This window comes from Bidens hawaiensis, unplaced genomic scaffold, assembly GCF_021521415.1.
Source record: "Bidens hawaiensis isolate Kalapana, Puna unplaced genomic scaffold, B.hawaiensis_p1.1 tig00011621_1, whole genome shotgun sequence".
Lineage (NCBI taxonomy): Eukaryota > Viridiplantae > Streptophyta > Magnoliopsida > Asterales > Asteraceae > Bidens > Bidens hawaiensis.
In genome coordinates, this window is record NW_027491909.1 from 200,151 (window position 1) to 272,239 (window position 72,089).

Consider the following 72,089-nt stretch of genomic DNA (forward strand, 5'->3'; position numbering starts at 1 on the left):
AGCTTACGGTAGCCACCGTAAGCTACGGTAGGGTTCCAACGTAGCAGCCTAGCGTAAATAGATAGAACCTGGCGTAGTGGTTTTCAAAGCCACCGTAAGCTACGGTGGCCACCGTAGCTTACGGTGGGGCCTGCACGATTGTGGCGGTCACAACTCGTGTTTTATGTTATAATTGGCTTTTGAGCTCCATTCTTCATTATTCCGTTTTGAGACAATTGTTGGGGTGTTTTTGGGGCTTGAGAACAAGTTTTTGAGGTTTTTGAATCAAGGATTAACATCATAATCTTGGATTTCTTCGGATTAAACTTGGTATGATGATTTCAATTATGTGTGGCTAAAATGTCTAATATTTCTCTTGGTTGTAAGGTTATTGCAATACTCTTTTTGTTTATTGTTCGTGCACTTGGATTGATTATCGAATCGTTTAGATTAATATAATCACGTTGTTTGTTTGATTGTTTGTAATTTGTCCATATCGTTTAACCTAATTTCGTTCTATACGTTCTTGGTGTTGTTGAAAATCGAGATTTAGTAGAAGAAATTAGGGTAAAGATTATATTGATTGATTAACCAAGTAACGACCTCGCGTTATAGGAATCCGAGTACTTAGTTCTTGATTAATCACAAACAATTACATTTACACGAAATCAAGATATTATGATTTATCCATTGAAATTAAACAAAAGAGTTGCGTAATAACTGAACTCCAAGAGGAATGCTCATTTAATCAATTGTTTACAACATTCGTTTAGTTTATCTAGTTTATAAAATCTAATCAAAAACCACTTTGAAAATTACTTTCTGTCATTTACATTTATATTAATTTAATCGTAAGCTACTCAGTAACACATATTCCACAAACTCTTCGTGTTCAACACCCATTTACCACTATCTAATTAGTTGTATTTGGTTTATTTTTGTGCGAGTCTTCGACCTCATGTCAAAGCCACATACAAAACAAACATGTATAAGCTTCCATTTGTTCAAGTTGTGGGTATGACATCAACAAACCATTCGTTTGCAGTTGCTCATGCGTTTGTTTTGAAAGAAAAGGAATAAAACTACATATGGGTCTTGGAGATGATCAAGTCTATGTTGGAAGAGTGTATGGAACCGCATGTCATTATAACTGATAGGGACCTAGCACTCATGAAAGCGTGTGATAAAAGTTTCCCAAAGACGTAGAAGTATCTTAGTAGGTTCCACATTGAACAGAATATTTTAAAGAACAGCAAGAAGCGCTTTACTGAAAAGGAGTGGACTAAATTTACTCGCTCCTTTGTGTGAGTCTCCACCGACGATGATATACGAATATGACGTAGACAACCTCAATGAAGCACTCAAGACAGCTGGTTATGAACGTAAGTTTTTGTAAACACACACACACATACACATAAACATGTCACTTAGTTACTTGCTTGCTTACGTGAAAACCATGTTATATTGCATTTTTCATATGCTTAGGAGTATTTAAATACTAATTGGCTAGTACCCTACCATAAAAAGTTTATATCTGTGTGGACCAATAGAAGCATCAACTTTCATCAAACCATAACCAATAGAGTTGAGAGCCAGCATGCTGATTTGAAAAGATACCTTGACAATCATAACATCACTCTGTAAAAAATGGTTGGGTTTGTCGATGATCTTGTAGTTAAACAACATAAACTTATAAAGAGAAGTTTTGAAGAGAGCCTTAGAAAAATAACGAACCACCACAAAGTGATGCCTATGCTTGACAACCCACATCATAAAGTTTCCAATCATGCTCTTGACCTGTTAGAGCTTGAGCTACATCGGAGGCTATCCTTGATGCAAACATATGGTGCAACCTGTGGCTACCAACTTTTCACGAGTTGTGGGCTGCCATGTGCTTGTTGTCTAGAAAAGATAGAAAATACAGGTAATAAATACTAGGCATATAGCCCTTTTTGATTTATCACCTTGTAAATATGGTTGCAAGACTTTGACTATGTATTTGTTTACGGGTCGCGAAATCTCACTCGATGAGATAGACACATTCTGGAAGAAGCTTGACTTCAAACTGTCAAAGATTAAGGAAGAAGAATTTAAGCTAGATCAAGAATTCAAAAAGTGGAAAGAACAGATTATGCCACAACCTACGCACCAGAAAAAGGATGTGTTCAAGAAGGTAAAAATGATGTTTAACCTATGCACTACCAACAAAAAAGCACCTTTTGTTTAACAAAATACTCGCAGTCTTCCAACATTGAAGATGCAACAACAAAAGAGAGATGAAGCTGTGAGAAACAGCTCATACGAAGCACCTATTGTGTCATCCAAACAAAGCAAGTACGACCATCCTCGGCACAGCTCGTACGTACCATTACAAGACTCTCAAAGAACAAGTCCTGTCATAAAGCCCATAATGCAACGTAGTCGCTTAACAACTTCCAAAAAAGGAGAGCCACAGGATAACCCTGAGTTTCCCTTAATCCAGGGAATACATCAATAGTCGTAATTGACCGTTACAAAAATCAAATTCCAAAACTATATTACCCCCTAAATATCACGTACAAAGGATGTCAAGCCAGATGGTCATCGTGAGTTTCGCTTGGTAGCTGTGGGATTAGACATGGTACAAAACCAACGTCTTTCTATTTGGCAACAACTTATACTAGAGTTGGTGGAACACCAACAAATTTGAATGCAAATTTTTAATAGGAAAAAAAGTGAACAATATGATGACGTGTTTAACATGATACAGTTAGAAGGAGTAGGTGCGGCCGACCAAAAGAATTGGATGGATATGCCTTAGGCGGGACTGCTCATTGCCCAAAAATTTGGCGTGATTATTCATTGGTTTAGCACAAACGGCAGTGAGACTATGTTCCCTCCTCTTATATGGTCAAAACGAAGTCTATATACCTCATCGCATGGTGTCACTTCTACATGTCAACGACAGCCATTTCATCCACATAAAATTAAACGAGGAGTATTCAGTGCCCATATCGGACTCACTATGGACAAAGCGACTCTGCAGCAGGTTGGTACGACCAATATGGTCATCGAATAAAGTTATTTAGGCGAATAATAAATCCTTTTACAGTCTCAGTGTCGAGTATATTAGATAAATTAATATTTGTTAGATAAAATAAATATTTAAAAGACATATTTCATGCATCATATTCCCTTTCCAATCTCAATGTCCATATGTATCATTTAAAAAAAGAAAAGAAAACACCCTATATACATCATATTGGTGTCCGTATTAAGTGACAATATGTATCATATTGCTTCACCCAAAATTCAAATATATTAAAAATAAAAAAAAGAAAAAAAACTATATGCATCATGTTGGGTAATATAATGCATATTGTGTGTCCATATGCATCATATAGCCCAAGCCACCAGACCAACAGTGACAGCCTCAGTTTTGTCGATTTGGTGTGGAGTAATATCGCCCATATTGACCAATATGGTTCATATTGGTGTAAAAATAGAAAAATAAAGTGTTCCAACAGAAAAAGTATGGCCCATATTGACCAATATCATCGGACACGACACGCCATGGGACCGATTGTTTGAGACTACATTCCAGGCGTCGTTTAGGTAGTTGGTCATCGAGTTTATCTCCTCATTCGGTTTCTCTCCTCGGCCGGCTGATCGTCTAGAGGAGTTGGACGACCCATACGACTCGTTTGTAGAGGTACGGTTTTGTTTGGCAGGAGACAGACATGAGATGTCACTTACCGCATTCGCGAGGGATAGCGACTTATACACTGAGCCGGAGACGGTGATGCCGCTTTACACGGAGGGGTCACTAGCTACGATAGGTAGACCCTTGTTAGTTTTTGAATGGTGATTGCCGAGATTCCTTTTGGTAAATCTAGTGGGAAGGTCAACGCCATTGCAGACCGCCTCTACCAATAGTTACACAGACTCATTACTACATCCATTGCATCATGAGACTTTAGCCGTGACTTATGCACGACTGGTGATCTGTTTTTCTTATATTATCTCCTCTGTCGGAGACCGTGCGCCCTTGCGAGATGTTTGGCAGATTACTTCGCGATCGCCTATCATCGGCAGCGATGAGGGTCATTGTACGGCGGGGCGTACGTCACCATTATGGCTCGCTCTTTGGGTCTCTTTCCGGCCGGGGCCTCCAAGTTGTCATTGCCGATCACGCTGAAGACGTTTGATCAGAAATCAGTGGTGAGCATGCTCTATATGCGCATGTTCAATGGAGCCCTTCGTTTTCGCTCTAAGGATCACTAGAATTTTATTCATATCGTTGTCGACGGTGATTTCGGTTTATCATGAGGTGCTTCTGGGTGTAGGTGGGGCTCATGCTAAAGGACCGATCAATCATAATATACCACCACCGCCGCCTCAACTGCAGCCAAAGCCACAGATGCCTCAGTATCCTTAGCACGTTTATACGGATTTGTCTCCGGCTGCATAGGTGGTTTCTTAGGACCATGGTTTTTGGATCACTCACATTAAGGGCTTGATGGGGTGGACGATTGAGACACTGCTGGAGTTGAGGCAGTCCCAGAATTGCAGGAGCTACCACTACCACGGTTGCGGTAAGATCCGCCGGCGGATTAGGATCCACATCCATAGGTTAGTTTGTTGACTTTTTTTGTTTGAATTTTAAATATCAATTGTAATTTTGTTATGTGTGTACGAACTGATTACATATATATATATACACATATATATATGTATGTATGTATGTACATATATGGAGTTTCAGTTGTTTATGTAATTAATTTATGTTTAAGATGTTTTGAATATTTGGTTTCCTACATAAGCGTCGATAACTTAGTTTCGATTACTCCTAATTTTTGAATATAAAAATTAAACATAAACAATCAAACAAAATCTATTTTTATAAATATATTAAAAAAGAAAAAGAAAATATGGTCAATCAACTATAGAACAATATGCTTCACATTGCCTATAATATGCTTCATATTATGCATAATATCATATAGTATATCATATCAACTAAAATGTGCCATAGTAATATAGTTTCATATAGTTGGTAAGTTTAGCAATATGACCGGCTAACATATGGTAAACTTTTGATGGGAAAATCAATATCTCCATGTTGGTCAATATGGATCATATAGTTGGTTTATGACAATATGCCCGACTAACATATGAGAGACATCAAGGTTGAGAAAAAAATTATGTCAATATTGTTCATATTGGCCATTATGGATCATATAGCCCAAGCCACCAGACCAACACTGACAGTCTCGGTTTGGTGTGGAGTAATATGGCCCATATTTACCAACATGGACCATATTGATGTGAAAATAGAAAAATCCAAGTGTGCCAATGGACATATCCATCAAATCAGGCGAGTAAGAGCATCCATAATAAGCAATTTCTAGACTATACGGTATGGACCTCATTTTTCCGCTGAAAGGATGACATGGCAGGCGGTGCCGCTGGAGAACACCGCCCCGGTGTTGTTGGTGCCGCCCTGCGACGAGATTGTTGTGGAGAATTCGCCGATCAAAATGTCGCTAAAATTAGCTTCCCCTTTAAAGCTTTAACACACACACACATACATATACATAAATGGGGATGTTAATTTTTTGAATGAGAAGATTGGGTTAAGACGTTAAGATCGAAAGTTGCGCCCGAACGGGTGGAGTCCGTGGAGAAGAAAGTGGACTCTTTTTAACATAATATTTTTTTTAATATAATATTTTAATTATAGTGTATCTTTTAAAAATTTCACATTATTATTATTATAATTATTTAAGTAGGTTAAATAGTTTTTAGTTGAAAACTTGTTTTTGTTAATTTTCTTAAATAAACTAAAACATAGGTTTGTATAATTTTTTTATGAACATCCTGATATAAATTTTAATGAAGACATATTTGTTCTAGAAAAAAATATATTTTTGGTCTCATAAACAACTTTGACACGTGCTTGGACCAGTAAACTTGGCAAAATATATTTACGTTTTGACTACTCGACAACAATGGGTGCTCGAAATTTAATAGTTTTATTTTAGTTATATTAATATTATTATTTTAATTTAAAAGGGAGGAAAGTGATGAATTGGTGAATTGTGATCCATTTCCATGATAATATTAAATATCAAATATTTTGTTTTTTTATTTTAGTTATATTAATAACTCTAAATATATAAAATTAGATTAATTTAAGTTATATAATATTATTATTTTATTTGAAAAAAGTAGGGAAGTGGTGAATTGATATAATGGTGATCATTTCCTTAATATTGTGGAAAAGAGTGGAGTAGAATATGATATGATGTGACACTGACGTGGCGCTGTGAATGGGAAGTAAAATTACATCCACACCTGATAGTCTTAGAAGGTGTTTTTGGTGTGCCAAATGTCACATGCCCAACTAGTCACAAACTCTCTCTCTCTCTCTCTCTCTTTCTCTCTCTTGCCCTATTCAGAACCACTTAGGTTGTTCTTTATGGTGGGGGCATCGAAGCCCCTCCGCAGTGCCACGTAGTCGACACGTAGAAAATGGGGCTTCGAAGCCCTTCTTCATAACGCCCCGTTGTGGTTTAAAGCCCATTAGGCGTCCCTGTATGTGTATATATATGCATATATTGTGTGTGTATGAGAGGGAGAGAGAGAGAGAGAGAGAGAGAGAATGAGCAGTGCCCACAAATTTGGTACATAGGCGTCGGTCGTTGTGAAGCCGGGCACCCCCTTGATGTAACGCCCGTTAATTTTCGGTTCAAGGATTCGAAGCCTGTAAAGTATGTATAATTCTCGAGACTTAACTGACATTTCCCGGAAACCTTTTCGTCATCCTGGTACGTTAAAACATTTAACTTTCCTTTCAATTTGCCAAATCTTTCAATTTGAAGGGCTTGGATGAAACATTTTTATATTATAACAATAAACAAAAAAAAACCTAACCCTAACCTTGCTGTCCGATCGGCGCCTTCACACCCCCCCCTGCAATTTTCCTTTTTCCGGCCATGTCGTGAGCGTAAAACATCAATTCAAGGTTAGTACTACGATTCCCCAAGTTTTTTACACCATAATTGGTCGTTATAACACGCGTATTGATCAATTAATGGTTTGTTGTAGGCTAACCGGGTGGCTGTCCAATTGAGCATTTCCGGGAATGTTTTGAGTGAGGTTTTTGCATCAAAATCCACCTAGGTATGTGTAGTATATCATACTTAAAAACCATCTTCATTGGGGTTCGTTAGATTGGTCAATTAGTTATCGTTTGAAAGATTGTGTTCGGTTGACTAGAATTGTAGTTTGATATGTTTAACGCGAGGGTTGAAGTGATTAACGACCAATTCAGCTCGGGGACACTTGGTTTGATGTACGGGCTGTTGAAAAATCATTTTTATAAGTTATGGGGCTGAATTGGTTGTCGGTTACTCCAACGGGTCGGTACAACGCGCAATTGCGTTTATTGAGTAGTTGGTGCGTTGTACTTGCGAGTTACCGACCCATTTGACTCGTGTAGCGTCGTGTGGACTTGTAGGCTGTGATTTTATCATATTGGGTCCACACGGGGCTGAGTTGGATGTTAACGGCCTAAACGACTCTTAAACGCGCGTGTTAGTGTCACCTAGTGCTTTCGGGGGCAAATTGGGAATTCTTTATTCCCGGGAGTACCTAAGGGTCGTTTTAGTGAATGTGAGGCCTCGGGGGCTGTTGTGATTTAGTTTGATGAGGTCGAGGATTTAGGTGACCCAAACCCCGTTAGAACGTCTCGTAGGATAAACGAGTCATCTTGATGTCATTAGTATTGATTGAATGTAAACCGGCAGGTGTTTGAGTCTTGGGATTACTTAGGGATTCTCTAGCTCGTGGTGAATCCGTGTCTCGTGTCAGGTGAGTTCATGATGCCCCTTTTAACTCTTTTTAAGTTTTGGGCTAGCATGCACACCTAAACGATTTTGCTTGATGAAACATTTAAACTATTTTATATAGGCTTGCTCGTAGATGGTAGGCCTTGGGATGTTATAGTATGTATGTATATATTATTGTATGGCCAATATTTGGCGATGTTAGTAGTCGTTATCGACTACGGATGTTGCGTATGCCTACTTTGTGTTTACATACGTTGATGAGATGTTACGTGTTTGGGTTGTACTTTTGCTCGACCCTGATGTTATTACTTGGATGTTATATATATATATATATAAAATACATATATATGTATATATAGGGATGCACTTATAAAGATGTTTATTTGTAGGTTTGTATATGTATATTTATCGAAGATGATGGCCTAACTGATGTATCATTTTTATAGTTTAAAACCTTTGGGAATGACTATTATGATTATTAATATTGATGTTATTTATTAAAACTTAAACTCATTTAACTCAAGCTGACTTTGTGTGCATGTTAGTGTGAGTTTCAGGTTAGGAGGTGGATGCATTACCGCTTGGACGTGCACGAAGCTACTTGGACGGTGGAGAGCATGCTTAGTCGGATGTTTCAATAATAATAAATGTTTTCTTTTTAACATTTATTTAAATACATTTAAATTGGTTTTGGGCATAATTCCCGGGTTTCGGGAACTTGTTTTATCAATTATGGTTTTCCGCTGAATTATACTCTGAGATGTTTGATTTAACGAAATGAATTGTTTTCAAGTTTAAGTATTTTCTTTAGTATTTTGTATGAATACCAACTGTAAGATTTCCAGGATTTGGGGTCTTACACTTGAGCCCCCCCCTGGACCGCGCCCCTCGGTGGTGTTCCGCACCATCCTCGCCCCTTAGCCGCCTCCTTCCGCGCCCATAGCGAAGAGTCTTAAAAACACAATTTCTCTCACCTGTCTTCTCTATCCTAGTCACACTCACATACTAATTTTTTGATATTTTTGTAGAAGAACTCATTCACACATTCTCTCCTCCACATCATCCCCTCTCTCCTTAAATACACCTTAAAAACACCTATTGTGGATGATCTAATCTCATGTGACAATAAACCCGAACATATTTATAGGATAACTTTTATAAAAACATGATCAAATACATTTTATTCTTAACATGCAAACAGTGAGAACCAGTTTGTTATTATTATTATTATGTTTATAAGTGTTTGCTGTTATTTTTTGTTCGTATTTGCTAATTTTCGATTATGAGACGTTATAAGCATTTGCTTATTTATATTTTGTTGTTATTATTAGATTTTTTCTTTTGCTGATATTAGTATTTGCTGGTATTTGCTATTATTGTTTTCTTCTTGATTTTGATTCTTTTGTTGTAATTTTTAGGTTTTTTTTTTGTTGTTATAAATAATTGTGTATGTAGATTGGTATTTAGTTGGTATTGTTTATTATGTTCTCATTTTTTTTATAAATTGGTATTATTTCCTACGTTCTCATGTTAAGACTAAAATGCACATGAACGTTCCCTAACTTTTATAAGCTCGTGTTCTTTTCAACTACATAACCATAGTAGTTGGTACAATGGGAGCTAACAATGGGTGGTCATTTTGAAACCTTTGAACCACCTAGGCTAGTCATCGGTTTCGTTTGGTCAATTTAAGGATCCTCAAATCGTACCAACTATTTGATTTACGTTTTATACTTGGAACATTTAAAAAATTCGAACTGAGTCACAAAATTATCTCTTTCATATTTTTTATGTGAACTTATAAAGTTTTGCTACACACACGATTGATCTCTTCAAGTTTTCATAACAATACAATCTATAAAGTGAGTTATTTAAAATTTAATGGTCAAACATTATCTCTTTTCATTCGGTTTTTATTATTATACAAACCAAACAAGGGCAAGCTTTATGGTGGCTCGTATCCCCCTTTTTCTCGATAGCGTGAAGCTATCCATTTCTCAAAAAAAGTTTAAGCTCGGCCAGCCTTGTTTATGAATATTTTTATATGTATTGAGTCCGACTTTTATGGGTTCGTCCAAGCTTCGTCACATAAGCCAAATAAGGTCAAACCATTAAAAATCAAACTTAAGCCAAAACCTTTAACAATAGTTTGACATGGTTTATGTTTACGATGATCAAAATGGTTACTAACAGTTTGGTTATTAATACCAAACTATACAGACCCATATTTGACATTCGTTTTAAATGGTAATCGCCATAAAAAGAACCAGCGGTTGAACTCGATATGTAGGCAATTGTGGCTATAAACTAGTACCAAAAGTTGGCATCACTTGTTAATATATGTTGTTGATATAATTTAATTTTATTTTATTAATGTTACTAAAACTCTGATCTTATGCTAATAAGATAATGGTACTAAATGAAACTAATCATCAAAGGGTCATCAATGATGACGGATAATAACATGTATCATACTTTTAAGTTGTTATTTTATCATATATCTCCTAAAAGCACATCTAAGGGACGTTTATAATATTCGTATTAAAAGTAACCTTTCATATTAATTACATTAATTTTGTAATAACCATCATATTTAACCATCTATTATTCCATCCTAAATTTTCATTTTATTCATGACTACTAATTAAAGCTTTTTAATTCCCTCTAAATTACGCTTTTATCACTTCTAATTTCCTCTTTTTTCTATAACTATTTACTATTTAACAACCACTTTCACTTTCTTTTTATCTATTTTTTTAAAATTAAATGATATAAAAATAGTTATTATTTTGCAAATGGATAAACGTGTTCTTTTGGATCTGAATGAGCTTCCTGTTGAAAAATATGTTATTAAAAAACAAAGCGAAAGCAAGAAAACAATTTGTGAAAAACCATTAGTTGGTCAATGTTTTCTAAGTGAAGAAAAGACTCTCTTTTTTTTTATCAAAACTATGGAATAGAAACAGACGGAATTTCTTATTGGGGAGCTCTTCAGAAAAGCAAAAAATCCATTGGGTTAATTGGGACCTAGTGATAAAAGATAAAAAAAACAAGGAGGCCTTGGTCTCGGTTCGTTACGAGACACAAACCTAAGTTTACTAGCTAGGTGGTGGCAATTCAAAATGGAACCAGAAAACTGTGGCGACGAGTAGTTACCGGGATCCATTTTAACACGCGAGGTGTTAACCCTATCCCTTCCAAATCAATACTAACTAGGGTTTGGAACAACATCTCGAAAATAGATGAACTTTTCTTGGCTAAAGGTGTATTGTTAAATGAACAAATAAAGGGTAATGTGGGTGATGGAGCTAAAATTCTTTTCTGGATTGACACCTGGGTAAGAGACAAACCTCTTCGTAAACTGTTCCCATTGCTATTTAAGTTGGCGCGTAACAAACGCTGCACAATTCGAAAGATGATGGTTGAGGGGTCATCAGTGGCTGGATGGAACTGGAACTGGTTGGCTGAACCATCAACTCCGGCTGAAATACAGGAGTTATGGGACTGTTTGGAGGTGTTACCAAGCCGGGTTTCAGAAGAAAAACCTAATAGGTGGACATGGAAACCTAAAGGTGATGACCGATTCACAACCAGCCCTTATCAGGAATTATGTGCAACAAACTTTAATGTCCAGCTGCCGTTTGTAATGGAATGGAATCGGTGGGTCCCGATGAAAGTTAACCTCTTTGGGTGGAAAGCGGAGATGTGTCGGATTGCCACCTCGGATGAACTTTTTAAAAGAAACGCGGTTGACGAAATAAAGTGGTGCCCCCTATGTGAAGGGGAAAAGGAATCATCCGATCATATTTTTCTATCGTGTTATGTTGCATTGGTAATTTGGCAGTTCATAAGTAGTTGGTGCAAGGTTCCTCTGGTGTATGCATTTGAGTTCCGTGATCTACTCACTACTTATCTTGGGATTCCGGAAAATAAACGAAAGGCCATTCAATCAATTATTCTTATAGCAAGTTGGTGCATTTGGAAGGCAAGAAACATGGCGATCTTCGATAACAAAAGGGTATCGGTCAACCACCTCAAAGAAGACATAAAAAGATATAGCTTCCTTTGGGTAAAAAATAGAGGAAAACTTGTGGGTTTGGATTGGGAAAAATGGTGTTCGTTTTCGTTCTGAAAATAGTATTGTACTAGGTGTGGTTGCTTTTGGTATTTTTTTGCCTCTAGTCTAGCTTCTTGCTAGGCTAGTTTTGAAGTTTTAATAAATTAGCTGTTCAAAAAAAAAAAAACAATAATGAATGAAGGGAAGATTTAAGAGGGAATAAAAGCATTCTCAACCCGTTCCCTAAAAATATGTGAGTAGCATTTGTAAATTATATGGTATGGTTATGAGTGGTTGTGAGTAAATGAGAGAGAAAATGTTATAGGGGAAAGTTAAATTTGGGGTTTCACTGTTCATACCGTATAATTTTTTAATATTTTCTAAAAGTGGTTGTGAGTGAAGGAAAGAGAAAAGAAAATGTTATAGGGGAAAGTTAAATTTGGGGTTTCATTGTTCATACCGTATAATTTTTTAATATTTTCTAAAAGTGGTTGTGAGTGAAGGAAAGAAAAAAGATAATGATAAATGTATAAAAAGTATTATTTGATTAAACATGAGAGAGAAAAAACAGTGATTTTTAGTGTAATTATATGATATATATGGATATAGGGTAAAGAATAGGCTGCGTATGCTCTAATAGAAGATTAAATATGATAATTATTACAAGTAGTGTAATTAAGTGAAATAGTAATTTCAATAAGAATATTCCATAAAATAAATGTTCTTTACATGTACCCTTTGGTCATATATTAGAATCCCTTTAAGTTTTAACAATCAATCAAACTACGAAAACCTACCATCATGTTAAACATAAGATTAAAAACCTGGTTTCAAGATCAAATACATTTTATTATTAACATAAAAACAGTAAGAACCAAATTTGTTGTTATTATTAGGTTTGCTTTTATAATTCTTTGCAGTTATTTTTTTGCTCGTATTTGTTGATTTCCGATTATGAGACGTTATAAGTATTTATTGATTTGCATTTTGTTGTTATTATTAGGATTTTTTTCTTACACTTTTATTATTTTGTTGCTGGTTTTGATTCTTTTGTTGCTATTATTAGTGTTTTTTTTTGTTATTATAGTTACTGTTTCTTGCATTCTCACTTTTAAATTTGACAAAATAGCAAAAGACGTTCTTTACGTTTGATCGTTTTTTCAATAGACATCCTTTAACAAAAGAAATTGCAGAAGACGTATTTCATGTTCCAAATTCCTTTCATGTTTCGTCCTTTGTCACTAACGAAGTTAATTTTACTTGTTAAATCTGGTCATGTGCATTGCACATGAGGGTAGTATTGTAACTATGTATTTAACAATTAAAACTAAAAAATAAAATGCATATAACTTTCTCCCTCTCTCTCTATATCTATCTCTCAGCCATGATTTTCCAGATCGGCCACCACCACTACCATCGTTCAGATCCAACACCACAGTCACCGTCGCCGGAATAAACTAATTAACCCTCTCTTCTACCTCTCTCCCACTAGAATAACCGGACCCCTACCGCTGCATCCGGCTAACTAAAAACCCCCACCGTCTATGACTGCCATTACCACCCTCAGAATCTCAGATCTGATTGTCCTTTCTCTTTCAGAACGGAGAAATCCTAAACCTTTTGATGCGGCGATGTTGCGGTGTTACGGGTGGCCATCTATGTTGTCGGATTTCTTCTACATCACTCCTCGCCGTTGTATACGACGGTGGTGCTTCGCCGGCCGAGAAGAAGAAAGAAAGCAATGGAGTTTTCTTGGATTTAGAGAAAGAGACATATAGAGATGCTTGATTTTTGATACGGCGGTGGTGGTCGACTTTGGTACCTGAATAAGAGTTGCAGGTGTTTTGTTCAATCGGAAGGGTTGTTGAGTTTGAATATTACAACTGTGGCATCATCAATTATCTTCGGATCCAGACCAGCAATTCGTTTCCATTTTTTCCGATGAAGTTGGGACCTCTAGCTCAAATCCCCCAAATTAACATTAGGGGTTACAAACAAATTAGGTTGCAGAATGGGAGAAGATGGTGGGGTGGGGATGATGGATGTGTGAGAGAGGAGAGAGAGTAAAAGATTTGTTTTATTTGTTAGTTTTAATTATAAAATAAATTATATATAAAATTATAAAAATATGTTCATGTGCAATATACATGATCAGATTTAACAAAAAAATTTAACTGAGTTAGTGACAAAAGACGTAACATGAAACAAATTTGAAAGATAAATTATGTCTTTTGCTATTTCTTTCGTTAAAGAACATCTAATGAAAATCAGGTCAAACGTAAATAACGTTCTTTACCATTTTATCTTTAAAATTTTAATAGATTAATATTGTTTTCTACGTTCTCATAATAAAATTATTCCGTATATAAGCATTCTTCTAAAATCCTGTTTATGATTATATATGGCAAGATTGAGTTTCTTTATACAACATATATATTTATATTATTATAATGGTATATGCCCTTGTTATCTCGATTAATAAAAAAATCAAATTATAGCGTTTCTCAATTACCAAATATTTTAATTTATCTCGTACGGGTTGCCGCGTTGAGTAACGGAGCACTGTCAACAACACTAAACCCGATCTGAAGAGGTATGTACCCGCCTCAACACCGAGCAAGGCGGGTCAACCCACAAGATAAAGACATTATGAAGGCACAAAGCCAAAACCTATGCGCATGGCGCATACAAAACATGCTCAGGCATCATATGTCCAGGCACCACACATGCTCAGGCATCATATGCCCAGGCACACATATGCTCGCGCATCACGTGTGCGCGCGGCGCATCAGCGCGCGGCGCATATCACATGCTCGTGCATATCACGTCTGCGCATATAACATCTGCGCGTGAGAATAAACAGAAGACCTCGCGCATCCTCAGGATTGGCGCATATCACACATGCACATAATCGACCTCGTCCTTATCCAAATCAGGATTAGGGCAACCTTGATTGTGCACGTCAGACAACCTTCTAGAAGGTATCTTTTTAAGGAGTAAGAATATGCTGATGTTGACAGCTGCCAAATGAAAGGTCGACAACTCAGCATGACACATGTGCTACCACGTGATTACAACCAACGAGAAAGCGCCAGGTGTCCCAGAGGACACGTGGCACAGTGCGATTGGAGGAGGCCAACGAGGCTGAGCCCAATCAGTGGAAACCCTAGCATTATAAATACAGCATCAACTCCACTTTGATAGGGACATTCATACTCAATCATTGACAGTTACAGGCAGTGATATCACATTCAATCATATTGAATTACATTCACTCACAGTCAGTTACATACAATCACATAATCATACAGAGTAACATACAGTATTCAGCTATTAAGCAATACTCTCCAGATTCCCTTACTCTCACATTATTATCTTCTCCTACACATACTTATTCTCACGCCGGAGGGTTACCCCAAAGAGGACCCCTCTGTCCCTTTCTGAGGGGTAAGTTAACGGCGTTGTTCATTTTGTAGGTGGAAGAACACAGATCCAGAAGAACCATCGGTGAAATAGTACAATCAAAACCCGAGGAAAGTAGATCTGCTACCAGTGAGTAGATCCACGTTTCTTCATTGGCGCCATCCACTGTTACAAACGGCAATCAGATCTCATCAGATCTACATAAAAAAAATCAATCACCATGGTTTCTGGCGTTCGTAACGCTGATCAAGCTCTGGAGGATATTGAACGTGAGGGTGTCAATGAGGGACAACAGTTTCTGAGGGTGCCGCGTGATTCTACGCGCACCACCAGTAACCGTCCCTTCATCACAACCTCTCACGGCCAGACTGAAACTCCTCCAGACGATCTCACGTTACAAAATCTTGCCGGCGCGAAACTGAAAGGACCAATGGGTCCAGAAGAAGAAATAAATGATCCGAATGAATGGCTCATAAACGAGCAGCGGCGTTTAATGGAAAAGTACAGTGAAATGGTCAAACAGAAAAAGCTAGCCGACCAAACACAAAGGCAAGCGTTTGATAAGCAGACTACAAAAAGGCCGCGCGCGCCGGAAGAAGGACATTCTGTTCACACTGCACACACTGAGTTCAGTGATGAAGAAGTGCATAGCATGAGGAAGACGCGAGATACTCATGCAGGAGGCTCACAACTCCGCGCGCCTGTGAACATGGCGCCTGGAGCCAGAGCAGATCTGGATCTACACATGTCGTACAGCCCGCCAGTGAGGGGGCAAGTGGACGTAACCACGCCGTACAGGCCGGCCATCTTAGTGAAGCACTCAAAATTTACTGAGCGCATCGCTAAGGCCCCCATCCAGCACAAGACCAAGATGCCAAGTGATCTGGGCAAATATGATGGTACAACAGATCCAGATGACTTTTTGCAAGGTTTCTATAACACGGGAAACCTAGAGAGCTGGACGATGCCAACATGGTGTCACATGTTTGCCCGCTGCCTTACGGGAGCGGCGCGTGTCTGGTTCGAGAGCTTGCCGACGGGGCAAATTGATGGGTTCGAGGAACTATTGGAAAAGTTCCAAGCCCACTTCGTACAGCAGCGCAGACACACGCGCGATCCTGATGACATCATGCACTTCGTGCGCAGGAATGATGAAACGATTGAGGACTACATCACTCGTTTCAATCAGGAGTCTTTGGCAATCGGGGGTATAACTGAGCAACTTCTGCGCGTGGCTTTTATACAAGGCGCACGCAGTGATCAACTCCGCCGAGCTCTCGTAAGCAGAGATGGTATGCCCACAACTTGGGCAAAACTAATGGAAGCATCGCGAGTCTTCGCGAGAAATGAAAAACATATTGCCCAAGATAGGGCAAGAGAAAGAGCGCATCAGGCTGAATCACCGCGCAGCAAAGAGAAGAGGGCCAAACAGAACTCTGTATGGTCCAGGTTGCAACCAACAAGTTTTTCTTCCGCAGAAAAGCAAACGCAACCAAGCTCACCCCAGCCCCAAAAAGATGTTCGTAATCGCGGGGAGGGTGACAAGAGGGAGGGCGGCAGAGATCCTAGCAGACCTCTGCCAAGAATATGGACTCCCCTCACTAAAACACCTTCACAGGTGTTAAGTACTGAGAATGTCCAATTCAAGCCCCCCAAGCAACTACACTACAAGGGACCGCAAAACAGTGGCAAATATTGTGAATTTCACAGGTCCCCGGGCCACAACACCGACGCATGCCATCATTTAAAGGATGCGATCGAGAAGGATGTAAAATCAGGCAGGCTGGCTCACTTGGTGAAAAACCCAAGAATAGAAGATGAGCAACCGGAAGGAGCCTCTGCCAGCAAGAAATACAAAAGAATCTGTGTGGCTGAGGGGGGACGACAAGGGCAGACGTCAAAAAAGAGAAGCGCGCAAATACACGGAGATTGGCGCGAGCAGCAAGTTATCTTCCCAAGAATCAGGGGAGGCCCTTCAATCAGCAGCCCTCTCGTCATCACCACACACATTGCTCATTACGAAGTGTCAAAGGTCCTGGTGGACACTGGAAGCGAATCTGACATTATGTATGAGCAATGTTTCAGAAAGTTAGACCCGGCGGACGAAGCGCGGCTCGAAATTGTGAACGCACCAATCTGTGGTGTTTCAAATGAAATCATCCATCCCCTAGGTCAAATTCAGTTTGAACTAACTATGGGGGATGATGAGCACAAGCGAGCCGAAGTTGTCAACTTCTTGGTCTTGCCCACCACGTCATGCCACAATATGATCCTGGGTAGGGGAACGATTGCCCAATTTAATGCTATACCGTCGCCAGCGCACGGCGCATTGGGGTTCCCTACACCAACAGGCGTAACATTTGTTTACCGCGATCATTTGTGCGCAGTGACAAGTACGCCGCGGGAAGGGAGAATGAAACTTCCAATGGCGGACAATGCGCCAGAGAAGTGGATTTTAAACCCAAAATTCCCAGAGCAAACGGTCACAATTGGCGCTACCATTTCAGACGAAACGAGATTGAGAATGAAAAGGTTGCTCACAAAATACACGTCGGTCTTCGCGTGGCAACACTCCGATATGACTAGCGTCCCGCGAGACTTGGCGCAACATTCTCTTAACACGTTCAAGTCGGTGGAGCCAATTGCTCAGAAAAAGAGAATCATGGGGGATGAAAAGGCGAAGGCCATGAATGAGCAAGTTGAGGACCTGTTGCGCGCAAACATCATCCGCCCGATCCGATACCAGACATGGGTAGCCAATCCTGTGATGGTAAAAAAAAGCAACGGGTCATGGAGGATGTGTATTGACTTCAAGGACCTCAACAAAGCATGTCCGAAAGACTGTTACCCCCTCCCAAACATCGACGCAAAGGTGGACTCCGTGGCGCCATTCAAGCTCAAATGTTTCCTGGATGCCTACAAAGGCTATCACCAGATTCAAATGGCACCACAAGACGAAGACAAGACTGCCTTCAGAACCGACAAGGGTGTTTTTTGTTACACAAAAATGCCCTTTGGTTTAAAGAATGCGGGCGCCACTTATCAGAGACTTATGGATTCGGTTTTCAGTGAACAAATCGGAAGAAATCTAGAAGTCTACGTTGATGATTTGGTGATCAAGAGCAGGGAGGAGAGACAAATGCTCAAAGACATCGAGGAAACTCTTCAGCGCTTAACGGAAGTCAACATGAAGCTCAACCCGAGCAAATGTACTTTCGGCGCGGAAGAGGGGAAATTTCTTGGTGTAATGGTCACTAAGGATGGTTTCAAGGTGAACCCTGAAAAGGTGGAAGCCATCCTTGACATGCCTTCACCATCCACCATGAAGGAGGTTCAGAAGCTGAATGGTAGATTGGTGTCAATCAACAGGTTCCTAGCGAACCACGCCAGCAAATCTACTCCATTCGTTAACACTTTGAGGAACTGCTTGAAGAAGAGCCAATTCAAGTGGACGCCTGAGGCTGAGCAAGCTTTCAGTGAGATAAAAGAATGTCTCATAAAGTTGCCCGCGCTCACAGCTCCACTTCCTGGCGAAACCCTTACATTGTACTTGTCAGCTGGAGACCGCGCCATCGGCGCAGTATTATTGGTGGATCGCAAGGGGATCCAAACGCCAATATACTATGTGAGTCGGGTGCTGACAGACCCTGAGACGCGCTATTCCATCATGGAAAAGTTAGTTTTGTCACTAACACACGCGTCGCGCAAGCTTCATAGATACTTCAATGGTCATCCTATTGAAGTTCTGACAGGTTACAACATCCAGCAAGTCTTGCGACGCCCCGCGCTCTCCGGAAGGCTGACAAAGTGGGCGCTGGAATTAGGTGAACACACGATCACCTATAAGCCCCGTCCAGCAATAAAGGGTCAAGTTTTAGCGGATTTCATCACGGAAATCCCAGAGGGAAAGATTGAAGAAGCTCAGCGCGAGGTAGACCCTCCGCGAGCAAATGATGGAGAAGATGTTTGGAGGCTATTCATTGATGGAGCCTCCAACAGCAAAGGGTCCGGCGCAGGCCTCAAACTGGTGGACCCTGATAATCATGAATATACTTATGCTATTAGGTTGGACTTCAAGAGTACCAACAATGAGGCTGAGTATGAAGCCCTGCTGGCTGGTCTGCGCATTGCGCGCAAGTTTGGAGTTAAAAGGCTAGAGGCCCATGTTGATTCTTACTTGGTAGCTGCACAGGTCAATGGCCTTTATGATGCCAAGGAGAACACCATGCCTCTATATCTAGAGCAGGCAAAAAAGCTCGTTGAGCAGTTTGACTTCTTCAAAATCATACACATCTCGCGCAGCGAAAACAAGTCCGCTGACGCGTTGAGTAAGATGGCATCAACTACTTTTGATCACTTTGGCAAAGATGTCAGGGTGGAAGTGATGAGCAACCCGTCAGTGCAAACGCAATCTGTCATTGTAATTCATACAACCCCTTCATCCTGGATAACTCCAATAATGGAATTCCTGAAGGAGGGGAAGTTACCGGACGATCGCGTACAGGCAAGAAAGATAAGACACAAGGCGCAGAACTATGAGCTACTTGATGGAACATTATATCGACGCTCTTATCTTGGACCGCTCATGAAATGCTTGGATGCTGAAGAAGCAAGCTATGTGATTAGGGAGATTCACGAAGGAATCTGCGGAATACACGCTAGCCCGCGCATGGTGGTTGCCAAGGCAATGAGCTCAGGCTACTATTGGCCAGGCATGTACTTGGATGCGCTAAAAGAAATCCAAAAATGCAAGGCATGTCAGAGCTACGCGCCAAACACCATGCGGCCAAAGAACAACTTGATTCCGGTGACCTCCGCATGGCCTTTCCACAAATGGGCCATTGATATTGTGGGGCCCCTGCCGCAAGCGCAAGGGTGAGTGAAATTTTTGGTAGTAGCGATAGACTATTTCACAAAATGGGTTGAGGCCAAGCCACTAGCAAAAATCACAGCTGAGGCGATGAAGCAATTTATCTGGAGCCACATCATTTGCCGTTTTGGCCTTCCTATGGAAATTGTGAGCGACAATGGCAAACAATTCACTGACAGGAAGATATCCAGCTGGCTCAAAGAATTGCACATCAACCAAATCTTCACTTCGGTCTACCACCCTCAGGGGAATGGCCAAGTGGAGCGCGCGAATCAAAGTTTGTTAAATGGACTGAAGAAAAGGTTGGAGGGAGAATCCCATTCTTGGGTCGAAGAGTTACCTAATGTCCTGTGGGCGCACAGGACATTAAGCAAAACTAGCAATGGCGAATCCCCGTTCAGCCTAACCTATGGGACAGAGGCTATGATCCCAGCAGAAATTGGATGCCCATCCCATAGGGTACTCATGATGAGCAAGACTGATAACGAGCGTGAAAGAAGATTGGACCTCAACTTGCTTGAAGGGCGCAGAGAAGCGGCTATCATCAATGAAGCCAAATACAAGAAAAAGCTGGAAAAATATTATAATCAGCGCGTTAAAGAATGCCACTTCAAGAAAAATGATTTTGTTCTTCGAAACAATGAAGCTAGCCGCGCAATACCCCCAGGAAAAATGTCCCCCAATTGGGAAGGACCTTATCAAATCTCAGAAGAATTGGGGAAAGGCGCGTACACTTTAAAAGATTTGAATGGAAAAAAGATACCGCGCGCGTGGAACGCAGCACAGCTTAGAAAATGCTTCATGTAAAAATTCAAATATGTAATCAAGGCTTTTAAGCCATCATGAATGATGATTCGCGCTATCTTTCAATATTTGTTCTATTACCTTTGCATACATGTTTCATACTTTCTTTATTAATTTGGAGCAATATGACAACACTATATTGACTTCAAAACAAAATAAAACGAAGTAAAACATACATGCGCGAGCCTTAGCTCAAACGCGTTAACGAGTCTTAACTCTAAAACGTCAGGGCCTTAGCCCAAACCTACGAGCCTTAGCTCAAACACGTTAACGAGTCTTAACTCTAAAACGTCAGGGCCTTAGCCCAAACCTACGAGCCTTAGCTCAAACACGTTAACGAGTCTTAACTCTAAAAACGTCAGGGCCTTAGCCCAAAACAAAGAGCCTTAGCTCAAAACACTCACAAACATCCATCTTACATCCCGCGCAGCCTGATCATAAAAATCCCTAAACACAACTAAGGCAAAGTACATGCCAAATCATAGTTGTTAAGGTCTCAGGTCGAGGTCGCGCGCGGAATCATAGTGGATATCTGAGAAACACATGCTGACATGTAATGGCTAAAATTCATAATTCCATATAAAAAACGCGCGACAGCGACGCGCAAAAAAGGAATAGTGAAAACTCATCGCGCGTGTCAGCATAAACAAGATACTGCGAAACCACTTACAAAATAGGACTATGGTTAAGTAAGTAATTTCCTTACAACCTTGTTCTTATTTTAACGTGCAAGCATATCTTATATCTATACAAGCAAACGTGAAGAGATGAATGGAAATGCGCAAGATGTGAAAAAGGGAAAACAAATTTCATTCCATAGCATTGAAATTTACAAGTGTGATGAGTTACAAATGACAAGTATAACAAAAAACAAAAAAAAATTAGAAAGATGAAGGGCTTCTCAAGTCTCCACGTCGACGTCAGCCACTTCATCACCCTCATCATCTCCCGCAGCATCTGGCGCGGCCCGCTCCTCATCTCCAAACTGACCATAGTCAAGTTCTTCCTCCTCAATGGAGTCTTCTATCACGACGGTGTCAGGAGCAGATTCTTTCGCCGCGCCAGAGCCGCTGGCAGGGGCAACATCCCCCGCGCCACCATCATCGCCACCAGCCCTCTCGCATTCATCGAGCAACTTCTTTAGCGCGCCGAGGTCGGGCTGGTCAGCAAGCGCAGCTATCTGCAAATCATTAGAAAAGTATTGAGTACAAAACACTTGGAAAATTAATCAAGAAAAACTCATTAAGGTCAAGGTACCTGCATAAGGATGGGGATGGGAGTATTCATATACTTCTCCCCCACCGCGGCCATGTCCGCGCAGGCCGCGTCGCTCTTGTAAGGGTACTCGGATGGGTTCTTCTTCAACATGCCATATTCATACCCATCCGTAAACCCTTCAGCTCGACCCACCAAGCACGCGGCAGCATTGCAGTCCATCACAAGGGCCTGAAACTCGGCAGAATATTTCATCGCCAAAGCGCAACGAGTCATGCCCTGTGACACCAGCCATTGGCGATCCTGCGCGAGGCCAGCAACAGACGTCTCGAGGGCAGGAACCTGGGAGTTTAATAACTCAACAGTTTCCTTGGTCTTTTTTAGCTCCTCTTTATCAGACGCTGCTGCCGCCAAAATTTTTCCTTTCTCCGCCAGCGCAGCATCAAGTGCTTCCTGGCTAGACGCTGCCGTCGCCAAGGCCTCATCTCTATCGGCCTGCGCGGCCGCCAACTCCTTCTTCAGGCGCGCAACCTCACTCTCCAGTGATGATTTCTCAGTGATACTCTGGACGATAGCTTGGTCACGCGCCTCCGCCTGCTGTTCCAAGACACGCACTCTCCGCGCGTACTTGGCAACTTCGGCCTCCGCCACCTGCTGCTTCTCCCGCGCAGCTTGGAGCTCATGCCCGCGCTTAATAAAGGCGGTGTTGGCACTTGCTCGGTTTTCGCTAAGCTCTGCCTGGAGTTTCTCAGCTCGCGCGCGAGCATCAGAAAGGTTCCAGGCGGCCACCTTAGCCTCTCGCTGGGCTTCCACAAGAGCATCGCGTACTTTAATATAATCACGATGAAGCTCTTGGGAAGCAGAAAAGAAAGCCGACCCAGCGAAAATATGGTCATTCAGCAAGTCCGCGCGGGTGCGCTCCTCCTGATACCTCCTTTCAGTAGGAGGCACGGCATGAGCCCAGAAGTCCTCGCATACGCCCATGGATTGGAAGGAACTGTCTTCATTAATATTCCATCTCGGGCGGTAAACGTGGTCACCTTCCTGCAAAACACAAGAAATGTTCTAAGTCATAAAACATACTTATATGGAGGTACGCGCAGCGGAGCAACAAATTAAAACATACCTGCGGGGATGAAGCAGAAAAGTCAGCGCCAGCCCCACCAGAAGTCTGCGCTGCGAAGTCTTGTGGCATCGCAGGGCTGGCGCGGTCTCCCAAGGAGTCTTCAGCTTGAGCCCCCTCATCCTCCTCATCTTCTTCAATAGGCCTCTTCTCCTGCGACCTGGAGGGCTCCAAACCAGTCTCGCGGGGAGGGCTGCGTGTAGGAGGAGGCGAGGGAGGTCTCGACGCCGCCAGTTCGGCGCGCAATACGGCTTTCTGCTCTTTGGTAATCCCAATAAGGGGAGACTCAGCACTAGCAGGAGCAGGGGCAGAACCAGCGGCGCCGGCAACGGCGCCAGGAGTGTCACCAGCAGCTTGTACGCCAGCTACAACTCCTATGAACAAAGCAACAACAAAAAATGGTTTATGACTTGATCAAAACAAAAAATTCAGAAGACAAATGTGCAAACATGCCTTGGCGCAATTCTGTTCGCGCGGCGAACATCGCCATAAAGTTCATTCTACCCTTTTCTGAGGGTAGAACAGGGGACTTCGAAGCAGCCCCCGGCGCAGTCTCAGCACCCTGTTGCGCCTGCGGCTGATCTGATACCGTCGCCGGTCCTGCAAACATTCAAATGCGAAAAGATTTAATAATAATTCAATCAGGATCGCCCTCATTGAACCATTATGGGTAAGCAAAGTATACCTGTCGCAGGCGCGGCACTGCTTCTCTCTTCAGCCGCGCGAAGGGAGGAGGTCACGCCACCATACCTCAAGTGGACAGGAGGTCTGCCCACTCTCACAGGCAGGGAAGCTAAAGAAGCCTTGGTGGTAAACACCTGGGTTTCCTCAGGTCCCTTCGTTTGAGCGTGGGGATGAGCGACAGGGGTGTCATCTTTCTTCTGTTTCTTACTGCCCCATGCGCCAGATTTCCCCTTAGCTTTGCGCTTTAGTAGGGGCGCCTCCTCTTCCTCCTCCTCCTCTTCCGCGAGCTCCAGCTCGTAGTTTTCGAGCGCATCTGCAAATACAAGCAACAGAACTGTTAATAAACTTTGGTATTCTAAAGGAATAAGCATAAGTGCGAAGGCTTACCAGGCGCGTCGCTATCAAAGTCAAATTCCAGATCCACAGGGATGAACATGTCATCGAAGCGATCTGGGAAACCAACCTCCCCAGCGCCAAGCGCGACGGAGCCACCCTCCACTTGATCATCATAAGCGGCGTGGATATAATCCTTGGTGACTGCGCAAAAACAAGTCGAGTGATATCAGCAAAAACAATTATGTTCGCGCAGAAAAAGAAATAAAGCAATGAAATAAACTTACACAACCCGTCGACTTGGATAACGGGCTCAAGCGCGCTGTCGGCCCACAGCTTACTCATGCCGACCCCCACCAGCACCTCCTCGCGAATTTTCTTGGCGGGGGATGGTTCGGCGGTCAGTTTCTTAACCCAGGCGCCGGTTGGGTTCTTAATAACATCCGCATCCGCGGGCGCAGAATCGATCGCGCGCATCGTCATGCGGATGGGGATTACACCAGCCCTGATGTAGAAGAACCTCTCAGACCAGTCATGAAGGCTCTTGAATGACACGGTGCTGCACTTAACCTTCTGACTGCGAGGAATAAAGGAGATCCAAGAATCTTGGATCTTGGGCTTGTAAAAAAATTGAAAGTGCCGAGGGGTGGGCTCCTCGCGCTGTGATTTGCACATGAACTCGAAATGAGTCATGCGCACAAGTCCAAACGGATGGACTTGGGATACATGAATCCCGAAAAACCGTAACACCGTGCCTACAAACCTTGTCATCGGAAGACGAAGGTTGCAGTGGGTGAAAAAATGGGTGTACAGTGAACTATAGCCGGGAGGCGGGTCCGCCGCCGTTTGCCCGGCCACAGGCAACATGCAGCCAAACACAGGGAGAAAACCCTGTGACGAGATGAGGCTGTCGAGATCGGCCTGCCTCAATTTGCAGGGGATTTCATTCCACCTTTTCGTGGCCTTGGTCCTCCCTACTTCCTCCGATGTGGTCTCAACAACCCTCTTCCCCTTGCCCTTTTGCTTCAATGTCGACATCACCACAGATTTCACACGGCGTCTTCGAGAGGCAATAGAGGTGATTGAGGGGTTAGAGGAGTCTGAACTATCAGACATACAACTGCAGCAGCAGATAATCGAAGATTCGAAACGATGAATACACTCAAATCAGAATATGAAAGGCAGAAATTCGAAAATTAGCAACAATGAAGATGAAGATAAAAAATTTCCTAAGGGCTTGCTTTTATAGGCCCAGGAGAGAGAAATTTGGCAACTGATCGGATTTCACGCGCCCCCACTCGCAGCTGTAAGCCAACGTGGCCGCGGCAGGTGTCCTTGACACTGTTTGAGGGGACATAAAAACGTAACGGAACTGCTACGGAGCAGAGAGAGAAATTTGGCAACTGATCGGATTTCACGCGCCCCCACTCGCAGCTGTAAGCCAACGTGGCCGCGGCAGGTGTCCTTGACACTGTTTGAGGGGACATAAAAACGTAACGGAACTGCTACGGAGCAGAGACGCGTCCCCACTCGCAGGTGCAAACCAATGCGAGCGCGACACGTGTTCCAGACAGCTGTGCGAGGGGACATGAAAGGCAACTGTAGCACCTCGAACACACGAAACGTCTGACACGTTTACGGCGCACGTCACCACAAACTAACCACGTGTTTGGACCCTTCGTTTCAACCAAATGGATAGAACTTCGCGCAACGATGGAAACAACCAAGAAAACGACAAAACCCCATTAAAAAGACCAAATCAGTAAGTCTAATATCTATCTTACCGCGCTAGCGCGAGATAAGACACACATTAGACTGGGGGGGCTTGAAGAGGTATGTACCCGCCTCAACACCGAGCAAGGCGGGTCAACCCATAAGATAAAGACATTATGAAGGCACAAAGCCAAAACCTATGCGCATGGCGCATACAAAACATGCTCAGGCATCATATGCCCAGGCACCACACATGCTCAGGCATCATATGCCCAGGCACACATATGCTCGCGCATCACGTGTGCGCGCGGCGCATCAGCGCGCGACGCATATCACATGCTCGTGCATATCACGTCTGCGCATATAACATCTGCGCGTGAGAATAAACAGAAGACCTCGCGCATCCTCAGGATTGGCGCATATCACACATGCACATAATCGACCTCGTCCTTATCCAAATCAGGATTAGGGCAACCTTGATTGTGCACGTCAGACAACCTTCTAGAAGGTATCTTTTTAAGGAGTAAGAATATGCTGATGTTGACAGCTGCCAAATGAAAGGTCGACAACTCAGCATGACACATGTGCTACCACGTGATTACAACCAACGAGAAAGCGCCAGGTGTCCCAGAGGACACGTGGCACAGTGCGATTGGAGGAGGCCAACGAGGCTGAGCCCAATCAGTGGAAACCCTAGCATTATAAATACAGCATCAACTCCACTTTGATAGGGACATTCATACTCAATCATTGACAGTTACAGGCAGTGATATCACATTCAATCATATTGAATTACATTCACTCACAGTCAGTTACATACAATCACATAATCATACAGAGTAACATACAGTATTCAGCTATTAAGCAATACTCTCCAGATTCCCTTACTCTCACATTATTATCTTCTCCTACACATACTTATTCTCACGCCGGAGGGTTACCCCAAAGAGGACCCCTCTGTCCCTTTCTGAGGGGTAAGTTAACGGCGTTGTTCATTTTGTAGGTGGAAGAACACAGATCCAGAAGAACCATCGGTGAAATAGTACAATCAAAACCCGAGGAAAGTAGATCTGCTACCAGTGAGTAGATCCACGTTTCTTCACGATCAAACTACATTTAACACCCGTCGTCATCTGGCTAACCGGAACCGTTAAATTCAACGAGGCCTTAACCGGAGTATAATTAGCCGTTCGCCGGTACGGTCCAAGCCACTTATTCTGCATGAACCGGTTTTTCCTCCACGGAGGAAGTAACAACCCTCTGCTCTTCAACGACCGCCTTATTTCATCACTCATCAGTTTCACAATCCTCTTCAAATCACCACTTTTTCAGACGAAAACAGCCGGTAACGTGGTTATAAACCGCCGGAACTGATTCGTTTGTCTGGCGATCTGGAACTCGCCGGCGAAGTTGAGGTCGATGAAGTAACGAACACAGGTGGTTGATTGGATGACGTCGATGAACTCGTAACTACCGGCCGTCAGTCCGCCGGTGCTCTGCCACTTTGTCTTGCTGATCGCCGCGTTGTAACCGAGTTTCTGAAGGTATAACATGACGTTACGGTTGAGAACCGCTGCGATATGTTTTAAACAGCTGAAAACCTTCATAGCTTTTGTGACATTAGCAAATAGAACGGTTCTGAAGCTATCAGCATTCAGATCACGCAATGTTGAGACGACTTCTTCGATTTTTGCGTCCAGTTCTTCGGATTCGGATTCGGAGTCGGAATCGTTATGTGAATTAATTTCGTTGAATTCTTTATCGTTGATGACGTCACCCTTCTCGTTTTTGTTTTCCTAGTCGAAGCAATTAAGGAGATAGGAGAGAGAATGAAAGGACACGTCATCATCGGTCTGGCCAGCGGTAGCGCTGTGTTCGCTACCGCTGCTACCGTACGCGATGATTTGATTCTTGACTCGGTTTAGTGGATCAGTCACTCGCTTTAATCTCACAGCCATTGATGATTTGGTGGTAGTTATTGATGAAAGGAATGAAGATTAACGGGAAGTATATAAACTATAGGAAGAATATTGTGGAGAATATCCGTGAGAAAGTTCAGAAAGTAATGAATAGGAAAAGGATATTTATTAAATAGGATTTGAGTGTTTTGAGAGAAGCACGGGGCATATCCAACGGCGTGAAAGGTTTATTCGAGTCTGCAGGTGGTGAGGTGGATTTATATTTATAAGGCGTGGGACACACTTGATGGCTATTGGAGTACGCCAAGAGTGAGGAATTTTGGAGTCATGGCGTGTAAGCTTGTAATTAAAAGGTCCCAACAAACAAACGATTGTGGTCAACCATGACTCATGATCGAATGAGTCTTGAAAATTAAGTAGATTACCTTATGTAAAAATAATAGGTTTATCAGAGATTTAATTTAAAAATAATAAATTAGCACATGCTAAATTGTTAACTAATATATAAGTAGAGTTTGGATCACATACAAACAACTTTTATCATGAGAAATGTATAAATAACTGAAGTAATTAATGTTAATGTTACTTTATAACTTTTGAACTATAGTAATTATTATTACATTATTTTAATTTTTATAACATAATTACTCTAGTTCAAAACTATAATTACTCTAGTTATTTATGTGTTTAGTATGTTAATTTTATTTGTGTCGAATCTAATTATTTTCATCATTTTCTCTTTTACAAACTTAGATTTGATAACATGTAAAGTAAATTGGGAAACTTTAAACTTGATATAAGCGTAAATTATAGGTTTTTCGAATAGCAGGAACTTGATATCTCAATGAATGATATTGGGATTATTTACAGTAGAAATGTTTTGATATTACTCTCGAAAGTTTAATGAGGTACTTTAAAAAAGAAGACATGAATGAATATGCAATTTTGTTATGAAAAAAAATGTATCGAAAATAAGATCAAAGACTAATTTTGTACTTGGGCAACCAACACAATGTTTCATTGATGATTTGATGGTTATAATTGTTCTATATATAAGTGAACAGAAAGGCCTTCACTACAGAACTACATCAATAGTAACTTTAGTACCACTGCTCGTAGTCATCATTGCCATATTCCATTGCATCCACGCCATCGATAAAGAAGGTATGTTTTCAGATTTTAATTGTTGAGCAGGTGCTTTTGTGCTTTCTGATATTGTATTTTGGTGCCAGTTACTCCCATGTTAGGCTGGTGATAACATCATGGTTAACTTATGGCAAGGAAATATTTTCATGGTGAGTTTCACTTTCCTTACTTGAGGTATATATGTTTTCTTGTATATAATCAAATTGGTGAATTCAGGTGGCCTTATCCTTTCCTTGAACTTGCCACTCCATGGAATTAATCAGCCATTATCACAATTCAAAAGGGATTAGAAGCCTTTCAATTCTGGTAAGTTACATACGAAATCTTTCAGTTTGTAATTATTCAAAATTTATCCCTTGGAGTTCTTGAATATTTCTGATGATAATCAAATTACCTTCTGGACTAATGGTAGTAAAATTAAATAAGAGACGCTAAAGTTTAAAATTCCAAGTTCAAAAATTTTATATTCAATATTTGATAATTTCTTTAAGCCCACAATACACTTACATTTTTATCTTTATATTGTAAGAATTAAATTGAATAAACAATCATGTATTTTGTACTACATGAGTGGTAAAGGAGTCTCAAGGGCTGTTATCATCTCTAATACTATAACTCCTTATGGTATGTGCTCTTTTCTCACTCTATATATATAGTTATACACTTTATTTTCTTTAGTTAATGAATCTTTGTGCACTTGAAGCATTGTTGAATGAGAGGATCAAACCAAAAAGCATTTAGATAAGAACATGATATGATAACAAAAAAAAGTAAATTATGACTTACATTTAGCTGAGGCAGAAATCAAACTTATTGAAGGAGAATCCTTGTGCAAAAGTTACATAACACAATATTAGTAAGGTTCTTTTTTTTTTAATTTATTTTTTTTAAACAAATAATCACGGTAACATCTTTTTTATGCGTTAGGAATTAAAAAGAGAATGTACGGGTATTTTGTGAGCCTTTATTGTTTGATGATGAATTTCTATTCCTGCAACAACAGAAAATGTTGGTCGCAGTATTGAGGTATTGCAACACGATACTATAAAGACTTATGATTTGTGCAGAATTGACTTTTTTACCATGTTTTTTTATTCTTATGTTTTTACTTTTTTTTTCTCTTGTGAAAAGGCAAAAAAACGTTCTTGTATATTAGATAAGGTATTTGTGTTGAATCATTACAAGAAGAGGTGTTTGTTGAGGTCTCTCAGCTTATGCAGAGTGCTTTAGCTGGTTATAAGGGGATGCATATTGTTGTTTGTCTTTAAGGATTTTTAGCATATTTAATTTGAGATGTAACATAACCCAACTCATGTGTCTTAAGTAGAACTTGATTTGGGTAGATTTTGGGGTCAAACCAAACAAAAAACAGACAATTTGGTTTCTTAGTTTTTGAAAACTGTTTGGTTTTGTTTTTTCGTTTCTTGATTTGGGTTCACTTTTACCATTTGGTCTCAAAATTTTTTTAGTTGAAAAAAATTGGCCTAAAAAAATGAATTTGGGCCTAAATCTTTTTAACATATTCTAACACATGTCATTTTTTATTTGAATACACCATTTGTAAAGATGCTAACAGTTATATTTATTGGTGTGTTGACTTTATTTGAGACCACAACCCGATATCATCAGCATTATTATAATGAAGTATGAATGTTAAATAATTTGGATATTGTAAGGTGGCAAAAGGGCTCAAAATCTATTGCTAATTAACTTTAAAATGATCTCATGTATTGTAGGGGCCAGGCATAAAAAAGATATTTAAGTAGTGGTTGAAGCAATTGGAAAAGTAACGCATAAAACCTTGCGGGTATGAATTCGTTAACATGGAAATTTGGAACATTGGTTGCATGGAGATGTGGACCTATTAGCCCTTTCACATGGGACATTCCAATGGGGATTGCAACTGGGACTGCAAAAGGGTACGCTCTTCATTCTAATTTCAAGGTTAATTGTTGAAGCCTTTTGACTTTTCTCTGAATTCATTAGTAAGTTTGTCGACTTTATTTTTGAATTGTTAAATCCCTTTTGTTACTTTTTAATAAGTTGAATGTTTTGATCATGTAGAACAATGTAAAGGGACTTATATACATATTCAAAGAAAGTCCATATGGTTTTAAACAATTTCCCTGTCAAGAACTGTTTTATAATATAAACCTTATGAACAAAGTGTTTCATTTGTTATTTTAACATGGTTTAATTGCATTAGCTTGGCATATTTGTATGAAGGATTGGAACCAAAAGTGATCCACTGCAATGTTAATTAAGCAATATTTGCACAAGTTACTAGGACCTAAAAAAAGCTACATCACCACACGAGTAATGGACACTTTCGGGTTCTTCACAAATCTTATTCTAAAAATATTTTTTGCATTAACTACATTGTTTTTGTTGGCGTGTTTTGTTTGTACATTTAATTCACAAAAGATATTAACACAAATATAATTGCTGGTCTTTTAATAAAAAAGCTGACAACAAATTTAGATGGAGTTATTGGGTTGAACTTTAACTGTTACAAAAATATAATTGTTGAGACTAAAAAAGTCAAAGTTTAACTAATTGACTTAAATGGTCATTTGTGTCAAACTACGAGGACTAAAACTATATGTAACTTTATGTTTTATGTTAGATTGAGATCTTGGAGAGGTCTTGATTGGGCATGGGTTGAAATTGGGGAAGATGCAGGTGTTAGCCTGTTTGTTGGGCTATCCGCGTAAGATATGGATGCATTTTAGCTTAGAAAGAAAAATAATTTCTTATATTTGGACTTAAAATGAATTGGGTTTTTTAATATTAATCCAATGAAGATATATTGTATTGCATGTGCGATCATCGCAAATATTTATAAATTGTTTTTAGATGTTATAGATGCAATTAACAGCATGTGGTCAATTGAACAACGATAACATTTTTCCTCCACATTATCAAACGGTTTTCATTTATATATGCTAACTTTTAATTAATTACATGTTATTTGATCATCTTATTCCATAATGTACCTTTGCCAACACATGCTAAACATAATTAATGATGTTAAATCAAGAATTTATGTACTCAACCCCGTGTAGTACACGGGCTTATAACCTAGTGAACAAATATAGTAAAGGAACGAACAAAAACAGATGTCATGTACGTTCATTTACGTTTGACTGTTTCATTTATGTTTGTTAAATAGTATTCATTCACGTTAAAACCTTTTTTTTTTCCATGAGACTCCTTTTAAACTACTTGACTTTATATTGTAGAACTTTGTTTAGCCAAGCTCATTTTTAGAAATTTTGATTTTTCAATCGGTATAGCTTCTAACCCCGTTTAGTTTAAATTAATTTAATTGTTTGTGAATCTGATTGTTTGTTCATTAGTACGGGCCACACAAAATTAGAAAATTAAAAACACAAAAATAAAAACAAGGTAATTTCTTGTTATTTGAAAACTTGTTTGCTACTATTAGTCCATTACCAATAGTTATCTACACTGCTCGCTGTAGAAACAATGGGTTAAACCTTTAAGAGTATTAGTCCATTACCAATAATTCCCCCCAGTGATAGGTTGGGGAGGGGGACATAAATTTGTCGCCGCGTGTGTTTTTTGGATAATATTATTATATCAGTAAGTGTGTGTAACACACACACACACACAAAAACACACACACATATATAGGTTTAGGTTCATTTTATAAATGTTTCTTAGTGTGAGAAGTGTAAGAAGATATTAGAACCAAATTTTTCTATTTATTTTATCTTTAAATAATTAGTGAGTAACTGAGTATAATAGTAAAATTTTCATATTTTGATTTTTGGTAACTAATAAATGTTTTAGGAAGTTTCAAAATTGTTTTTATTCCTTCAATTTTTAATTCTTCATCATTGAAAATTTGCTTGCACAATTTCTAGGATATTATTTTGACGTTATCAAAAGATTCTTTTATAGCTAATAAAACTATGATCAATACATATCAAATATCATTATACCGTATGATATAATATAGCATACTCATGTACGTGCACATACGATCAACAAAGCCTAGGTTACATATATAACTTGAAATCTTGAATTACTCTACAACTACCTTATTACCTATGCATCAGGCACGATAAAATTTAAACACACACAATTCAACATACCACCTACACAGTATATATATGAACTTACACAGTAAAAAATAATCCCACATATGACAAAATTTATACTTACATAATTCGAAATACCCCAAAACACTACATAGATGAACCTACATATGATAAAATTTACACATGCATAATTGAAAATACTACCTACACAGTAAATATATGAACCTACATATAATATAATTTACACATAGACAATTCGAAAATACCACCTACATAGTACATATATGACCTACACACCCAACACACCTTACACAGGAAAGATTTTATCCCATATATCCGACATAGTAAACAAAATTATCCTACACACTCAACATATAAAGTAGTTTGTCCTACATACCCTACATAGTAAACACAACTAACCTACACACTTAATATTAGTTACTTGTTGGTGAAAATAAAATGAATTAAAAATACCTTAACATTGCACTAATCCTTACGTAATATAATATATGAACCTACACAATACACAGTTCAAAATATCACCCTACACCTTAAAAAAAATTAATCCCACATATGACACAATACACTACTATATAGACATTTATTCAACCCACATATACAAATTTGAATTTATAGGTAACTATACTTTCACAAAACCCCATACATATAGCTGTGTGTTTCTACTTTTGCTACGTAGGTACTATATGAGAAAAATCCATAATATACAACGTAATGTTGAAAAAATTATGTAATTTATAAATAAATCCTAAAAATAAATAAGCATTTTACACAACATAAATTCAAAAAAAAAATTATACTTTATTTGTAAAATTTTAATGAGAAAAATTTAATAGTATTAATCATCTATTGATCATTGATTATGCATAAGAAAAAATAACCGCTGAATGGATAGTCTGGTTTAATGAGGCCTATACCACAAAAGATATATCTATCATTTTTAATTAAAAATATGTCATAAATATGTGTTTTTAATTAAGATAATAATGCCATTTCTATTGTAGACTCTTGATTAAACACAATCAATGGTCCAGATTTATTTCTTGCACTTCTCACTGTAATATCGCTTCTTGCATGAACCATTCCCTATATATTTTGCTGATGTGGTACCGCGTGCCAAAAATCACCACATTTTGTAGCCCTCCACTACACATAGTCTAAATGGCCGACTAGTTTAACTAAACGTAGGGCTTACCATAACAATTAGCAAGGTACGAGGCGTGGGCCTATTCTGGCGGACAGTCAGTACTTTTTGAATTTTTTATATATATTATATGTGTATAAATAATTTAAAATAATATCAAAGCGTTTTGAAGAAGAATTATAACATCCTAAAATTTATAATGTTGAATAAAGAAAGTTACGTTTAGTGATTTCGCGTTATTAATTAATTAACATCGAGTAAAGAACGGATCATGGACTTAGACTAATTGAGATGGGTTAAATGAGAATGAGCCTTAGGTCCATGGGCTTTAAGGGATATAAATATCCCCTAAACCAACCTTAAACCCAAAACCATCATTCATTTCCATCTTATTCTCTAACACACTCCAAAACACACACACACACCACACACCGCTATATACGGCCGGCGGCCGAAGGAGAGAAACGAGCAAGATCCGAGAGAGAGTTAACGATTAGTTGTGATTAAACAAGTTAAACGAGATCCAAACGAGCACAAAAGGTATGTTCTTGACCTTTAAAGTTTATGTTTTATTGAATGTCCTTAAGCTTAAAGATCCAAGCTTTATAGTTTATACGGGATATATATACGACCGAAAATGGTTAGGGAACGTTAGTGGGTGATGTCGAACCATAACAAGGGTATTAAAATCGCCAAAATGCGTGATAAAAACCAAACCCGTAGCGAACTGGGCAACTTCGCCTTCAAAACGGTAACTTCGCCTTCAAAGCTTAACTTCGCCTTCAAGGCTTAACTTCGCCTACGGCCAAGTTCGCCTAACGGGTAACTTCGCCTAAGGCCAAGTTCGCCTAACTGATAACTTCGCCTAAAGCTAAGTTCGCTTAAGGTTTAACTTCGCCTAAAGTTAAGTTCGCTTAAGGTTTAACTTCGACTAAAGTTAAGTTCACTTAGAAAATAAATTAAAAACCTAATGGAAAATGTGTTAAGACAGTTAATGTAAATAAAATTTTTCCAAGCTGACCTGGCAGCTCGACCCCAGCCAGGGGCTCTGCCCCTTGGACCCTGCTAGGGGCTGCCGCCCCTAGACCCCGCTGCCAGGGGCGCTGCCCCCGGACCCCCGTTCGTTGTGGGTACTAGTTAAGACTAGAAAGATGATATGAGAAGTGATAGTTAATTGATACGTATACTTGTTATACAGTCAGCCGTGCACAACTGAAGAAAGGGATTACGATTAACGGTGAACGTAACCGTGTTCAGGTGAGTTTCTAGCCCCAATTATGTGTCATGTTTTCGGGGCTTTGTGCATACTCAATATGTTTGTTAATACGCTTATCCTAAGAGATAACTGTATGCCTCATGTGAATAATGTGAAATGTATGAATGATGGCTTGACGGTACGTGAACGATCTTCGGATATTGCACGTACTGTCAGGTTGTAACGCTAAGTATAAGGTAAGTATGATATGTATGCTTATGTGTATGAATGTGATAAAGTTAATAAAAGCAGGAAAGGATGGATGTACGGTAACGAAGAGGGAATCGAACCCTACTAATATTCGAGAACTAGGGAACCGAACCCTACTAATACTCGAGGAAAGAGGGAACCGAGCCCTAATAATACTCGAGGAAAGAGGGTACCGAGCCCTAATAATACTCGAGGAAGGAGGGTACCGAGCCCTAATAATACTCGAGGAATGTAGGGCGTAATGCTCTTTATAACGTAAGATATGAAAGTAAGTTAATACAAAAGAAAGTATGAAAGTATGAATGAAAGAATATAAGTTTATGTGTATTGCATAGTGTATGATTAACTAGAACTCACTCAGCGTAGCTGACTTTTAGTATGCACGCAGGTGAGTAGGATGAGGCAGCTCGCTTGAGGAGACACGTGGCACTGAATAAGAGGCTGGCATCGGAAGACTCAAGACGTTTAAGTTTAATGTTTCGTTTATTTTGAAAGACAAAATGATGTTTTAAGACAAGACGTGTTTTATTATGAAATGTTTTATGAAAGCTTTTATATTCCGTGAATGTTTTAATTAACTCTGATATTTAGAACTGCGTTTATGAGTAAATCCAACACGAAAGTAGGGCTACCGGTAACGGGGCCTTACAAGAATCGAACCCGATATGCTCTCAGAAATATGGCAAAGTCTTAACCAGTATACCATGATTCACTTTATGTATTCTTTTAACATTTTGTGAGCTCACTCAAATATTTTATATAAGCTTTTTATTTAAAATTTGAAACTCAGTGGGATCCCGTGAATCCACAACCAACAATATAGGCCCGCCTTGACTTTTGATCAACAGTGTTACCGTTTATAAAGGTGTTCGTATTATCTTTGTCGTTCACTTTGTAGTTGTCGGGTCAAGCTACACCTTTTGTTAGCTTGTGGATGTGAATATCTTAGCTCATGGTTCTATATGAATAATATGTGTGAAGTATCTCGGTATTTTTGGATGTGCTTTGTATGGTTCGAAACTCTTGGTTCGTAACGTTCTAATCCGAAGCTCAATATTACATACGTATGTATTGCATATAATAACTCGTAATTAGAGACGTGCTGATATAGAGCTCATCATTTCAATGCTCTTTATGATCTGATTTAAGAGTTTTAACAATATATTTTCATCAATGCATATACAAATAAATAGTATAATTCTAAATCATCTAAGAAAGAGATATTGTTTGCTAACACCATACCATCTGCACACTCTTATCAATAGCAAGTAATTCCTTAAATATCTTTAAAATGATATACTTTGAAAATTAGTAATTTCCATCTTTTGATAATCATACACATATCGACAATCACGTTCTTGTTTGAAATAGTGACAATTGACTTCACCCCCAAATAATTTTCAATTTTCATCATCTTCCGCGATCAACGTAGAAGTTATCAACATAACAAATATAAAATATATTTTTAGTTGTAGATATTATATGATTATAACAATAACATAAATGGAACACACAAATAATTTCACGTATTACAGACACCAAACTTACACTAAACGTCAGCCTATAAAAATTCATATAAATTACTTCATTACAAATTTAAGCAGTATTTCTTATAAAAATAAAAAATTCATTTGTATACATTAGAGAAAACAATCTTTTTTGAAAAATTGGATTCTAATAATCCAAACTATTTAGTATTGTCCAATAATAATTCCAACTAAAAATATGACTAATAGCAATCCTAACTTTTAATTTATTTACCAATAACGATCTCAAACTAACTAGCCGTTAACTCTGTTAATTTTCTAATGACGTGGCGTATTATGTGTCAATTTATTTAACTATCTAATTATTAAATTTTATTATAATAAAATATCAACTTATTTCATCTTCTTCAACCTACAACCTCACCAAACCCTAACCCCATGACCACCCAACTTCTTCTTGGTCATCATGACAGCCACCATCCCACCGCCGGAAACCACCATCACCACCGCCAGAAACCACCGTCACCAGCGCCGGAAACAAACCACCATCACCACCGCCGAAATTGAATTAACTGAGGTAAAGTATAAGGGTCGATTTTGCCATGTCCGCGTTTCTGGCGAAATCGAACACCTTTCCTGGTGTAAATCAAATTTGATTCTCGCTGCCGTAATCACACATCGTTGTTCTTGTTCACCGCCACCGAAAATTTATGCCGGAATCACGTTCTCCTCCATCATACCTTCACATGTTAGTCCACCGACGCCGCCGGTAGCCACACAATAAAATCTCACCGCCGCTCCTTACTCTTCTGCATTAAGCCGCCGCACCGGGAACTAATATGGAGCCACTTTGTTTCCGGCACCGCCGCCATTAAACTACCATCATTGAAAGTAACAATCTTAAGATTCAAGTTCTGATTCTTACATGGAGCCACTTTGTTTGCACTACAGGAGAAGCTTGTCCAATTCAAGATCTGAATTCAAACAGGTTGGTTTGTTTCCGGCGTTGGTGATGGTGGTTTCTGGTGGTGGTGATGGTGGTTTCCGGCGGTGGGATGGTGGCTGTCATGATGACCAAGAAGAAGTTGGGTGGTCATGGGGTTAGGGTTTGGTGAAGTTGTAGGTCGAAGAAGATGAAATAATTTGGTATTTTATTATAATAAAATTTAGTTATTAGATAGTCAAATAAATTGACACATAATACACCACGTCATCAGAAAATTAACAGAGTCAGCGGCTAGTTAGTTTGAGATCGCTATTGGTAAATAAATTGAAAGTTGGGATTGCTTTTAGTTATATTGTTAGTTGGGATTATTATTGGCCACTACTCATAATTTGGATTATTAGAATCCAATTTTCCATCTTTTTTTGATGATAAACTTATATAAACAAAGATTTGAGACGAGACACCTTTGAAGACCACATCCCGCTTTTTATACACATGTACGTATTTATGGTTGTAGAAATGAACACAACTAAATTTATTAGGCCTAATCTCGGCTGATACATACATGCATACACACAAACATGTAAGAGCTATGATCTGACATACACACTGACTTGAGCGTCGAAGTGTCTTCATAGCTATGAGCCTATGACTCGACGACCCTCAAACAAGTTATTATGGTTGCAGGGTGCATTTGACCCGATGAAAGAAGAAAAAAGATTACGCAACCAGTGAGACATATCCAAACAAGACGAGCCATTTTGTTAGCCAAGTCATCGATACCAGCCACACGGGTTTCGATACCAACAATTGTTTCACCAAACCGATTTTAGATATCTGCATAAAAGCTTTTCAACACATGCTAATAATAATAAATCAACACATGACTAAATTCATAATTCTCATAAATAGATCGATGACCACATATAAAAAACGTATATACCGAAAGAAATTATTCATGTAAGTTTAACTTTTATAAATATCCATTTTGAAATAGTCAATCGTATTTAGCACGACAAATGATATTTGTGATAAGGTATATAATTATTAGTGTTTTTGGCATATTCCTAGTTAATTCTTCATCTTCATCTCTATAATTACACTAAAAACACTATATTTTTTCTCTCATTTTCAATTAAATAATATATTTTTTATACTTTTATTATTATCTTTTATCTCTTCTTCACTCACAACCACTTTAAAAAACATTATAAAATTATAGAGGTGAACAGTGTGTTTATCTAAATTTAACCATGAACAGTAATATTTTCTCCCTCCTTCTCTCACAACCATTTTTAACTATCTCTAAAATGGAGAACTCCTCACATAATTTAGAGAAGCCACCGAGAATGCTCAATGCAATACAACTAAGAAGAAAAAATAAAGAAATTAAAGTAGCCAATATCGGATAAACAAGATACAATTAAAAACCAAAAACGTCATTTTTATAATAACTAGACTAGACTAAAATATTAAAAACAACAACGACGGGTAGAAATTTAAGAAGAAGATTGGGAAAGGGAAGAACAAACAAACAAACAAACAAACAAACAAACATCCCCTCTGCTCTTAGAATCTCGCAATAATCCAGCTCAATTCAACTTTTTTTATATCTTAATAAATAAAAAAAAAACACCATTAATATTTTCCGGCATTGGTAGCTGCTCTGTTAACAACGATCGGTGGTGGCTGAAGAGGTATTAAACTATTTTCTATTAATTTCTAGGTTTACGTTTTTTATTATTATTTATTATTATTATTATTCTGTAGTTTTGAAGATCGTATTATGATTTATTTTTCCGCCGTGGATAATGTTAGGGTTTTGGATTTATATGATGTTGAAGCGGTGGATATAATATCTAATCGGTGTGATACGTTAAAAATTGATTTTAATTTTGGGCCTGCTTGTTCCTTCAATCATACATATCTGATGATTATGATGTAATACGTAGGGATTTTTCATCAATTAATTTATATTTTTAAATAAGTTTTGTCAGAATATCCTGAATGAAACCCTACCAATGATTTAAGGGTGTATTCACCGATCTATATGTTTTGAAAGTATGTAGAATTTGGTATCTATATAATTTGTGTACATTATGTTACTGCAAATGATGGGCATTGGCTATTTCTTACTGTGATCAATTATATGTATATTATTACATACATGATTTGGTTGATGAGGTTTTGTGGTGAACTTATAAAGATTTTTTAGGTAGTATTAGTATTGTTGATTACATGAAATGGATGATAATAAACCGCGAAGAAACACAGACACGATTGTTGACATTGTGAGTAGTGAAAGTGAATATTCAGAGGACGGAATAACCGAGACTGTTACAGCTAACAAACGGGCAAAAACTGTGGTTCGAAGCGTAGCTAAATCTGTTAGTTTTGAAGGATTAGAAGACGGTGAATGCAGCAGTAATTCTTACAGAACTTCGCAGATAACATCAAGTGATGATGGATATGAAGATATAGAGTCACTAAAACACATGAAATTTGGAAAAAATGGTCAGCTTTTGGAAAAAACCAAAGAGAAACGAAAGATTTCGAATTCGAAAAAGGCGCCAAAGCCACCTAGACCACGTAAGGGCCCGTCACTAGACACAGCCGACTTGCAGTTGATTAAAGAGATTGCTGAACAGACCATGAAAAAGCGGGCTCGGGTTGAAAGGTTGAAGTCTTTGAAGAAAAGAAGAGCGGTTAAAGCTTCTTCACCGCCACCTACGTCATCAAGTATTAGCATATTTGCTATGGTTGTCACGGTTCTTTTTTTCGTCATTATTATATTTCAAGGTAACACATAGATATTTGAGATTTATGTATGTGATGTAGCATGAATTATTAATGAACCTTGCTTGCAGGTTTTGGTTCTGGTCACAGTCAAAATTTTACTTTTGATGATTCTCCAAAGTCATCTGGAGAACCATCAGACGGTCTGATCTCGGTTCAGCTCGGGAATGACATCTTGGAAAACAATGGTGGTCAGCAATTTGCCAAACCTCCCAAGTATGTTACTCGTTCTTCATGTTATACGTGTATTAAAAAACCTTATTCAATTAATCGAGAGACGAGTGATTAAACTTTCCTACGAATCTTATGGAGGCCTGCAAACGAACCAAATGTTAAGTGAACATACCGTGAACCGATCGGTGGGAAGTTTGTTTATGTTCGTTTATTTAGAAAACAAACGAACATGAACAAAAAAAGTTGTTCATTTAGTTAAACTGTTAAACGAATGAACATGAATGCATGTTTCATTCATTATGTTCGAAAACGTTCGTACATTTACATTTACATTTACATTTACATTTACATTTGTTCGCTTATGTTTGTTAGTTTAAGTTCGCTTGTTTTCACATTACTTGCTCTATTTAACAACTTTTTAGACATAACACATTGTTCTTCACATTACTTTTAACTGGTTTAGCTCAGTTATGTTCGTTCATGAACCGTTTGTTGTTTGTTTATACTGAACGAACATAAACATACGCACACGAACATGTTTATTTTCTTAACAAACGAACACAAACAAGAAACTCCGTTCGTTTAATTGTCCTTGTTCGATTGTTTGTGCAGTCAAAGTTAAATGAGCGAACACATAAATGCTCTGTTCATTTCATTGTTCGCTTACAAGTCTAATCTTATGAAAAAAAGGGAGAAAACTCTACATCTTATAGCCTATTTTATTAATTTACCACAGGAAACTAATGCAACGGGAGATATATCGTGCCGGTTCCAAGTTTGTGGAACGGAAATCTGAGACTGTAGGAGCTCAGTTAGTTAGTTACACTTGTGGCTACAGAAATGCATTATGTTTCTGATTTTCGGGCTAATTTCGTATACAGTGAGTTGATATTTCTTTTTTTACTGTACATACTAATTAGACTTGATTTTGTTTTGCAGAACACCATCTTTGTTGTTGATTAATTCAGAAGTCTTGACACTTTTATCAAAAAAAAAAAAAGATTATGTGGTCTCATTTTTATTATAAAATCTGCACATTAAAATCGTCAATTTCAGAATTCATCCATGAAATCCATCCAAAATCGATCAAATCCATACATTATCACCGACGAACACCGAACTAACGTATCACGAGCAACCTCCGACTTTGATACCAGATGTAAATACGTTACAACGAGCCAAGATCTAGTCGCATCGATACGTTAACTTCGTGTTCAATACATTAATCATTGATACATTACATGAAGATACGTTAATGGAGGTCTAGAGAGAATCTGGCATGGTAACGGTACAGGGGATAAATATGGCATAGATCTCTATGCAAACTAACCATGGAAGGCCTATTTTAGTAATGAATGAGCCTTTTCATTCGTTAATATCACTAACGAATGTCATTCCATAGCCCATTCGCTAAACACCCTTAGCGAATGGGTATACCTTAACGAATAAGCCACCATTTGTTACACTGTAGTAACGAATGGGCTCCTACATTAACGAATAGCCTAGTCTTAATGAATGAGGCCTCATTCGCTAAACATGCTTAGTGAATGAGCCTTTATACATTAATATTAAGACTAAACTACCCCTAGCCTATTCGAACAGCTGCGGACACCAAATCCGTGCACTTACACGAAAGTTCAACACGCTTACAAGTTGGTTTAGAGGTGTGCGAGCCAAGTGATAGGACTTTAAATATGAGGTGAATTGAGTAAAAAACACTTTTTTGTTTAATTTTTAGGTTTTTGTAGATAAAAAATTTATTAACATGATTATGCAAAATATTTTGCTATGGTAAGGGATAATGTAACACACATGTTAAATTTCAGCATCATTTTGGTTTTGTTTTCTCTCATTTATTGTAGTAGGGTTGTTAAAGGATAAAATGTCTCTTAATAAAGTTTTTTGTTTCACATCTGTAGTTGTGGAATGATTAAATAACCCTGAATTTTTCTGATATCTTTTGGCAACACATCTTGGTTGATTTTTTTAAGTAAATGATAACTTTAGGCGATGCTTATATATTTAATTTAACGCTTTCGTGTAACTAATTTTAAATTCGTCCTGTTTGAATTCCAAGTATATGCATAAACTATGCTAGTGTATTCAACTATTCAAGATCCAGCAGCACAAGTGTGTGTATGAACTGGACCTATGGTGTTTTAAGGTTATACAATGAGGACACAAATTATTGCTTTCCAAGTTTGTCTGCTGTAGTCAGATTTGTGAAAGAGGATTGTTTCTGTAGTTTTTTCCCATGGATGAAAAAATGTTGGTTGTTTGGTTGTGCAACTTTGGGCCCGTCCCAACAGCATAGATTCTTATACAACAGTTCATTTTGTGCCCTGATTTATAACCAAAGGTTCCCATCAGTTTCAAAGGTACTACTCAACCTTTGAAGTAGGTTAGGGTCTAATTTGTATTTTAGGTTAAAAAAAAAATCCTTAAAATCATGTTTAATAGTTTGATTTAATCATATGTAACCCTCCCCCCCCCACAAAAACCATGATATTGTCGGTTTGCCCTCACGGTCTTATGGTTTATGTTAGAGCCGTCTTCGAGAATCATATGTCTCGGCCCAGCCAAAATCAAAAAACCCGTAGCTAGGTCCTAACGAGTAATGAAATTATATAAGTTAATTTTTTAAACGACATTAACGTAACAACAATAAACGTAACAAAAAAAAAATAGTATTAAAATCAAATACCTTATATTTATGAATAACACCAGGCTGAGACTTTTTTATTGCATCTAGTTTTTTTTTTTACGTTTTCGAGCACTGGATAGTTGTTTAGGAGGTATATTCCTATTATTTAAAAACAAAATTAATAATTATGTACACATTAATACATTTTACACATATTACAAATCACATATAATAAAATTTCAAATATCACAAACAATGACCTAAAGCTCAAAAGCGTTTGCACCTCACAATCTCACATGATGTCATGATGTAATTGTTTAACTTCATCGGTAAATGGAAGTAAAAGATAACTAAATAAGTATCAATGTATCACAATTTGACAATCATTCAAGATAAATTATTCAGATCTTCAATCAATACAAGTCAAAGATTAAAAAAAAACATACCTTATTAATTATTATGAATATCTTAATATGATTTGGTCCATGCTCAATACTCGATAGCATCTGGTCTCTTGGAGGTCACAATTAGGATTTTGGAATCGACCTCTGGTCTCTCAATGTTTAGGAAATTCAATCCGCCACCGCTCGTGTATGTTTATACTATAATAATAATAATAATAATAATAATAATAATTATTATTATTATTATTATTATTATTAGCATTATTTGATTTTAAATTTAGTTTGACCCCACTAGATTATGGGTAAAGAAAATACTGGGCTCAATATATAAGGAGATTCAGATTTGTATTTATGTCATAATTTTTTTTAAGTATTTATGTATAAAAAATATATATATATAAAGTTTTGTGCCCCCAAATTTAAGTGCCCCGTCCGGGTTACACCATGCCCAAGCCAGACCCGGTTCTTGTTCTTGGTGTGACTTCACAAAAAAAATATCATATGATCTTTCATCCTGGTACAACTATCGGTCATGCACACTTAATGTGTTGTGCTTGTACCCCCCAAAACGTTTCATACATAGAGATGCATTGCACTATATTCAATATCTATCTAGTCCATGATTAATAGATTCATCTAAGGTGTTAAGTGTGCTACAAATATTACTCCCACATGATGGGCTCATTGTCTTTGCACAAGAGTTGTTTGATAATGGCCCACCGGATCACGTGGATCCTAATCTGGTCGCTCTCTTTTAGGGACTTATTGTAATCAATGAGGTTTTTTTCACCACCTTAAATGATATACAAGTTGCTAACACCCAACTGGCTTGCGATTTTGTTTTTGGCAATCAGACGACCACTTCCAAGAGACTTCTATTCTAATGATACATGCTTGATAATGTAGTTCTGATGGGAAATCCTTATGTTGCCTCAACATGAATAATACCTTGATGCGTGTTGTTTAATGGGATGTCTTTTATGTCCACAACCGATGTGTGTTTCATCTAAGATGTTACAAACTGATTCTTCATACAAGATAAAGTTGAAATGGAGATGACTTGTACACAATAAAAATGGTCACAAGTAACATGCATGCGTATTTTAAGAACTATAAATATAACACTCATTCCTAGTCCACCACCATCATCTTCTCTAAATTTAACTAATAACTAACACACTTCATTTTCTAAATTTAGCTCTCATTTTCTAATTTTCTAAAAACATCTCACATTTCATCCCCTCATATCTAACCCTCTTCAAGTAAACAATACATTGTTATTCCCTTTCTAACTATTTTTTTTCTCTTTCTTCCATACCACATCACACTCAAAAAACTATTAAAATAATATATTGAGGGTGAATATTGACACATCAAACATAAGGGAAGTACTTGCTTTCCCCTAAAAATATGGGGTTGAGAACTTGAGACATGGGAAAATTGGGATGGGATAGAGTGACTTTTTAATGTCTTTCGTTAAAATATGGAGATAGGTTTGGAAATGAAGGTTCATTATGAATCATAGTAATACACAAATCAGAAAACTAATATTTCAAAACATCTCCGCATGTTCGTTAAATTTTTGTGAGTGAGTTTTGTAAATTATATGGTGTTGTTATGAGCGGAAAAAAAAAGAAAATGTTATGTGAAAAAGTAAAATTTGTGGATACACCACGGTTATATGCGGCGTGTTAAGAGGTGTAAGGGTGTCCCTAGCAGAACCCTTAACAAAAATCAGTTTAATGTATAGTTTATGGCAATCATATGTGGAATATATATGAAACTAACCAAACAACCCCAAATATCTTTTTAACTTACAAAAGTTATAGGAGCCCTTAAATGAGCAAATGATTACAATGGAATGTAATTTGACTTGGTCAAAGTTGTTTTGATATCTTTTAAATATTTACAATCTATTAAAAAAAACATCTTTTTCATAAACTTTCGTAAACTATTATTATTATTATTATTATTATTATTATTATTATTATTATTACGCCCTGCTTGCGGTGCGCACATATAATGTATATATGTGTGAACCCTTGGGTGGGCAAAAGTAAAATTGCACTAATTTTGACGTTATTTTACTAATCTCGTGAAAATAACGTTAAAAGTGGCGGAAGGTTAATCAGGCATCATGTGGTGGCGTTGATAGCCGAAAGACAACGGTACATGCACCAATCAGCCGGTGTCCCGATGATTGTGTCTTATGTGTCTTATGTCCAAGGCTTGATGCAAAACTACTATCGAGCCGGGGGTCTCACCGGAAGCAGCCTCTCTATCCCTATGGGGTTGAGGTAAGGTTGTCTACATCTTACCCTTCTCAGACCCTACCATAGCTTTGCTATTGGTGGGATATACTGAGTACGATGATGATGATGATTATTATTATTATTATAAGGTTTCAATAATTCATTCGGATTATCACATCTACTTTGTTGTTTTTAACTCTAGCTTAATCAACATCTTTGAAGTGTGAAATAGGTATAACTACGAGTTAAATCAATCGTTAAACTTATGTATCATCTTTTATTATTATTATTATTATTATAAGGTTTCAATAATTCATTCGGGTTATCACATCTACTTTGTTGCTTTTAACTCTAGCTTGATCAACATTTTTGAAATGTGAAATAGGTATAACTACGAGTTAAATCAATCGTTAAACTTATGTATCATCTTTTGAAATTGGGTTCGAAATGTCAAAACATAATAAATTGATAGGGGTTTAAATGCAAAGAAAAATCTTACATTGAAAAGGTTAGATAAGCCAAATCATATGGACCAAAATAGAAATTTACTCAATACCCTAAAGTAACCCTGCCTGCCGTCTTCATTTCATTTGTGCAAACACAAACAAAGGCAATGACCACAAAAAAAAAGCTTCATCCGGTGTACAATTTCTACAAGTAAGAATTTCTTAAAACTTTACAAATGCACAAAAGCTTCATCTTTGAAGTTGTATTATTAAATTAGTTATTTCTAACCACCACTTGTGATAGTTGTAGGCGTGTTTTCATACTATTCTGTTGTGCATATACAGGAGACAAATGTTTTCTTAATTTGGTGTGGTTTTAGGAATGAATATGATTCGTTTGATGTGTTTCTAGGGTTTCTGATTGTGTACACTGTGCAAGTTTGATTAATTAATTAGCATGTATTGCTAGGGTATCAGATTGTGCAAGTTTGATTTCAATTGCAGGTGAGGTTTTGGGTGTGGTTTTAGGAATTGGATTCATTTGATGTGTTTCTAGGGTTTCTGATGTCATTGATTGTGTACATTGTGGAGGTTTAATTAGCATTGTGATATGTTTGTTGTTTTGGTTGAATGATAAAATCCAAATGTAGGTGAGATTTTGACATTATTTGTGGTGTGGTGTAGCAATTGGATTCATTTTATGTTTTTCGAGGGTCAGATTGTGCAAGTTTAATTAGCATTATGATATGTTTGTTGTTTTGGTTCAAGAGTAGGTTTAGTTGAGATTTTGACATGATTTTATTGGACCAATATATTTTGTTAAATATATTGGTATTAGTTGGTAACAAACCATGAATCTTTCCATTCCATGAATGAGTGATATATACACCAGAATACAACAAATTATCCTTAAAATTAGGAACGATAAATTACAATTCAAATATACAAAATAATTACATTAATAATACCAAATGTATTTTGTTAAATATATAGGTCTAATACGCCCCCGCAGTCGAAGCCGGAGATGGGCGGAGGCAAAGGCTGGATCGGAAGCGATTAAACAGTTGTCGTGGCAGACCCTTTGTAAAAATATCTGCGTATTGAAAATCGGCTGGAATGTGAAGAACACGAATCGCTCCAATACGAAATTTTTCCCTTACAAAATGGATATCGAGTTCTACGTGTTTTGTCCTTTGATGTTGCACCGGGTTTTTCGATAAGTAGACCGCTGATACATTATCACAGTATATGAGAATTGCCTTGCGAGTCGGAATATGAAGTTCTAGTAATAAGTATCCAACTTGTTTCGGCTACCGCGTTTGCAACTCCTTTATATTCAACCTCAGCACTTGATCGAGATATGGTCGGTTGACGTTTTGACGACCAAGAATAATGTTATCTCCCAAAAATACACGGTAACCGGATGTGGAACGGCGTGAGTCCGGGCATCCCCCCCAATCCGCATCCGAGTATGCGATAAGCTGTTGTGATCGTGATGGAGTAATGGATAAACCATGATTAAGGGTGCCTTTAACATATCGAAGAACATGTTTTAAAAAATGCAAGTGTGGATCACGTGGCGCATGCATGAACAAACAAATTTGTTGAACCGCATATGTTAAATCGGGCCTGGTAAACGTTAGGTATTGTAAAGCCCCGGCTAGTTGTCTGTATTGTGTTCCATCGGGTAGCAAGTTTCCACTTGTTGCACTTAATTTTGAAGACGTTTCAACGGGAGTATGTGCGGGTTTACAATCTGACATGTTTGCTCGGTCAAGAATATCGGAGGCGTATTTGCTTTGTGAGAGAAATAGGCCACCGTCACGACGTGTAACATTTATTCCGAGGAAATGAAGTTGGCCAAGATCGGACATATGAAATTCCGCTGACAAAAGATTAATAACCTGTCGAAGAAGAGTGTTGTCTGAAGCAGTCAAAATTATATCGTCTACATAGAGAAGCATATAGGCAGTTTGAGTTCCCTCTTTATAGACAAATAGTGAAGTGTCACTAATGGTGCTTTTGAACCCGCAGTTGGTGACATACGTGGCAAATTGATCGTACCACGCCCGTGGTGCTTGTTTCAACCCGTAAAGAGATTTGATTAGTCGGCAGACATGGTTTGGGTAAGCTTGATCTCGGAAGCCCGGGGGTTGAAACATATATACTGTCTCGTTAAGGTTTCCATGAAGGAAGGCGTTTTTAACATCTAGCTGGTGGGTAGGCCAACCACGTGAGACAGCTAGGCTAAGGACGGTACGCATAGTTGTGGGTTTGACCACGGGACTGAACGTCTCGTCACAATCTATACCGACTTGTTGACTTTTACCATTGACGACTAGACGTGCTTTATAACGTTGAAGGGTACCGTCCGCATGAATTTATGTCGAAAAAGCCACATGCACCGGATTATGTTGGTGTTCGGAGGTCTTGGTACTAATTCCCATGTGTTATTATCCAATAAAGCTCGATATTCTTCATTCATGACTGCATGCCAGTTTGGATAGTTAAGGGCTTGGATTGGCGTTTTGGGAATAGGAGGGAGAGGTGGTTCTGTTTGGGTGTTAAGGTTTAGTGGCAGGCGTGGTTTCGTTATTCCAGATTTTGATCTAGTGGTCATGGTGTGTGTATGAATAGGATTTGTAGTGTTTGTTGTATTTGGTTGAGATATGGAATGGGTAGCAGCGGAAGAAGTTTGTGTGGTAGGTGCGGTTTGAATTTGTGATGAGTTGAGTTGGTGCGTTGGGTTTTGGTTGGGATGGTGGATTGTTTGTGAATTATTTTCTTGTTGGACCATAGGAGGGCTGGTGGGTTGGTGATGGGTTGGAGAGTGGGTGGAATGTTGGAAGGTGAACTAGTGGATGGTTGGGCTTGTGGTATATTAGGCTTGGTGTGGGTTGTATATTAACGTGACTGGGTTGGAAAAGTAATGGAGATGGATCTGGTTGAAGGAATGTATAGTCGTGAGTGTGTTTGGAATTTTGGTCGGCATATGGGAATGTTGATTCATCGAAAGTGACATGGCGAGAAAATAATACTTTACTCGAGGAGATGTCAAGACATCGGTATCCCCGAAACTCGGAGGGGCATCCTAAAAAAATGCATCGGATTGATCGAGTGGAAAGTTTGTGCGACCGAGTTGTTAACGTGTTCGGATAACATGCGCAACCAAATACCCTTAGATGTTCATAAGATGGGTTTTTGAGATATAGTGCAGACGTGGGAGTTTGAAATTTTAGAACTTTTGTGGGTAAAATATTGTGTAAGTAGCAAGCGGTATGAAGTGCCTCGACCCAAAATGTCGGTGATATGGAGGCGTGGGTTAAGAGAGTGAGCATGATCGCGTTAAGGCGTTGAATCATGCGTTCCGATTTTCCATTTTGCTGGGATGTTTGTGGACACGAAAACCAAAATTGTAACCCTTTAGAATTTGCAAAATATTTAAATGAGTGATTGTCAAATTCTCCACCTAGATCACATTGAAAAGATTTTATGACGATGTTAAATTGGGTTTTAATATAGGCATGAAAATTTGCAAACTTGATGAATGATTCAGATTTAAATTTGAGGGGATATACCAATGTGTATTGTGTGAAATCATCGACAAGAACCATATAGTATTTATAACCTGTTTTGCTCAAAATGGGTAAGGTCCACAAATCACAATGAACAATGTCAAACGGTAAAACAGTACTAGAATTGGAATTAGAAAATGGCAAACGTTTGTGCTTTGACAATTGGCAAGAATTGCAAACAATAGTCTTCGCACGTTTATTACACAATAATTTTATTGGAAACTAAAAAATCAAAAACTGAAAGACCGGGGTGGCCCAAACGATCATGCCACGGGTCTTGTGAGATGGAAGCAAATGCAACTGGTTCTTCAGGTGGTGTGACCGGGTAGGTAAGTGGGTAAAGACGACTTGAACTATTATGATGAGATATTATCTTCCCACTCGGGTACTCCTTCATAGAAAAACCATAAGGATCAAAATCAACCGATATATAATTATCAATAGTAAATTTACGAACCGAGATAAGATTTTTGATTATATTTGGTGTGTAAAGGACATCTTTTAAGTGAAGGGTCGGTTTGGTATGGTAGTGTAGTGTGTCCTGATCCAAGGACTGGCATGCGTGCACCGTTACCTACAAAAATCGAGCCAATAGGACAAGAAGACTTAGGATTAGTAATTTTACCTTGGTCACTTGTGAGATGGTCTGATGCACCCGAATCCATGAACCAAGGTGCATTCTCATTGTTAATGTTCATAGCTTGTAATGCTTCACCAATCTGTGTGGGTTGAAGTTGATCAAATTCACCAAGATGGGCATGAGCAGATGATGTGGCAGGCGGATTTGTTTGTTGTTTACTACCACTTGATCCAGAGGCTTGGAAATGATTCCAATTGAGAGGTGAGTTTATCCAAGGTTGAACCCAAACTTGTTGTGTAGGAAATAGGCAGGGTGGTGGGGCCCAATACGCCCAGTTTGGTGGTGTATTGTTTCTAGCAGGAGGTGCAGCCCAATGTGGAAACTAATTTGAACCAGATGGGTTTGTATTGGTTCGTGGAGTCCGGCCTCGGTTCGAACTGGTAGTTGGTTGAGTTTGTTGATGTGGCCTGCGGGTGTTGGTAGGCCGGTTTGAACCCCTTCGACGGTGGATAGGTTGATCATTTTTCTGTGGTTCGTTAGACATAGCAGCAAAGGCGGTCGGAGCGGAATGGTTTTCCCGGGCGGTTTACCTTTGGTATTCTAGTTGAAGCATACTGCAAGCTGTCTCCCACGAGGGAAGACTTTGATTGATGTATGCTCCGAACGTATCATATTCAATCGGCAAACCTCTAACGAGTTGTAACACAAGACGTTGATCACCCACAGGATGATCCACATCATTGAGCTGGTCTCCAAGATCTTTTAATTTTTGACAATAGGATTCAAGAGACGGCATGCTTCTGAGTGTGAGATTATTGAACTCATGCTCAAGTGCAGCGGCTCTTGCCCCTTTATTATTGAGAAATATTTCTCGGACACGAGACCAAGCATCAAGAGCGGTATGATTCGTATCTAAAACACGTACCAACAGGTCGTCCAACAACGTTCCGTAGATCCATTGAAGGATGATTGCATCAATTTCGGACCATGATGCGTATGTAGGATCTTCTTTAGCCGGTGCCCTTATGCCATTAATGTGATTCATGACCTTGTACCCTTGAGCGTGTAGTTGGAACAACTTGACCCATGATGAGTATGATACCTTCAATCCGTCCAGAACCCTTACTTTGCGAGTGATATCAGTAACGGTGTAGAGTGGGTGTAGAGGTTTGTTTGCTTGGTCAGTTTGGTCTCCCATCGTAATAGGAGGCGAGGTGTGATGGTGAATAAAGGGAAAGGCTTGCGGCAGTAGGGGTGTCTGGAAAAAAGTTAATGATGGCGGTAGGATTGAGAAAAGTTAGGCTCTGATTACCGTATTAGTTGGTAACAAACCATGAATCTTTACATTCCATGAACAGGTGATATATACACCAGAATACAACAAACTATCCTCAAAATTAGGAAAGATATATTACAATTCAAATATACAAAATAATTACATTAATAATACCAAATATATTTTGTTAAATATATTGGTCTAATAGATTGTGGTATGGTTTTAGCCGTTTGATTCATTTGATGTGTTTCTAGGGTTTCTGATGTCATTGATGGTGCTTATTCTGCAGGATCAATTAGCATTACGATATGGTTGTTGTTTTGGTCGATTGTTAAAATTCAAACGTAGTTGAGATTTTGACATGATTTGTGGTATGGTTTTAGCCATTGGATTAACTTAAGGTTTAGGGTTTGTTGCAAGTCAGTGTTCAGCCTGCATTGTTTAGAAATTTTGAAAAATATTGTACGCATTACTGAGTGTTTCGTAACAAATATTTTAAAAGTTGTATGACCATTTTTAATATGATTTTTTTGGAACTTTTCTTAGTTCAATAGTCCACAATGAATCAGCAGGATAATTCCAAGTGGCATCATCATCTTGAAAAGTTCAAAGAACTCGTGGGTTGCATTATGGAGTTCCCTTCATCAGAAAATTATTCTAGAGTTTACAAAGATTTTTTGGGTAGTTGCATTCATCAACTAGAGTCTTTAAAGCTAATGACTCTTATTAATGATGATAATGAGACACTAAGATGGCCCCCGGAGTTCATTTGTCCAATATCCTAAAAAGTTATGCAAAACCCAGTAGTAATATTGTCTGGGGAGGTTAGTTTTTATGTTTTAATCATCTTATTTTTCTTTATTTGTCTTCTTATCACACAACTTTTGTGCAAACTTATGAGATGGAATCTATTTATAAATGGTTGCAAGAAAACAAAACTTGCCCCGTCACTAATATGGGAATTGGTGAAGCAAGTATGTTACCAAATGTACTCCAACAAGAGTTGATAATGATATAGTCTTCCAGAAACACGAAACATGGTTCGTTTGTAATCGTATAAAACGATGACACGAAAAGAAAGGAGAAATGAAGCAGAGAGAGAATTTTATTATCTCAGAGTGAATTATTACAATACAAGAAAAAGCAATCCTATATATTTATAAACATGTGCGGCACATATGTTATTTGGCGTATATTTTTGGAAACAAACATATACGTTCACCCCCCTCTTGTTGAAACGTTATATAAACGTTTACGAGCCAAGATCTAGTCACAAATCGATATGTTAACTCGTGTTCACTACGTTAGAGGATGATTACATTACATGATAAAGATACATTATGAGTCTAGAGAGAATCCGGCATGGTAACGGTACAGAAACATAAATATGGCACATATCTCTATGCACATTCACTAGGGAAGGCCTATTTATAGGCAGTCCTCCTCATTCGTTAACATCACTAACGAATAAGGCTTCCCATAGCGAATGACCTCCCATTCGCTAAACATCCTTAGCGAATGGGCATTACTTTAACGAATGAGCCTCCATTCGTTACACAGTAGTAACGAATGAGCTCTTACATTAACGAATATGTCTAGTCTTTAATGAATGAGGCCCATTCGCTAAACATCCTTATAGAGGCAAAACAACCCCTATCCTATTCGAACAGCTGCGGACACCAAATCCGTGCACTTACAGACTCCCCCTTGTCCGTAGCTGTCGAATGCTTTCCAATACTTTAGCATCCAATACTTTAGTCTTCAATACTTTAGCGACGAATACTTTAACATAGAATACGTTAACGACAAATACGTTAAAGTCGAATACTTTAACCGCTAATACTTTAACTGCATATCATCAGCCGTACATCCAACCTACCCCTTGACTGATGATTCTCAGGCTTGTGCAATCAGACAAAATATAACTCTTTGTAAGCAAACCAACAACTTGTAGCTACTCGTATCAGATCTCCCCCTCAAATCAGCATCTCCAGGTGATCATTCTGATCATCCAACTGGCATATGATATGGTTCGATCAAACGAATGAATGAGCAACAAATCATCGGCAATCTGTCGCACCGGTAAAACAAAAATGTCTTTACGTTTAACCTCGTCACACATCTTCACGAACAACCCAATCATTCCACATCTTTCACATCGGTCTTCACTCTCTTGATAACGTCTATCCCAAAATGTAACTCTTTGAAGCTCTTTGGCAACCAATACGCTTGGATGCACTAATGCTTTGGGCATATGATTCAGAGTTCCAACCTTCGTTAATCAAACCCGAACGATCATATTCTTCAATCAGATGACAAGACTCGTATATTCCTCAACAAGATTAACCCATTCAAGAATCGTCCCCTTCAACAGAAGCAATCCGTCGAATACTCGTAGCCAACATAGTCAGGATAAAAGTCCCTCAGAAAGAAGTAAACGGACAAACACTCGTATCCCACATAGTCAGGTTTCAATCTCGAACAAATCAATCACCGATCGAAGAACAAACACAGTCTTGAACTCGGTCAAACATAGCTTTGCAAACATGAATTACCACCCGAATTGCAGTAATTTTTCAAGAAACACTTGCGAAGGTAGAAAGATATCATTCGAATAAACTCATTGAAAGTTTTATCTCCCCATTTTCTTGACAAATTAGGCAAGGTCTTGAACAATTCTTCGAAAATCTTCAATAAACGTCTCGTTAACTTAATCGGTTACTCCCCCTCGGCCCATCGAAATGCGTGAAAAGTCGGCCAGAAAATAATATCACCAAAATTTGCCAGAAGAGTATCCCTCATATTTAAAATATCCCCGAAAAATTTCGTTTAAGAAAATTTTCCGAAAATACTCTTTTTTTTTTTTTAATCTCATACGTTATCCTAGTCTTCATTCGCTACAACAGTAGCACATTCGTCCAGCATCCATCCACATTCGTTACTCTTGAACGAATGGGTCTCATTCGTTAATCTCCATAACAAATGTCTTATACGTTAAACCACATTCGTTACATTTGAACGAATGGGTCTCATTCGTTAACTTATTAACGAATAGCCACATACGTTAAGGATCCTCATTCGTTATGTTGATCTTCATTCGTTAAGCCCGTTAATGAATGAGCTTACACATTAAAACCACTAACGAATGTCTACATACGTTAAACCCTCATTCGTATGAACAGTACACGAATGAGTTTTCATTCGTTAAATTCCAACGAATGTACTCATTCGTTAAGCCTCCGTAACGAATGAGTTTAAAATTAACGAATGGGTTGTTGGCAGTTACTGTAGACGCCGAAAAAACGCGAATCGCCGGAAAATTCTGTTATTTTGCCGGAAAATTCATATTTTCAAGCTGTAACAATGGCAGATTCTTCCAAACATCATAACAAACCACCAAATTACATCCGTATGCTCGGATTTTGATTAGGAACAAGAATTTAACAATCAATTCGTCATTGAAGCACTAAATCTGATCTAATTAGAATCAAACCATAAGTTGATCATCCATGGCGGATTCTTCAATTCATCATAATTAACCATCAGAATACGTTACGTAACTTTGGATTCACATCAGGAACACAATTATATAATCAGATTCATCATTCAATCAATTAATTAGATTCAAATCCGATTAAAACCCGATGAACACGAAGAACACGAACTGTTGCGTATCACGAGCAACCTCTGGCTCTGATACCAATTGTTGAAACGTTATATAAACGTTTACGAGCCAAGATCTAGTCACAAATCGATACGTTAACTCGTGTTCAATACGTTAGAGGATGAATACATCACATGATGAAGATACATTATGAGTCTAGAGAGAATCTGGCATGGTAACGGTACAGAAACATAAATATGAATCATCGAAATAGCATTACGAACTTGATGAACTCATCAATTTCATCAAAAATATACTGAATCGATATTAATTTTAATCTGAAACTTCAAAGCTTTATCCATGGTCATCAATGGCAGATCCCAATCCATCTACCAATTAACCCTCAACACATTACTTAGTTTCAGATTTTGATCAGGAACCAGATTATATCTTCAGTTTCATGATTCATCCACGAAATCATTCCAAATCCGATAAATCTCGATGAACACAAACTGGTACGTATCACGAGCAACTGCCTGCTCTGATACCAACTGAGAATAAATTATACGAACGTTTTACGAGGCTAGGAACTAGTCACAAATCGATACGTTAAGCTTGTGTTCATACATTAATGGAGGATAAGTTACAGAGAGAATCCGGCATGGTAACATTACAATGGATAAATATGGCACAGATCTCTATGCACATTCACTAGGGAAGGCCTATTTATAGGCAGTCCTCCTCATTCGTTAACATCACTAACGAATAAGGCTTCCCATAGCGAATGACCTCCCATTCGCTAAACATCCTTAGAGAATGGGCATTACTTTAACGAATGAGCCTCCATTCGTTACACAGTGGTAACAAATGAGCTCTTACATTAACGAATATGTCTAGTCTTTAATGAATGAGGCCCATTCGCTAAACATCCTTAGCGAATGTGCCTTTATACATTAATATAAAGACTAAACAACCCTTATCCTATTCGAACAGCTGCAGACACCAAATCTGTGCACTTACAGACTCCCCATTTTTCGTAGCTGTCGAATGCTTTCTAATATTTTAGCATCCAATACTTTAACGACGAATACGTTAAAGTCGAATACTTTAACCGCTAATTATTTAACTGCATATCATTAGCCGTACATCCAACCTCCCCCTTGACTGATGATTCTCGGGCTTGTGCGAACAGACAAAATATAACTCTTTTTAAGCAAACCAACAACTTGTAGCTACTCGTATCAGATCTCCCCCTCAAATAAGTATCTCCAGGTGATCATTCCGATCATCCAACTGACATATGATATGGTTCGATCAAACGAATCAATTTGCAGCAAGTCATCGGCTATCTGTCGTGCCGGTAAAGTAAAAATGTCTTTACGTTTAACCTCGTCACACATCTTCATGAACAACCTGATCATTCCACATCTTTCACATCGGTCTTCACCCTCTCGATAACGTCTATCCCAAATTATCACTCTTTGAAGCTCTTCGGCAACCAATACGCTTGGATGCACTAATGCTTTGGGCATATGATTCAGAGTTCCAACCTTTATTAATCAACACCGAACAATCACATTCTTCAATCAGATGACAAGACTCATATATTCCTCAACAAGATTAACCCATTCAAAAATTGTCCCCTTCAACAGAAGCAATCCGCCGAATACTCGTAGCCAACATTGTCAGGATCAAAGTCCCTCAGAAAGAAGTAAACGGACAGACATTCGTATCCCACATAGTCAGGTTTCAATCTCGAACAAATCAATCACCAATCGAAGAACAAACACAGTCTTGAACTCGGTCAAACATAGCTTTGCAAACATGAATTACCACCCGAATTGCAGTAATTTTTCAAGAAATCCTTGCGAAGGTAGGAAGATAACGATCGAATAAGCTCTTTGAAAGTTTTTATCTTCCCCTTTTTTTGACAAATTAGGCAAGGTCTTGAACAATTCTTCGAAAATCTTCAAGAAAATTCTCGTTAACTTAATCGGTTACTCCCCCTCGGCCCATCGAAATGCGTGAAAAGTCGGCCGGAAAATATATCACCAAAATTTGCTAGAAGAGTATCCCGCATATTTAGAATATCCCCAAAAAATTTCGTTTAAGAAAATTTTCCGAATCTCATACGTTATCCTGGTCTTCAATCGCTACAACAGTAGCACATTCATTAAACATCCGTCCACATTCGTTACTTCTTGAACAAATGGTTCTCATTCGTGAACCCTATAACGAATGACTTATACTTTAAACTCACATTCGTTACCCTTGAACGAATGGCTTATACGTTAAATCACATTCGTTAAATTCTTAGCGAATGTTTCATTAGCGAATGTCTCATACGTTAAATCCCTCACATTCGTATGAACAGTACATGAATATGATCTCATTCGCATGAACAGTTAACGAATGGTCTCCTTACGAATGAAGCTCTTCACATTCGTTAACCCTTTAACGAATGAGCTCATTCGTTAATCTCCCGTAACGAATGAGTTTTAAATTAACGAAAGAGCTGTTGGAGCAGTTACTGTAGCCCCCTCGCCGGAAAATACACTCATCGGAAAAACGATTTCCATGGCCGGAAAACGCAAATCTTCATTTAAACTTCAAATTAACATCTCAGATTCATCATGAATCATCGAAATAGCATTCCGAACTTGATGAACTCATCAATTTGTGACATTTGAACCAAAACAAGGTACACCTCAGTACGTAATTACCGATTAGGCAAATAAACGCATTTTGCGTAACAAACGAACGATTAACCGAACGGGTCGGGTTATGACCCAGATATCTCGGGGGGGCATTTATAGGTGATATACGATCTATACAAGCTAAAATATTAGAAATATGGTCTTAGTTTGATAGCAAACAAGTTAAACGAAAACATGCTCGTTTAACCACCCGCTATAGATTTAAACGCGAAAGATAATTACAAACCAAGCATTGTATCATCCGTTAAGCCGAAAAAGACTTACCAAACACTTATTTGAAATGTTTAAAGTGATCCGTGAAAATATTTTTTATTTTTACAAACATATAGTATGTTTTTATAATTTTACACAAAACTAGCCGAAAAACACTCGTTTTCGTGCTGTTTAACGCACCCAATAAGTTTTTCGCGCCAAAAACCTAACCCGAACTAAATTTGGACCGGGCTTTTCGTGTTTGGGCTGGAGAAACCAGATCATTGGGCCAAAACAGCCCATAGGGGGCCCATAAGGAATCCCGGCCGCAGCCGCCACCCTCCCTCTTTGTTATCTTTCACATTTAAACTAGATTCAATCCATTTTTAACATCATTTATTGAAAATTCTGGACACACCTTCTTCAACAGCCAAAAACTCAAGAAACCCTAAGGTAAACAACTTAAATAAGCTACTTTTACACTTGTTTAAACTTGTTTAATACCATAAAAACATGTCTTGGTTACTAAAAATCATTCCTAACCGTGTAAAAATCCTAAAAATGGTCCATAAACATGTTTTGATCATCAACACGGTAAGGAACCTGTTTTGATAGTTTTTTTTGGCCATGAACACGGATGAAAGGGTTGAAACGGCGTTTTTACGGTTCAAAAGTTCGTTTTTGTGCACTAGCCGAAACCCTAACTTAAGGGCTGTTATGTTGATGAAATATTGCTTGGTTTGTGATATAGGACTTGTACCTAGCTTTCTTAGAAGCACAAGTAGGGATGGCAACGGGGCGGTTTCGGGGAGGGGAATGCCAATCCCATACCCGCCCCGGTTTATAAAACACATTACCAAAACCGTCTAAAAACCCGCGGGGACTAAACGGGGAATCCCCATCGGGGATTCGGGGAAAACCGCGGGTATTCGGGGAACCCGTCTAGCATAAATGGTTTTTAAACGGGCTAAATTCCCCGTGGGGATCCCCATTTAACCGTCGGGTTCACCGTTTAAAACCCGATTGTAAGAAAATGATACAAAATTACAATACAATATTAATACACAAAAAGTTCAATATCCAAACACATTACACATACAAAAGACATTATTAATACATAAAAATGTTTATTTCTCCCATCACAACGGAAATTAACTTCATGATTGATCCTTCTTACACGTCCATACCGCACCCATTCAACCATTCAAACACTTGTCACGCCGGATTGCTATGATAATCAAACATTAACATATTAATTGGAAACTATATAAGAATCAATGTTAAACCATATTAAAATGTAAACGATAAACCATATATATATGTATTACCTCAATACCATCGTCACAATCATATTCAATAGTTTGGCAATATGCCTCGGATTCTTCTGAACAAGTTGCTATATTCATATCACAAAAGTCAAAAGTTTATATAGTAGCTAAGTTAAAAATAAAAAATAAAATGTTTGTTTACCTTTAATTTCATTCAACAACCAACTTTGGGCGCACATTAACGCTTCCAATGTTTTTGGATGAAGACGGCTACGATGTGGACTTACCAATCTACCACTTGTACTAAAAGCGGACTCGGAAGCAACGGTAGATATTGGAATCGCCAATATATCTCGAGCAATCTTTTGCAACCTTGGGTACTTGACACCATTTGTTTTCCACCAAGCTAAAAGGTCAAATTTAGAAATGCATATATCATTTCTAAATAAATAATAAATAATATATTATATATAAATATAAAAATTATATTTAATTAAACGGGTTTTAAACGGGTATACGGGGCGGGTATACGGGGCGGGTACAGGCTATACCATACCCGCCCCGAACCCGATTAACTTAAACGGGGAAACCCCGAACCCGGACCCGTCCCCGATTAAGTGTCCCCGAACCCACCCCGTTCGGGGCGGGTTTCGGTTTTCCCCATCGGGTTTGGTTTTTTTTGCCATCCCTAAGCACAAGAACCTGAAAACTTGATTAAAAGGTCGGAAACGAGCCAAACCCGCTAAGGTAATGCCGAAACACTCGCTTACGGGCTATTTAGGTTAAGGTTGTGATGTGCATATTGTTAGGACTTGAAATTTTTCAGGAACATTAGGGACCATGTCAATGAGTCCCTGTTCAAATTTGGTAATTTTTCGACCATCCGAGAATATTTGGCAAATTTATTACCGAATTAGGATGTTTATTTGGGAAAATAGCTAAAATACTTCAAAAATTATGAAAATTTTCTGGGAACTCATATTTGATGTATTATGATCACATATGAATTTTGGGATCATTTGGAGAAGTTTAAAGGTGTTTTGTTTATTTGCGTTCGTGTGAATTTTTATAGCCAAATTTGGGCCGAAAAGAATAACGCACGAACTTTTTACATTCTGGAATTGATACAAGTTGATTTGGGACATGATTTGAGCATTCAGGAATTTTTGTGGAATTTTTGGAAATTGTTTGGGATAAACGGACGATTTTCGGGCGAAATATAGCTGATAAAATGAATTTTTATAAATTAATAAATCAGTAAATAATTCCAGAAATATTTTTATAAAAATCTACATATTTTAATTGTTGGTGCATGATGTCAGTAGTTCAGTGTCTAGTGTCTGTAATCGCGTTTGTAATGTTTTATGTTTTGTATAAGCGAAGTTGCTAACAAGTTCGCTGATATGGGCGAACTTGTTAGTCAAGCGAAGTTAGTGACAACTTCGCCTGAACATGCCAGGCGAAGTTGTCGTGATTATATAAGCCATCTGTTACGGCTTATTAATCATTCATTCAGTTTTCCAGTTTTCGTGTATTCGAGAGAGAGAGAGTCTGTAATCAAGTGATCTTCGTATAAGGTGTTTAAGGTTGGTATACAACGTGTTTGATTATCGTGTGTTAATCGTATTGTTTTCTATACTCGTAACGTCTAACGTAGGGATTCCGCACCTGCGTAGTGCGTGATATCTCGTGTAGATCCGGCTGGGAACCTACATTAATTGATAAGTGGCTAAATTTTCATAATTTAATGATTAACGGTTAATTAATTATGCTAATTTGAATATTAAATAAATTCAGTTTTTATAACAACCTGCAAGTTCGCGTCTAACGAACCTTCGGGAATATCAAAACACCAAGAGTGATCAAAAATCATATTTTTTGATTAATTAAGTAAAAAGGAACTTTTCTATGAGAAACCTGGACAATCCGGGTGGATTGTGCGCGTTTCTTCTCAAATCAAACTAAATAAACGGAAACGGGCCCCGTGGCTAATCCGGGACCCCAGTATGTGATCCTTCTTTATAACTTAATCATTTTATTAACCAATACATTTACCCAAGCTTATTTTCCCATAACTATTTTCTGAACGCGTAAACGAGCAACTTGGCCCAGCTGGGAAAACGGGAATCTGAGCCAAGTTCGGTTTTAAGTATTAGACATTGAACAACATCACAACCTAAGCCTATTGCCACTTTCTGGGCATTCCAACTATACCCATATTAGTTATACAGCCCAGTTTAGTATTGAGATTATAATAATATTAAAGTATTAATATTATTATAATATTGATTATAGGAACTACTGATAGCGGACCGAACAAACCACGAGCCGATACAGTTCTGAATATCTACTAAACCATGAGTTTCATGACCCCACTTTTAAACTGTTTTACGAACTTTTGGGGTGAAAAGCATGTTTGATTATATCTGTATACTTATCTGAAACATGTGATGATGTGAATTATCTAAGTGCTAATACACGAAAGTCCCCACGATCACAGTGATTAACTTCGAGCCGGTAGCTTGTGAATAGTACTATTGGTTTGACAAACCCAAACGGAGCCGGCACGGTTTGCCGAGACACCAAAACCGTTTGCACATGACCATAAATTTTACGAACCAGCTATGTAGTGTTAGACATAGCTACCGGGGCATGTTGTGGGCGGAAAGGGGCCACAGTGGTTGATTGAGCGTGAGAAATGGAGGCACGCAGCACGAACAGTCCAGGCTTCACTGTAGCTTAGCATAATTACATCACATACATCATTTACATACATACATACTTACTTCATGATTACAACTGTTGACTTGTGAATACTCATTACTGTTTTCATGAAACTCGTGAAACTCACCAACTCTAGTAGTTGACCCATTTTAAACTGTTTTTCAGGTGTACCTAAATCGGAATGATTGGGTGATCTGTCACTTGCCTGAAGTGTGTGGTTGATGCTACGTGAATAGAAGTAAGGGCAATAGTAGTAAGAATGTATAGTTAACGAACTAGTTTTGTTTGTGTCGCCTAGATTGTAAAACAATGATAGAACAAAGAAATGTAATATATTGTAAATTAGTTTGTAATGTTTCTTTATAAACAATGTGTTGATATCAGAGGTGTCTGTTACATTCCCGTTTTACGCTTCCGCATTGTGCTAGTCGGGGTGTGACACAATTTCATCAAAAATATACTGAATCGATGTTAATTTTAATCTGAAACTTCAAAGCTTTATCCATGGTCATCAATGGCAGATCCCAATCCATCTACCAATTAATCATCACAATCCATTACTTAGTTTCAGATTTTGATCTTAGTTTCATGATTCATCCACGAAATCATTCCAAATCCGATAAATCTCGATGAACACAAACTGGTACGTATCACGAGCAACTGCCTGCTCTGATACCAACTGAGAATACGTTATACGAGCCAAGATCTAGTCGCAAATCGATACGTTAGGTCGTGTTCATTCAATACGTTAATGGAGATCAATACATTAAGCCTGGTGAGAATCCGGCAGCATAACGTTACAGAGGATAAATAGGGCACAGATCTCTCTGCACATTCACTAGGGAATGCCTATTTATAGGCAGTCCTCCTCATTCGTTAACATCACTAACGAATAAGGCTTCCCATAGCGAATGACCTCCCATTCGCTAAACATCCTTAGCGAATGGGTATTACTTTAGCGAATGTGCCTTTATACATTAATATAAAGACTAAAAAACCCCTATCCTATTCGAACAGCTGCAGACACCAAATCCGTGCATTTACAGACTCCCCCTCGTCTCGAGCTCTTTATCATACTTTAGCGTTGAAACATCTTTGTCTTCCAATCAACGCAGCTATGAATCTTGTATGCGTAACAGACACGAACAACCCTCTGAAACTGCATTGCAAGATCATAATCCTTTACATTAGCGAATCTGATCTGACTTGTGAATAATGCGTCGTTGTCAGAATTAGATAGATTGACCAGCCACATCGGATCAATTACACGTAACGTCTTCGTGCGTGAACCCTGGCCATAAACAATAACCGTTTCAACTGTACGATTATCATAATACCAATAATTAAATGAGGTGAAGAGACTCTGAGGGAATATCTTCATCGGAACCCTCTTCATCGTCTTCGGCGGCTTCACTATTAAGATTAACTTCCTCCATCCCTTGCGTGCATCTATCTCGTCAATATATTTGTGTGTCGGCACCTAAGGCTGGAAGAATTTGAAACCAAAGCGGGTTTCATGCAATAACTGCCAATAGAACCAGCTAGCCCATTTATCATCTCCACGATTAACAAACGGACGATTAGCTAAGGTTCGTACATCCCATCGAGGCATAGATAAAATTTCGTGTGGGCGTTTGAAATAATAAATACCGTGCTCCCACTTAACGATATATACTTTAAGCATTCTCATTCGTTAAATGTTTAAACGAATGTCTTCCATTCGTTATGCACAACGGAAACGAATGTCTATATAGCGAATGAGATAACTCATTCGTTATATTTAAATAACGAATGGCTTTACATTCGTTAAACATGTTAACGAATCACCAAACCTCCTTAACGAATGAGAAAAATAATTTCTCATTAAGGAATTAAATAATCCTTATAAACCAAATTAGGGTTTTCAAATGAATTAAATTAATCAATTAAATCCAAATTAGGTTTTAATTGTATACATTAAAATTCCTGATCAACAAGTATCGGTACTGATTAACTTAAACGGATTTTTACGTTAAAACATCAATTGTTACCAATTGAAAATACGTTAAACACGATTTAACTTAAAACTTTTGGGGATAAATCTTTTTCTTTTTCTTTTGAATTTATTCGCTAGCTTGGTAAATCGAAACTAAAGCAGAATTGAAAAGAAAGAAAAATCTTTTTGAATTTTCGAAAATTTTCAAATAACAAATAACGAAAAACATTAAACGACTAAACTATTAAAGCAATACATATTTTTGTGAGTTGAGCAGGGAATCATGTTGACGAAAATGTCAGTAAGTAACACTTCAATTTCAATGGTTATTATACACGTAACCCAACGATGATTGCAGATATAATTGTCCTTTTAAACTTTTCACAGACTTGTCGGAAACTTTACGATATGCTTTAATTTGGTTCAATTAGGCACAAAACCATATGTGGACCCCATCAATCAGATATAACATTTCTATCTCTTATACAGTGAATATCACATGTACGTTTTTTCTTTTTGATTTTCCAAATTTTCCAAATTTTGATTAAAAAGAAAATAAAGCAGAAGGTTAAAATTTTCTCTTAAGGTCGGTATGACTACACGCAAATAAGGTTCCATTTTAACAAAATAAAACGATAAAAATAAGCTGAAATTACATAAAATCTTAACTCTCAATTCGGATAATACCGTATTATCGCGCGGAAAAAGTCCAAGATTTTATACGAAACACCAAGTAAAATAAAGCAGAATACCCAAATATTAACCCTCAGGTCGGATAATCTTATCACGCAGAAGAGGATCCAATATTTGAATAAAAATAAAGTTGAATTTCCTTGCAAAATAAAATAAAAACAAAGCAGAATTTTCTTCAAAAATGAAAGCATGCACACACAGTAATTATTTTGACTTTTGACTTTTCTTTAAATCAGATATAGTATCAATCTTTCAAGATGTACTTCCACTAGGTTCGGCATTCATTATCTTTATATCTTATCAGTTCCTATATAGTCTGTCAAGCCTATCTTTGCATATCATATTGCTGGCCTTACGGTAATTTTTAATCTAGTTTATCCATGTACTAGATCAATCCCCTCAATGTACTATCATTTTCCTTTTTTGCTTCAAAACTCAATTTTGAGGAGCATTTATCAATGTTTTTGGATTTTTCAATATTTGAATGTTTTTGGAGTTTATAGAATTTTTCTGTACAAACGAAAACACAATATTTTTGTATTTTTCTATTTTCTCCCCCTAAAAACAGTAAAAATTGAAATAACATAAAAAAATGATCTAACCAAGCTTTTGAATTTCTGTGAAAGATTATAAACCGTTTATACCAAGCAAGTATTGAAAACGCGTTTTGTCAAAAGCTTTGGTATAAAGGTCAGCCTTTTGAAACTCCGTATGAATTTTATCAATTGATATTAATTTCTTTTCATAGCAATCACGTATAAAGTGATAACGGATTTCAATATGTTTTGTTTTTGAATGTTGAACCGGATTTTTGGTGATAGAGATTGCAGCAGAATTATCAATAAAAATAGGAGTAGTAAGAAACTTCAAACCATAATCTCGCAAATGTTGCTGGATCCAGAGAACCTGTGAACAGCAACTCGAGGCTGCCACATACTCCGCTTCGGCTGTTGAAGTTGAGACCATTGTCTGCTTCTTACACTGCCATGAAACAAGCCGGTTTCCTAAGAATTGACATCCCGCCATTTTCAATTTGAAATTGATCTTGCAACCTCCATAGTCCGAGTCCGTAAAGGCGGTGAGACCGAACTTATCGTCTTTGGGGTACCATAACCCGATGTCTGGAGTTCCCCTCAGATAATGTAAGATACGCCTTACTGCCGCCAGGTGAGTCACTCGGGGACTCGATTGAAAACTAGCGCACAAACAGACAGCAAACATAATGTCCGATCGAGAAGCAGTCAAATACATGAGTGATCCAATCATAGCTCGATATAGGGTCGGATCTACGGTATCCTCCAATTCATCCGGTGAAAAATTGTGACCCACGAGAAGAGGAGTAAAGGAAATTTTGCCATCGGATATCTTGAATCGGCTCAAGACATCGTTCATATATTTTGTCTAATGGATAAAGATCCCAGCGTCAGACTGGTGAACTTGCAAACCCATAAAGAAACTCATTTCTCCCATCGAACTCATCTCGAATTTTGTCTGCATCGTTTTCTCGAATTCTTTGCATAAACTATCGTTTGTCGAACCAAAAATAATATCGTCCACGTAAATTTGGACGAGGAGCAGATCATCACCCATATTCTTGTAAAATAACGTACAATCCGCAGTTCCCCTCTTGAATCCACTTTCAATCAGATGGTCAGCCAACGTGCTGTACCAGGCTCTCGGGGCCTGATGCAAACCATACAGAGCTTTGTTTAAACGGTAAACACGCTCAGGAAAGTCTGGATCCTCGAAGCCAGGAGGCTGTTTCACGTACACTTCTTCATGAATTACTCCGTTCAAGAATGCCTATTTCACATCCATTTGATAAATTTTGAAGTTTTTGTAGGTTGCATAGGCAAGAAAGATTCGTATAGCCTCTAGTCGTGCCACCGGAGCATACACTTCTGTATAATCTATGCCTTCCTGTTGATTGTAACCAAGAACGACCAATCGCGCCTTATTTCGCACGATAACCTCACGGTCGTCCTTCTTGCACTTAAAAACCCATTTTGTAGGAATCGTCTTTTTAACGCGATCGGGTTTGTCGATTAAGTCCCATACACCCAGTCTAACAAACTGTTGCAGCTCCTCCTGCATAGCTTCAACCCATGATGGTTCCTTGAGTGCCATTGCGACACTTTTCGGTTCTATCTGTGATAGAAAGCAGGTGTATTGTGCGATACTAAGAATACCCGAAGAGTGCAAATTCGCATAAGCACAAACAATAGAATCCTCAGTAGGAGATACATTATGATCAGATTAATCATCACATATGTTAGCCAATTGGTGCCTTGTGCGAACCCCGTCGTTCACATCACCAATTATCTGATCCTGTGGATGTTGCGAATGAATCCGTAAAGTAGGATTCGCAGGAACAGATACATTATCTCTCAAATTGGTGATATTCTCCGCCGTAGTGTCTAAAGAGACAGATGATGAATCATCACTGATTAGAATAGGCTCGGTAGTCTCTTGAACTTCATCTACCATTACAAATGATGAATCAACAAACTCAGCATCATCGGAAAATTTAGAAACATCGTTTGACATTTCAGATACATTAGGAGAGTCACTTGCATCAACCGAGGAAAACCTTGGACTTGGAAGACATTGGTCCTCCAAATACGATCTAACGAGATCTTCAGGTATGTCATTAACTGTTGATGTAAATGAATTAAATAATCGATTGTAGTCGAACATCCAATCGGGTCCTGTACCAGTTGGTGGAGTCGTATAACTTTGACAATCAACGTGATACCATTCCTCCACGCAACCAGAAGAAAGATTGAAAATCCGCTTCTTCGGAGAGTTATAACCCAAGAAATAACCCTCAAAAGCTTTCTCATCGAACTTTCCAACGTCTTTCTTCAACACAGTACATGGACACCCAAATGGTTCCAAATACTTTAAGTTCGGCTTACAATTATGTAGAAACTCGTAACTAGTCTTCTTGAGCTTCTTTACCGTTAGTACGCGATTCAATGTGTAGCAAGCGGTATTCACAGCTTCGTTCCAGAATTGAACAGGTAGCTTTGAATCAGCCAGCATTGTACGTGCAGCTTCAATCAGCGTACGGTTCTTTCGTTCAGACACCACATTCTGTTGAGGAACATAAGGTGCACTGAATTCCCGATGAATTCCTTTCTGTATATAGAAGAAATCCAATACTTTATTCCTGAACTCAGTTCCATTGTCACTACGAATTCGTCTCACTTTCAGTTTGTAAAGTGATTCGATCTTTGTAATAAGGTTATGAATTAGCATAGGAGTTTGATCTTTCGAGCCCATAAATAACACTCACGAGTAACGAGAGAAATCATCTGTCACAACCAAACAATAAAAATCTCCAGCAGTGCTAGCACGGTTCACTAGACCAAAGAGATCCATATGAAGTCGTTACAGAGGAGTAACGATATCGTTTAGTGATTTGGTTGGGTGTGATTTCTTCATTTGTTTCCCCTTCTTGCATGCGACGCAATGATCATTAAATTTGAAGTTCTTGAGGGACACTTCATTCACTAAATCATTTGTCATCAAAAAGTTCATTTTTCTTAAGTGAATGTGTCCCATGCGTCTATGCCAAAGAATAGAATCTTTCTCCGTTGTTTTAGACACGAAGCAAGTAGATGAGGGCAAAACTTTGACATCGTAACTCATGTCAAGTACATAAATATCATTTGATCGAGGTGATCGCATGACAACCATGTCTTCTGGAATTATGTATCCCGGTTGAAGAATAACAAATCTGTGAAACACTCAACAGATTGTGATCCACCTTTTCACAATAATTAACCTTTTCAAAAGTTATTCTACCGTTTGAAACTTCCCCTTCTTTTGTAATCATTCCTCCTTGATTACCAGAAAATGCCACATAACCCCCTTGAATATCTTTAATGTTGTTCAGAAGGTCTAGGTTGCCGGTTATATGCCGAGAACATCCGCTATCCAATATCCATTTTTGACTTGATACGGACCTAGATGTACCCTGCACAAACAAGTAAAATGATTAGTTCAAAAAGGCAGCCCAAGCCTTAGTCTTGGGCTCTTCCTTTGAAACTTTTGGAGAACTTAATAATTTAACACACGTATTCGGTACTTGAGAATAAGTGGCAGTTTTCTTAGTTTTCTTCTTAAGATAACCATCACGGATTCTTTCCGAATCTGTGTTTGAACAGATGGGTTGAGCACGATCAACACATGTGTTCAATACATTAAGTGCATCAACCCGAATTACTTTCCTCGGATTGATGTTTGAATACATTATCATAGAATCATCAACTTGATTTTTCTTTGTGTTTGAAAAAGATTTAGTCTTGCAAGTTTAATAATCTTTGATATTGTCGATCTTTGCTTTGCATCGTCTTGAAACGTGACCCGGTTAACCACACTTGAAACACAGTCGAGAGGCTAAACTTTGTTGTGATGATGTATCGGTTGGTTGTGATATCAAAGTTTTAAGATCATCAGATTTAGGTGTCTCAAAAGTGGCCTTCTTCGATGACTCATGTTTTAAACCCTTCTTCGTTTTGTAAAATTCAAGATTTGTCAAATTTGATGAATTTTCCAAACCTGACGATTTTATGAATTTTATAGGTTTGAAAACATTTGTTTTTTGTTTTTGAACATTACTAGTTTTTGATTGAAAGAATTTCTTCTCAAGTTCAGTCATTTTAGTAGTTTCATCTTGAAATACACTTTCAATCAATTCTGGTTTAAGAAGATTCAATGGAACTTCTTTGTCTGAGAACACTTTTGAGAGACCTTTTAATTTAAATACTTTTTCAGTTGAAGGTTTCAGTGGAGGATTAATGAATCGCATTAATTCCTCATTAGACACTGAAAGCTTGTCTGTGGAAGTTACATTAACATGTTCCTTTGGAATTAATTTAGGAATATCCTTAGGAACACGTGTATTGTTTGAAGAAACACTTGAGGATTTTGCACCATAAACAGCTTTTTCAAAATCTTCTGGTTCACACAGAATGTGATTGTCAATTGGAATGTCCTTATTTTTAACAATCACATTTGTTTCAGTCAGCTCCTCGATTGAACCGTCCATTTCATTTTTGGTAAACACCTTTTTGCTTTCAATATTAATTGGTTCACGAGTCGGTTCAAATGAATCAACATTTTCAGGTTTATCAGTAGGCATATTTAAAGAATTTTCTGCCTTAGAAATGCTACTGTAATCCTGATTAAATGGAGGAGGAATTTCGACGTATCCCAAACCTGCTTTTCCGTTCTTTTTATGTGAATGATTAACCTCGATTATTTCATTCAACAGAAAAGAAGAATCTCTAAATTTACTAAATTTATGATTTAATTTCATTTTTTCTTGTTCGAGATTGGAAATGCAAGTACGAAGACGAAGAATCTCCTTTAAATGTTGATCCACTTCAATAATTTTACAATAAACCTTTGCTTTAAGATCATGATTACTATATGATAATTTCTGAATTTTCAGATTAGCTTGCTCAAGCAATTTTGTCTTTTGCTTATAACATTCCTTGATCGTAAAGTAATCATTAGTAAATGTATTGTTTTGAGTTAATGCTGTTTCAAGTTTGGCTTTTAACACAGCACACTCAGAACAATCCACCATTATTGATGCAGGTTCATTTACATTAATTTGAGGTATAGGACCTACCTCATCAATCTTAGCCATGCAGGCATAAGATTCAGTTTTCTCAGGAGTTGATTCTGGTTGAGATGACAGAGATTGATCACTGTCAGTCTCCGAGTCAGATGAATCACTACTCTCCAATACATTATCGCTACTGGCATCCTCAAAATTCTTCACAGGCTCAACGATAGCAACGTTTGCCTGGTTTCCCAATAAATGCTGAGACCAATCAACTCCGTCATTTACCAATAAAGCTTGAGTAACGGGAGATTTGTCTTGATCACCAGAGCCAGTAGTGTTACTTTTATCTCCTCCAGATGAAGACTTTGTAGAAGAACGGTCAGAATTGTGTGAGCCAGAATAATCTTTCCTCGGCTTGTCACACTCTTTGGCAAAGTGGCCAAATTCACTACAATTATAACACTTGACTTTTAACTTATCAAACCCAACCCTTTTGTTCAACGTGGGAAGATCTTTTCCCGTTCGTTGCATGAATCTTTTAACCTTTCGAACAATCATGGCCATGTTCCACTTCAAATCCATAAGCTCAAGATCATCTGGGTCGATTTAATCGTAGTCCTCATCTGTGAGATCGCTCGTAGTAATCTTACTTCCCACCAGTTGTTCATATGAAGTCATGAACGCACATACAAAAGCGAACTGTTGTTCAACTTCTTGTAAATTAACCTTGGATAAGCTTGATGTATGAGCATTTGAGTTGCCAGTTGCACCACTCGCCATGAAACATACATTATGGGGACTGTTTACGTGAATGAGCTCTTACATTAGCGAACATGTCTAGTCTTTAACGAATGAGGCCCATTCGCTAAACATCCTTAGCAAATGTGCCTTTACATTAATATAAAGACTAAACAACCCCTATCCTATTCGAACAGCTGCGGACACCAAATCCGTGCACTTACA

General features: G+C 38.2%; 4 protein-coding genes across 4 annotated transcripts; 2 read left to right on the top strand and 2 right to left on the bottom strand.

Annotated features, from left to right (window-relative positions):
* Positions 1–11,226: 11,226 nt before the first annotated feature.
* On the top strand, positions 11,227–11,943 carry LOC143538439 (uncharacterized). The gene has a single exon (XM_077032004.1). It carries the CDS (start codon positions 11,227–11,229, stop codon positions 11,941–11,943), a length of 717 nt encoding a protein of 238 aa, XP_076888119.1.
* Positions 11,944–27,361: 15,418 nt separating this feature from the next.
* LOC143538440 (uncharacterized) lies at positions 27,362–27,991 on the bottom strand. Its single transcript, XM_077032005.1, has 2 exons — positions 27,875–27,991; positions 27,362–27,829 (listed from the first exon to the last, which is right to left on the bottom strand). The coding sequence occupies exons 1-2, from the start codon at positions 27,989–27,991 to the stop codon at positions 27,362–27,364; spliced, it is 585 nt and encodes a 194-aa protein (XP_076888120.1).
* A 12,438-nt stretch (positions 27,992–40,429) lies between these two features.
* LOC143538441 (uncharacterized) lies at positions 40,430–42,052 on the top strand. Its single transcript, XM_077032006.1, has 3 exons — positions 40,430–41,024; positions 41,093–41,237; positions 41,932–42,052. Exons 1-3 carry the CDS (start codon positions 40,469–40,471, stop codon positions 42,050–42,052), a joined length of 822 nt encoding a protein of 273 aa, XP_076888121.1. The 5' UTR covers positions 40,430–40,468.
* Positions 42,053–51,682: 9,630 nt separating this feature from the next.
* LOC143538442 (uncharacterized) lies at positions 51,683–52,294 on the bottom strand. The gene has a single exon (XM_077032007.1). The coding sequence runs from the start codon at positions 52,292–52,294 to the stop codon at positions 51,683–51,685; it is 612 nt and encodes a 203-aa protein (XP_076888122.1).
* Positions 52,295–72,089: the final 19,795 nt, after the last annotated feature.

What these genes read in the sequence shown, in the direction of transcription:
- LOC143538441 (XM_077032006.1), top strand. Translation starts at nt 40,469, where the DNA reads ATGGATGATAATAAACCGCGAAGAAACACAGACACGATTGTTGACATT. An exon ending in CGTCATTATTATATTTCAAG is followed by an intron (nt 41,025 to 41,092) that starts GTAACACATAGA and finishes CCTTGCTTGCAG; the next exon opens with GTTTTGGTTCTGGTCACAGT. An exon ending in CAATTTGCCAAACCTCCCAA is followed by an intron (nt 41,238 to 41,931) that starts GTATGTTACTCG and finishes AATTTACCACAG; the next exon opens with GAAACTAATGCAACGGGAGA.
- LOC143538442 (XM_077032007.1), bottom strand. Translation starts at nt 52,294, where the DNA reads ATGGGAGACCAAACTGACCAAGCAAACAAACCTCTACACCCACTCTAC.
- LOC143538439 (XM_077032004.1), top strand. Translation starts at nt 11,227, where the DNA reads ATGATGGTTGAGGGGTCATCAGTGGCTGGATGGAACTGGAACTGGTTG.
- LOC143538440 (XM_077032005.1), bottom strand. Translation starts at nt 27,991, where the DNA reads ATGGCTGTGAGATTAAAGCGAGTGACTGATCCACTAAACCGAGTCAAG. An exon ending in CTGGCCAGACCGATGATGAC is followed by an intron (nt 27,830 to 27,874) that starts GTGTCCTTTCAT and finishes TGCTTCGACTAG; the next exon opens with GAAAACAAAAACGAGAAGGG.